General features: G+C 44.8%; 1 protein-coding gene across 1 annotated transcript; it reads left to right on the forward strand.

The window, feature by feature from the left end:
- Positions 1-31,335: 31,335 nt before the first annotated feature.
- LOC146809752 (serine/threonine-protein kinase SBK1-like) lies at positions 31,336-45,989 on the forward strand. Its single transcript, XM_085616602.1, has 4 exons — positions 31,336-31,533; positions 37,372-37,566; positions 38,054-38,256; positions 43,586-45,989. The coding sequence occupies exons 2-4, from the start codon at positions 37,401-37,403 to the stop codon at positions 44,204-44,206; spliced, it is 990 nt and encodes a 329-aa protein (XP_085472728.1). The 5' UTR covers positions 31,336-31,533; positions 37,372-37,400; the 3' UTR covers positions 44,207-45,989.
- The last annotated feature ends 26,100 nt before the right edge of the window (positions 45,990-72,089 follow it).

Below are 72,089 nucleotides of genomic sequence, written 5' to 3' on the forward strand. Positions count from 1 at the left end.
CAGACACAAGACACAGTCAAAAGCACAGCAGAACCGGAGAGAAATGCAATACACATGCACAAAACATGTCACAAATAACCTACAAAGAAACAAGTTAGCAGTTCTACACTATTGTGGAGTACAGACCACCTGAATGGACACATCACTGCACGCATCCAGTCAAGTGGCACACAGTACTTGGAGTAATGAAGATTACTGGTAAGTAACCAGTCCATTACCTCATCATTGATCTTCCTCATTCCAGTACTCACAGATCGAGCTGTTAAAGTAAACAGTAATTGGATGCTCTATTGGAGCTGCTAAATGCTCAAAAACTGAATTCAACACATAAGCATCTAAATTAGTTGAAACATTTCACCTCAACTGAAGTCTTTAAGGTCTCATGAAAGTATGTGGGAAGATCAGGTGGCTGCATTGCCTATGTCCAGCATTGAAGCTCCCTTCAATGCCACCCAATAGGCCACTGTACTCCTTGTCAACCTCCCTTCTACCTCTCCTGACAGGGACTTGCCAAGCTAATCGTATGGATTAACAATGGCTTGGTTCAGCTACCTACTTAATACAGATGATGATGGTTGTGAACCTTTTCCAGAAATGCCAAACTTTACAAAAAGAAAATCTAACTTTCCTAATGGTTGAGTTCCAAATTCTCAGAGCTCTATGAACATCTAGAGCTTGATTATGACTTTAAAGTTGAAGCATAGGCTCCGCCTTGCCACCGCACCACCAAAGCTGTGGCCAGACCGGACGGCCAGATTAGGAGTTTCCTCCTGTCTGGCGGGCTAGTTTTTGGCATTCCCACGGCAGTGCCTCAGAAAATCAGTACCGCAATGGGAATGCCAAAAACAGTTCCTGAATGGCATGAACTGACAAATCATGTTTTGCCCCCCTGCATGCATTCCTAAGCTGAGGTGGCACAGGGGGCCCTGCAGGGTCCCCTTTATTTCATCTCTGCCATGGTGTTCATGCAGTATGAACCTCCATGACACCGCCGGTGGAGAGGAAACTTGTAATATGCTTGGCGGGACCGCAGTGGTTCCGCCAAGCACATTGCACCTTCCTGACTGCCGCAACACTGCCAGGGAACGGCGGTTCCCTGGATGGCTGTGGCGGGGCAATGGTGGTCCGGCTGCCCTAATCATAATAGGGTGCTCGGGAGACTGCTGCACCCCCACGAGCCTGGCAGTCCCTTAGAGTCTGTCCCCTTAGATCGGCCACTTAAAGTCTCTGACTGCTGTTTCTCTGGAAATTAAGGAGAAGGAACATAAACTGACAGTACCAAATCACTCTGACAATGAAAAAATGAATGTACTTTAGGCACAAAATCAGGATTTCGACTAAAGATTGCCTTGCCTGGGCAAAATTTGAGATATGGTTCAGAATACAAAAAGGCACCAAGTTCACAAGCCTCATCCATGATGAAAACGTTTCTAGAAACAGTATCCAGTATGAAAGAAATTTAAGATCTACTTCACCCAAAGGCTCAAATGGATTTTCTTGCAGAGTAAATAAAAATACTGGTAAATCCCAAGAAGGAACTGGGCAACGAATTACAGTTTTTGTAAAGAGAGAAAGCATCCTGTTGACTGCCCACTGTGATCTTAAAGTGGAGACCGCTAGCTCCAAAAGGAATCCATCTCTCAAATAATCTAGGACTCTAGATGAATCAATAAATGGTCCTCAACCGTTTCATACCCACCCAACACCACTACTCAAAAAACTGCCAATGACATGAATATGACTTCAACGTTGATAGGCATCTAGACTGCTGAAATAAGGAAGCTACTACCGGCAAACAGCATACTGCCTAAATATTTACACTTTCAAGGGCCGTACCTCCAACTGAAGATGAATCAGAGATGCACACGGTATCTGAGGTTCCATTAAGGGGATAAGGAGTTAATGGTCAATGATCATGGGCCACTAACTGGAGAAGTAGGTGAAACCCTGGCTTGCAGTTCCAACACTGAGCAACATTCAGAACTTCTGGCTAATCCTTTGACCATTTGTTAAACCATATGGATTAATGAGATTGGGGAAAAGGCATAAAGTAAACCATTGGGCCAGTGAAAGGCCAGGGCCAGTGGCAGGTCCTCTGCTAAGATAGAGGAGTGTTGCCACACTCCTTTTCAGCAGTGTTAAAAAAAGGAAAATATAATGATAGTAACTCTCTGTTATTTTTATTTGTTTCTGCTGTGGCACCTTGGTGGGGGGGGGGGGGGGTTGCTCTGTTCACACACCAAAAGGGGGAGGAGTGGTAGCACTCAAGTGCACATGAATGTTTGGCCAGCTAACAGTCATGTGCACTTTGCATGTTCTCCACCCATGCTGCTTTACAGCCTGGGTGGAGAACATGCCCAGGCTCTCAGGCTCCGTCTGAGTGCTGAACCATGGCGCTCAGACCAATCACAACGCTGCATTGCAGCATTGTGATTGGCTTGGGGAAGCCTGGGTGCTTCATGTTTCCGGCGCGACAGGAGACGGCGGAGGAGAGACGCGGCGATAAGTTATGTTTTTTTGTTTTTTGTTTTTTTTAATGCAAATTCACTGTTTTGAGCACCTTCCAATTGGTGAAAATATTGTTTGTATTTTTTCCCATCTTTCCTGGACTGAAGCAGCTCCCACTTAAATGTACTGCCATCCATGCCTACAATTCTTCTTGGGTGAATCTGCAAAGTGGAACCCATATCCAGATTTACTTTTTTCAACCATCATTCCATTGTTCTTATAATCTCTGATATTCCTGGAATGTCCTCCTTGAGTTGCTGAAAACTGGAATCCCAACAGTTCAGGAGTTGATTTACAAGAGGATAGAGGTGTAACATGACCCATGGCAGAATCATCACAGTTGAGACCATTAGACACTGAACCCTCAGCCGTTCCCTGGTTGACTGAGTTTTGAAGACTATAAGGGAGTAGAGTTAATACAGAATCTCTGCTTCTGAGCTGGGGTCGAATGAGCCTGCCCAGGATTTTTCTGAATTGTAGTGCGATAAACTGCAGGTTTTGAGTTGGTAGTAAGTGAGACTTTGACTTGTTTATCAATCAATCAATAATAAATGTATTTGGCAAATACATATGCCATAAATACATATGCCCTAAAAGTACACAATAAAAATAACAATATGATACGTTCTTTTACTCAATAGGATTTAAAATTGACTCTGCGCGGATTTTTCCTATCTCTATTAAGTCTGAATGGGTCTCTATGGGCCCTTTGTATGTCTTCATCCAAATCTTTTTCGAGCAACTCAGGAACGAAGTCTTTTAGGAGATTTCCTACAAAGGACCTTATATTCTGACCTTCTTGACCTTCAGGGACATTTAATAAACGTAAGTTATTCCTCCTAGAGTTATTTTCTAGAATCTCAATTTTTTCACGAAGTTCTCTCTCTACGGCCGATGCTTTTTCGTTGTTACTTTGACAAAGCTTGACTTCATCTTTGATTTGTTCCAAGGCATTTTCTACTATCACTACTCTATCTACAAGTGCATTGATTTTCGTCTCTAAAGCCTAACAAGTGGTCTGGATTTTTTCCTGGTTTTTTTGGGATTTAGCGAATCCCATTTTCATCTCCTTTAATAGTGAGGCCACGAGGTCACCTATGTCCCCCCCAATGGGAGTACCCTTGATTTGATCACGACCTTGTCCTGCGCTAAGATTACCAGAAGTTGGAGGTGTTAGATATCCCCCAGATTGTGGGAACCCTTCAGGCGCATTTTCAATAGTAAGGTCAATGTCATCTCCCACTTCGTTTAACATAAGAGCTTGATATTTATTAGGTGACTCCATTGTGATCAGTGAGACTGAGGGTAGGGGTAAAGGCATTTCAATAGATGGACCACTCCCTAATACCGGCTTATCTTGGATTTTGAAAAAGGAGCGCAATGAGGAAGTAATTTTTAAATTGAATCCCTTTTTCAATTGCTCTGTTTTTGCTGCCCTTGTTGAAACCACCGCCGTATTAACAATTTTGGTTTTGGAGCCCTCTGTCCTCTACTTGTATGTTTAGCAAAGCCTTTAGCCTGTGATGTACACACAACCTCTTCCTGTTCCAAAATCGAATCGGAAGCTTTACCAGGTGGATCGAAGACTTCACCCCCTACTGACGCCAGAAACAGCTCTTGGGCATAATTTTCTAAAAAGCTTGAAGTGCCATTAGCGTCAGTGAGGTTTGAGGTAAGATTCTTACCCCCTGTAGGTAGCGCGGGAGGCTTGGATATGGAGGTGGCCCTCTTCTTGCCTCGACCCTTTTTCCGAATTGAATTCATTCAATCCTCATCAAAGTTAAATTTAGTGGGAGTGAAAGTCAGCCGGATGGCTATTGTTAAACCTATTCGAGTTATTTCGGAAGTGTCCACCCGGGGTGAGATTTAGAGACCTCCAGAGACACTCTGGGGGATGTAAGAACCTTTGAGGGGCCCCCCTAAAGACTTGTCTTGATGTAACCCCTCGAAAATGTTGGTATTTATAGGCTGCCTTTGCCCAAAAAACCATCAGCTTTATTATTTGGGTGTTCTGTGGAGCTGCTGTCGCTGAAAGGCCCCCGTGTGTTCAAGAGGAGCCCTTTTCCAGGTAATCCACCAGGTCTCAGCCCGTCTTCCACGCTCGGTTCGCTTAGATCGCTGCAGCAGCAGCCTCGCATCAACCAGAAGAAAAGAAAAGAGAAACACCCCCCTCAGCCTACTCTCACCTGTATCTCCCTTCGTCAAGGTGAAGCCGTCACAGCAGCATAGCAGGCGATGAGCTCCCCCCACCAATAATCGCCGACAACTCGGTTAACCAAAACCAAAACAGGACCGGCTCGGATGCCCTCGTTCGCCTCCTTTCGCACCACGCCACTGCCTCCAAGCATCACCAGAGAGATCAGGTGGGGCTCCGAGACTCCACAGGTGTGAGCACTCCGAACCTTACCGCTGTAAACCGCACTCTGCAGCCCGCCGGCAGTTCTCCGGTACAGCCCAGTAAAATCCTCGGAGATAACCGGTGCCGTCCCTCGCTGCTCTGTTGCACCGTAATGGTCCCAGAATTGCTCCAGAATTGCTCGCGGTGAGGAAGCTAATTTTGTCTAATGATTTGAGCCTAACCACGATAGATAAAGAATATAATGCCAGACGATTGCGGAGCTCGCGACCTAGGCTTTCAGCCGGCCACCATGTTCTCCCCTCGCGTTAAACTCTGGTATCCTGTCTAGAGGTGGGTATAACTATAAAATTCGCTCTGATATTTCCAAGGCGACAGCCGATAGACAATGGGCCTTAGGAAAATATATGCAAGACCTCAGAGCCACTGTACAGATGAAATTTCCAGCCCTCCTACTTTTAATGCGGTGCAACAAAACCCACAATATTAGAGACCCAAAAGAAGTGGAGCTCCTTTTGGAACGTATGAAGACCAATAGGGATAAGTAGCTTTTTGAGCCTAACTGCTTCTAATTGTTTTTAATTTAAATATGCCTCCGATTGCGGTTCTCTAACTGGGCAACAAGGATTGCTCATGATAATGGGGAGGGTTCTCCAGGGTGGGGGTACACATAAGTTTATAATTTCTTTTACACATTTTGCTTGTTTTTGGGTGGGGAGCATAGGGAGAAAAAAAACCATTTGTCAGATATGTAAATGGTAAAGCAATAGGGCCGAAGTCCAAAAGCAAGGAACATCTTAATACCAATATGTGACTTAAAATTAGCGACATGGAACGTGAATGGGTTAAGAACGAGAAGGCGGCGACAATTTTTTTAAAAATATCTTAGACACCTAAATATGGATATAATTATATTACAAGAAACGCATCTACTTAGAGAAGAATGGCTTGAAGCCATAAAGTATGAGAGGTGGATTGGAGAGTCGGTTTGTACAAACCAACTATGTAACACTAAGGGTGTATCCATAATTATAAAAAAATCTCCACATTGCATGTTGGTAGGACAGATTGTAGATTCAGGAGGAAGATGGGCCATAGCAACCATAAAACACAGAGATAGTTTATTTTCGGTAGTGGGCTACTACGGCCCTAACATTGATGACCCCGTACCCCTTCAATCTTTGTACGCACAGCTGATTTTGCAACACTTACCAATTATACTGGGAGGTGACTTTAATATCTTGTTAGATCCTAAGAAAGACAGACACCCACCTGGTAGAGTTCTCAATCTACCTAGAATGCGACAATGCTTGAATAGGCTTAAAGAGGACCTGGACTTAGTTGATATATGGAATTCCAGAGGTGATCAATCTAATAAATTTACCTTTAGGAATTATAAATATGGCCACGCCTCAAGAATAGATTTCTTTTTGGTTGATAAACTCCTAAGTAATAAAGTTAGGAGAGTTTATCATTCACATCACTCCCTTGTCCACTTAGTTATAAAGTACGAACCACCCCAGAGCGAAAGAAGGTGGACTTTAGACCGGACACTCCTATTAGATCAACAAGTCATTGACACTCTAAGGAAGACAACGGAGAACTACTTTGAGGAAAATAGTGTGGGCGAAGTTTCAGATAGGATAGTGTGGGAGGCTTATAAAGCTGTTATCAGAGGAACATTAGTCGGTATAGCATCAGGCAAAAACAAACTGAAGCGCCTCAAAATATCACGGCTAGAAGCTGACTTATTAGAGAAACAAGCAGAGTTAGAACTTTCAATTTCAGAAGATTACCAAAATATCCTGAAAAAAGAAATTATGAATAAAAAACAAGAACTGTCTCTGTTTCTGGAGGGAAAGATAAGGAAGAAGTGGAAAGCTAGCTCTCTGTCAAACTATGAATGGGGAGAAAATAGTGGTAAACTCTTAGCCTGGAAGCTCAAGACTGACTCTAACAGAAATAAGATAACTGCTATCCATAAGGGAAACAGTGGTCAGATAGTAGAAGATAAACTAGGTATTGAAGAAGCATTAGAGCATTTCTTCCAGCTACTATACGAAGAGGATCTATCACCCCCACCCTTAGCAGTTAACGCCTATTTAATTAAGTCACAAACCCTGAAATTAGATGCGGACTCCTGTGGAATTTTAAATGCTCCAATTACACAGAAGGAAGTTTTAGATGCAATAAATAATCTCAAAAAGAGCAAAGCAGCAGGACCCGATGCTATACCAAATGAATTTTATATTGCCCTAAAAGACTATTTAGGACCTAAACTGACTGACTTGTTTAATACTATTTTCCTTGAAGGTTCACCAATTCCTAAATCCTGGAACGAAGCAACGATTAGCCTGATTTTAAAATCTGGCAAAGATCCCTCCTATTGCGAATCATACAGGCCAATCTCTCTTCTCAATGTAGACTATAAAATCTTTACTCAGGTTTTAGAAAAAAGACTTGGCTCTCTCGCCGATAATCTTATACAAGAGGATCAGAAGGGCTTTATTAGAGGGAGACAGCTGCATGATCTCACACACCAACTGATAGGAGCCATTGACATTGCTGTACATGAGAAGGTACCCCTAACAGTTTTCACATTTGATGCGGCCAAAGCTTTTGACCGAGTTAACTGGTGTTACTTACAACAGATTATTATACATTGTAATTTAGGTCATCATTTTGCTAGGGCAATAGCGAATATCTACTCGGCTCCAACGGGCCAAATACTTATCAATGGCAGCATAACAAACAGTTTCCAAATTAAAAGAGGTACTACGCAGGGATGTCCTCTCTCCTCCCTTCTCTTTAATCTATACATAGAGCCGCTAGCCAACATGATTAGGATCTCAAAAGAAATTATCCCATTTAGTTTTAACAATTGGGAGTTAAAACTGGCATTATATGCAGATGATTTAATGATTTACACGAGTAATTTAAATGAGACATCTAACAGCATAAATAAATTACTAACAGACTTTGGGGAGATGTCTGGGTATCAAATAAACAACCAAAAAACTGAGGTAATGCACTGGAACATAATTGACCCTCAAGTTGAATCTAAAAATGAAATAAGATACCTTGGGATCCAAATATTAAAAAACATTAATGACATCCACCAGGTTAATCTGCAGTTTAAAGCTAAAGAATCAAGGAAATTAATGAAGTCTTGGAGCTGTCTATCCGTTTCTTTTATTGGGAGGGTCAATGTAATAAAAATGTCTATCCTACCAAAGTTCACTTTTGTCTTCAACACAATCCCCTTAGAGTTTAACTCACTAAAGATAAAAAGGATACAAAGTGAAATGAACACTTACATTTGGTTGTCAAAAATGCCCAGGATAGCCTGGAAAAACTTGGCTCAGAAAAAACATCGAGGAGGGATAGCTAGTCCGAACCTTTTGATGTACTAAAAAGCCTTTCATTTTAAGAATATAAGACACCTCTTTCGAGATTATGATTCATATCCCGCACATTGGAAAGCAATAACAAAACATATTCACTGCTTATATAAATTCGACCACCAAAAATTCTTCAAAAAAGTTAAACTAAAGGTGCTAAAATCTGCATTTAAACTATGGTCAGATATTAGGAAAATATGGCAATACCCGTACTATAGTCCGCAATCCCCGATATGGAACTCTCCAGGGACTCCCGAATGCCTGCAGGACTCATTAGCACTTCCTTTGAAAAGGGCTGGAATAGCAAAATGGGGTGACCTCTTGGAAAATGGAAACTTAAAATCATGGGAAGTACTGGTGGTAACGACGTCAAATGAAATGTCGAGGTTTAAATTTTATCAGTTGACCAATTGGGCTAATTCTCAAGCTACCTGGCCGGTTGATATTATGAACTTAGAGGGTGAATTCTATAAAAATGTTGGAAAGAAAGAAGTATCGAGGTGGTACTGGCGTCTGGTGGAGAAAAAGAAAGCAAACTACGATATTCCAGACCTCAAATGGAAGAAGATTTTTCCGCCTGAAGACTTGCAACAAGTTTGGCAAGTATCTTGTACTTATTTATGGCATATTATAATTTCTGCACCTCTTAGGAAGAATCATTTGTTTACTCTGTACAGATCTTATTGGACCCCCGAAAAGCTCTCAAAAATGAACACCCAGGTGACGAAAAAATGCCCAAAATGTAGTGAGAAAGATGCAAATGATATCCACATGTTTTACTCCTGTCACCAGCTTGATTTATTTTGTAGTGAAATCGGTAAGATTATTGATAAAAGTTTAAACTTGTTTATCAAGGTAAGATCTTTTACTATTATTTTTGGTATTCTTGATAATAACTATACACATATTAACTTATCAAAAAAACAGAAATACCTTTTATTTACATTCATGCTTTTGGCCAGACGCGAGATTTGTATAAATTGGATTCTTCCTTCTCCCCCTATGATTGATGATTGGGTTCGCTCAGTAGAAAAATGTAGGAACTTGGATAGGGTTAGAGGGGATTGTAAACGTACAAAATATTGGGAATTATGGGATAATTATAGGCGGTAGGTAAGGTAGGGCTGTCCAATGATTTAAACATCGCGATCCAAACAACTCTTGTGTCTAGAAGGGCTGTAATTGTGTCACACTAGATCATGGATTTGTTGGATTTAAGTCACGGTTTCTACCTCTGCTCCGAGGGTGGTTTACTAGAGAGGAGACCCGATTGCTTAATCAACATGATCGCATAAATGAGGACAAAAATAAATAAATAAATAAATAACAATATGACATCCACATATAATTATTATAAAAAGATAAAAATATAGAAGTAGAAGGAAGAATAGTGTCCCCATTAATACCAGACACATTAATTAATTAGCTTGTATCTGTACAGCGACTAGCACATTTTGTTTTTAAAATACTTAGAACTAAAATCTATACTCAGTAGGCTGGTAATGTCATAACTTGTGGACACCTCTGCCTTATTCACCATACTACCAACAAAAACCAAGATACTGCTTAAACAGTTAAATAACAAGCCATGCCACCGTAGCAGGATGCACACCTCATTGACCTCCTGTTGAGACTTAAAAAATGCAGACCAGATCAACCAATTGTCTAGATAAAGGGAAACTGGAATTTCCTGAAATAAATCGCACCTGCCAGAGTTGACAAGACGTTTGTGAACACTGTAGAGAACTTCCCTTTTGATGGCTCCTTTTTCACTAGAGAGACAGTAATCTGTCCTCCACAGACTTTTTTTTTAACAATGTCTCCAACTGAGAGTCAAAGAGTTTTGGAACTGAAAAGGGAATGTGCATCAATAGGTTGTTTTGGGATGCATTCTCCTTCCATGATCTCATCCATATTTGTCATTTTGCCACTATTAAAAAGCCTTCAGCTTCAGTGACTGCATCCAGTGCATCAAAGGAAATGTCCAATAGGAAGTTGACTTACTGCTCTATCATTGATAGCGCAACAGCTACCTCTGCTCTTTGCTCCAACTGCTCAGCCACCATTTTGAAGTCTTTTAGCAACGGCTGGGTGGTATAGTTTGTATACGCTAAAGCCCTAATTGAAAAATGAAAAGCTGCATTCTACCTTTTAACCTCCAATTTTATCAATGGGGTCAGTTCCCTGACAGACGAACCCCAACATCAGGGAATCTACCTTGACAGAAGTTGAGAACTCTTCTTCAAAGCCCTGCAAAGTACACATTCTGTTAAAAAAAAAAGGGGGCAGAAAATGTTAGTCCACTTCCTTCTATTCACCTTGCACCATGTAAATGTAAATTATCAGGATCCTTTCTCCTGTATTGGTAATAAATCTTTGTTTTCTCCCTGTCACAGAGATTCTGAAAAATCTATGTTATCTCTGAGGTGCCACAGAAAATCTTTAGGTTCTGGCTCTTAGCTTCAACCTCATCAGCATCCTGGTCTGCTTCCTCTTGGCAACTTAGATGTGGCGTCTGAAGAGATGATGCCTCTCTGACCTAAATGCTGCTGTAAGTGCCATCCCTACCATCCTCTGACTGTCCCCAGAAATTGACTGGAAGCTTGTCCCTCTTCCTCCTCTGTCCAGTGTTCTTCTGCCACATTATGTACTCTTGCACAGAACAGGAGGAACTTTCTCACTCTGCAGCATTCCTTAAAATGTTGCCGATCACACCATAAGCTCAGCACGCTTCATTTGTTTAGGACATTACTAGCGAGACACTGAGTCTACTGCAGCAGGACCTCCCACTGACCTGTACTTGCTTTTTACATTTTTGAAGTGGCTCTTGTAGACCCTCTCAATATTATTCAAGAGCAAAGGAAAACATGTATATAATCTTCATGAATTAACACAATTACCTGGTGAGTGTGGTGTGCAGATACAGGAAGTGAGGATAGCAAACTTCCTCTTTATGAGGACTCATGGGACTAGGCAGAACAAGGAGTCATATTGGAAGGATGGGAAATTATATTTTACATGGTGAATGTCTGCGCTCAGGAAAGGATGCTCAATTTGCGAGGAATGCGATAAGGAGGATGTATGAGGAGTCTTTGTGTACCCTTCTGCATTTTATCTCAAGGCCAAGAACAAGGTTGCACTTACAGAAAGGTAATTTAGAGCTTGATTTAGAGTTTGGTGGGTGGAATACTCTGTCATAAACATGACAGATGTAGCGTCCTCCTCAACCCGGATACATGAAAATGATCACGCCACACACGGAGCTCGATATTCCTCAGCTGTAATAGTTAACTCACCATCCTTCACCATGAATTCTATCAACCGTGCACTTACGCAACTGCTCCACGAAGTCCATCAGGAAACAAAAGGATCCTGTCATCTCTAACTCACAAGACACTACAAATCCCGCCTTGTTAAATAAAAAGTACAAATAATACATATATAAGTCCAAACTCTTCAAAAAGTCATTTTGGTGCTCGAATGAATCACCCAGATCTGGTCATGTGAGGCCGCGGAGATACTGGACAAGTGTCCATGACTCTCACTGGTGACAGAAACATTGGTATAGTCATTGGGCTCTCTGGAATCTCAGGTGGATAAGTCTCACTACTGACATCTGGAGATGGTGAATGTCAAGGCAGGTGCTTGAAATGTGAAGAATCACACGTAATGGACTTTCCAGGATGGTGAGCATTCACCATGTGTCCTTTACTAGTCACAACACTCAGTGAATCAGCATTAAAAAAGAGCATCAGACTTGTGTTTCCGTTTCTGCCTAACAATATCTTGGTCTCCTCTTTTGAATACAGTGCTCCAAGCATAGCCGCGACTGTCCGCATAGGACTTCATTTTGCATTTGTGAGATGAATCTGTGGTGCGAAGTTTATCAATGTCAATAGAGCTTTCAGTAGTTCATTGTGGTAGTTTGATTCATATGGCTCTCCCAAACATTAAGGTGCAGGGCTTTCACTCATGGTAGAATGAGGAGTTGTCTTGTATGCACGAAGCGTAGACTGAAGAAATTATATGAGTTCAAACTTTTCCAGCACAGCACGCTGAACGGTCTTCTTGAGTGTGCTCATAAATCTCTCGACAACACCATTTGCCTGTGGCCAGAGAGGTGTGCTTTTCTGATGCTTGACATTTAGATGAGTGAGAAAATCTTTAAATTCTTGACTGTTGAAAGGCTGGCCATTGTCAGACTTCAAAATCGAAGGAGCACCCCATGTTGCATAAATACTTTCTAATCTCTCAATGACTATGTCATGAGCAGTGGACGACAGACCATCCACAAGGGGAAAAAGGGAATATCCAACAACAATAACTAGTAGATGATGTCCGTTGTCAAAGGGTCTAAAGAAATCAATTGTAATCTCCCATGCATGCTTTGGAAGATCGGACATGTTTAACAGATGTGGAGTTCTTTTGGATGTCAAGCAGTTGCACAAATGACATGCCCTTAACTCTTTTTCAACTCTTTCATCAAGATGAGAGAACACCACTGGGTCCCATATAGCTCATTTAGTAGCAACAACTCCACAATGTCCCCCGTGGGCAAATACAATAACTTATAGTCTCAGACTCTCTTATATGACATTTCTAGACCCTCGTAAAATGATTGCTTCTGGGGTAAGTTATTCCTGCACATTTTTTAATTTCTGGTATTCAAGGTCATAATGAAGAGGTCGAGTATGTTTTCACCAAGACTGATGTCTAATAATGTCTTCGAGTATTAGCAAATCTCTGTCAGTGCTCCTGGCAGCAATGATTTGTTCTACTGATATGGCAGCAGGAGTACTGGATTTCACAATGAAGTTAACATAAGCATCGGCCGCTTTAGAAGTAGTACTATGACACTATTGGTACATTTGAGAAGTAGTCAGCAGGGTTTTCTACTTTTCCTGGATGATGCCCAATTGTATAATCATACTGCTGTAATCACAACCCCCACCTTCCTATTCAAGGGAGCATCTTGGCTTTAGGATTGCCGAAAATGGTGAGCAATGCTTGGTGGTTGGTGACAATTGTGAGGCTTTCTTTTTCAGGTTGTGAATAGGCACGTTCCTTCAATGACAAACTTCAGCTAGACTAAGCCATCAAGGCTTGATTATGACTTTGGCTGTGCGGTGCTGGGTCCACCCCAACTGGCTCTACACCGCCAAAGCAGTGGTCAGACCACTCGCCAGATTAGATGTTTCCTCCTGTCTGACGGGCTTGTTTTTGGCATTCCCACAAAGGTGCCTCACAAAACGGGCACCGAATTGGGAACGCCAAATACAGTTCCTACATGGCATGGACTGAAAAGTCCATGCTGTGCTGGAACTGGGGTGCATGCACACAGGCATGCATCCCCTTGCGGAGGAGACACAGGCGGCCCTGCATTTTCTCTCACTTGTGGGACACCCCCGCGCCGCACGGCCACCAGCTGCTGTGTGTGCCCCCTCGCCTTGCCCTCTGCCTCGCTGCCTGCCTCGCTGCCGGCTGACGCCGCTGGCGTCTGTTTTTGCTTGTTTTGTCTAGCATTTGTGCTTGTTTGAACTGCATTTTCCTCCCGTGTTAGCAGCTTTTGTCTGACTTTTGTGCCTGTATTTTTTCTAGTCAGTTTCTGCATTTTCCTCCCGTGTTAGCAGCTTTTGTCTGACTTTTGTGCTTGTTTTGTCTAGCATTTGTGCTTGTTTGAACTGCATTTTCCTCCCGTGTTAGCAGCTTTTGTCTGACTTTTGTGCCTGTATTTTTTTTCTAGTCAGTTTCAGCCCTTTGCGTTCTCCTGCCTGTCTGCCCGCCTACCTCGCCGCCCTCCGCCTTCCCTCCCCGCTCCCCGCTTCCCGCCACCACCGCTGACCACGCCCCTTTTTCCTTTCTGTTCCCTCCCCGCTCCCGCCTCCCAGCTGCCCCGCCCACCCGCGCACTTGGCCTTATATGGCGACCGTGCGACGCAGGTGAGTGTGACCCACTTGTGGGACACCCCCGCGCCGCACGGCCACCAGCTGCTGTGTGTGCCCCCTCGCCTTGCCCTCTGCCTCGCTGCCTGCCTCGCTGCCGGCTGACGCCGCTGGCGTCTGTTTTTGCTTGTTTTGTCTAGCATTTGTGCTTGTTTGAACTGCATTTTCCTCCCGTGTTAGCAGCTTTTGTCTGACTTTTGTGCCTGTATTTTTTCTAGTCAGTTTCTGCATTTTCCTCCCGTGTTAGCAGCTTTTGTCTGACTTTTGTGCTTGTTTTGTCTAGCATTTGTGCTTGTTTGAACTGCATTTTCCTCCCGTGTTAGCAGCTTTTGTCTGACTTTTGTGCCTGTATTTTTTTTCTAGTCAGTTTCAGCCCTTTGCGTTCTCCTGCCTGTCTGCCCGCCTACCTTGCCGCCCTCCGCCTTCCCTCCCCGCTCCCCGCTTCCCGCCACCACCGCTGACCACGCCCCTTTTTCCTTTCTGTTCCCTCCCCGCTCCCGCCTCCCAGCTGCCCCGCCCACCCGCGCACTTCGCCTTATATGGCGACCGTGCGAACGCGCAGCGGTCACGCGCAGCGGGCGCGCCGATTGTGCGCCGAAGGCGCGCCAAAGGTAAGCCCGTCTGCGCCCGTCCGCGACCTGACCGCGCCCAGCGCCAGGACCCCTGGCCAACGAAGATCCCGACCGACCCGCCTGACGTACTCCGCCGCTACCCTCACCGCACTCAACACCGGCCGACTCCCAGAATGCCATCAAGCCACTCCACGACGTACCCACGGACCTTTCAGCTGCCACGCCTGCAAGTTCACCTGCATCCGGACCAGCCTCGCACCAGCACCCACCAAGTCGAACACCAGCAGCACCCACCTCAAGTGCATCCTGCTCAACACCCGCTCCGTCCACAGACACGCCATCGAACTCTGGAACCTTCTAGACGCCACAGCCCCTGACGTCGCCTTCCTCACGGAGACCTGGATGAACGCCTCTTCAGCTCCCGACATCGCCATCGCTATCCCAGAGGGCTACAAGGTCGTCCGGAGGGACCGAAACGCCAACCAGATGGGAGGAGGCATCGCCATCATCCACAGGAACACCATCCGTCTCACGACCAGCACCGACAACACCCTGACCAGCGCCGAACACCTGCATTTCCAGATCCACACCAACCCGAACACCACCCTCAGAGGCACCCTGATCTACCGACCCCCTGGACCACGCACACAATTCAGCGAGGACATCGCCGACTTCGTCAGCCCGCATGCCCTCCCCTCCGCCGACTACATCCTCCTGGGAGACCTCAACTTCCATCTGGAGAACAACAACGACCGCAACACCAGCACCCTGCTCGACAACCTCGCCAACCTGGGACTCAAGCAACTGGTGTCCACCCCCACCCACCTCGCCGGACACACACTCGACGCAGTCTTCTCATCCAGCACAGACATAGACTTCAGCCACGCCACAGAGCTTCAATGGACGGACCACAGCTGCGTCCACTTCACCTTCAAGAGAACGACGACCCACCAACACCAGCAACAGGCAGCCCGCAGAAGCTGGAACAAGATCACAGCAGACCAGCTCGCCACCTCCCTGAACCAGCACCCTCCTGCCAGCTCAGCGAACCCCAGCCAAGCCGCCGACAACCTCACGAAGTGGATCAGCAACTGCGCGGACGAACTCGCCCCACTGAGGACCCCGCCTAGCAGACCAGGCAGCAAGAAGGCCCCATGGTTCACCGACGAACTCAAGAGCTCCAAGAAGAACTGCCGAGCCCTCGAGAAAGTCTGGAGAAGGGAACCGACACCAGACAACAGGACCTCCTTCAAACTTGCCACCCGGAAACACCACCAGCTGATCCGCGCCGCCAAGAAAACAGCATTCAACGACCGGTTGGACAACAACGCACACAACTGCAAGGAACTCTTCAACATCGTGAAAGAGCTTTCCAACCCCAGCGCAGGAAACAACGACATCACCCCATCGCAAGACCTCTGCAACTCCCTCGCTTCATACTTCCACAACAAGATCGCGGACATACATAACAGCTTCAACAACCAACCAACGCACACCATGACCGAACAACCACCCCCCACCACCACCCTCCACGCCTGGACCCCGATCAGCACCGAAGACACCATCCGCACGATGAACTCCATCCACTCCGGATCACCGACCGACCCCTGCCCTCACCACGTTTTCAACAAGGCCGACGCTGTCATCGCACCCCACCTGCGAGACATCATCAACACTTCCTTCGACACCACCATCTTCCCTGAGAGCTGGAAGCACGCCGAACTCAGCGCCCTACTAAAGAAACCTACAGCGGACCCCACCGACCTCAAGAATTACCGCCCCATCTCGCTCCTCCCGTTTCCAGCCAAAGTCATCGAGAAGACCGTCAACAAGCAGATGGCCGCCTTCCTCGAGACAAACGGATCCCTCGACCCCTCACAGTCCGGCTTCCGAGCCAATCACAGCACCGAGACCGCCCTCATCGCCGCCACCGATGACATCCGAGCCCTGATGGACAATGGAGAAACAGCGGCCCTCATCCTCCTAGACCTCTCTGCAGCATTCGACACGGTCTGCCACCGCACCCTAGTACGGCGCCTCAGCAACATCGGAATCCAGGACAAGGCGCTGGACTGGATCATCTCCTTCCTCGACGGAAGAACACAGAGAGTCCGCCTACCACCGTACAAGTCAGAGGCCTCCGAAGTCACCTGCGGCGTCCCTCAAGGATCATCTCTGAGCCCCACCCTCTTCAACGTCTACATGAGCCCCCTCGCGGCCATCGTACGCAAACACAACCTCAGCATAATCTCCTACGCCGACGACACCCAACTGATCCTCTCCCTGACCAACGACCCCGCCGCCGCCAGATCCAACCTGCACGAAGGGATGAAAGAGGTAGCCGAGTGGATGACGACCAGCCGCCTGAAACTGAACTCGGACAAGACGGAGGTCCTCATCCTGGGCTCCTCACCCTCCGCCTGGGACGACTCCTGGTGGCCTCCCGCCCTGGGCACCGCACCCAAACCGACAGACCATGCACGCAACCTGGGCTTCCTCCTGGACTCCTCCCTCTCCATGACCAGGCAAGTCAACAACGTCTCCTCGGCGTGCTTCAACATCCTACGCATGCTACGGAAGATCTTCTGGTGGATCCCCACCGAGACCAGGAAGACCGTCACCCAGGCCCTCGTCACCAGCCGACTGGACTACGGCAACGCCCTCTACGCCGGTACCACCGCCAAGCTCCAGAAGAGACTCCAGCGGATCCAGAACGCCTCAGCCAGACTCATCCTCGACATCCCACGAACCAGCCACATCTCCGGACATCTGAGAGACCTTCACTGGCTCCCCGTCAACAAAAGAATCACCTTCCGCCTCCTCACCCACGCACACAAAGCCCTACACGACCAAGGCCCGAGCTACCTCAACAGCCGAGTCAACTTCCACGCTCCCAAACGCCACCTCCGATCAGCCAACCACGCCCTCGCCGCCGTCCCCCGCATCCGAAGAGCGACTACAGGAGGAAGGTCCTTCTCCTACCTGGCCGCCAAGACCTGGAACTCCCTCCCTACCGACCTGCGCCTGACCCAAGACCACCTCTCCTTCAGGAAGAAGCTGAAGACCTGGCTGTTCGAGCAGTAGCGGCACCCCCCCCTCCCCCCCCCCCAGCGCCTTGAGACCCTACGGGTATGTAGCGCGCTTTACAAGTGTCACTGATTGATTGATTGATTGATCACTACGGTGTTCATGAAGGAGGAACCTCCATGATACCGCCGGCGGAGCGAAAACTCATAATATGCTTGGCAGGACGGTGGGGGTCCCGCCAAGCATATTGCGGACACCTGACTGCTGCAACACCACCATGGAATGGCAGTTCCCTGGTGACTGCGGCGGGCCTTTTGAGGTCTGCTCGCCTGAATCATAAAAGGGCAGTCAGGAGACTGCCACTGCCGCACCCCCACAAGTCTAGCGTTCCATGGACCGCCAGACTCGTAATCAGGCCCTATGAATCTTGGAGCATTGGGATTTCCAGTGTTCTGGGCAAGGATGGTACCCAACCCCACTGAGCTTGTATCAATAACAATCTCCATCTGCAATTTCAGATCAAAGTATGCCATTTCAGTGGTGTTCTCAATTGCATGCTTGATTTTCTTGAAGCTTTGTTCACATTCACATGACCATCGAAATGGAACATTTTGTTTCATTAAGTCTGGGGTACTTACTGTGGCAAAGTCACGCATATACCTTGAACAATAACTGACCATACCAAGGAAGGATCGCAGCACAGTTACATCTTGTGGGGGAGAAGTGGATGACAAGGCTTGTACTTAATGGATCTTGAGTCATTCTCCCATCAGAAAAGATATGACCAAAGAACTTGAGTTCAGTTTTATGAGACTCACACTTTGCCACATTTAAGTGAGACCTGCATCGGCAAGTATACGACACACTTGTGTAAGAGCTTTATCATGTTTCTTTCCTGTGGCCCCAAAAACTAGTATGTCATCAGTGTAATTGAAAGCATTTGTGACTGGCTGTATTATGCAACACATGAGTTCTGCAGCTGATGACACTCTGAATCGTGGCCTTTTATATCTAAATAAACCAACAAGAGTCATAAATGTAGTAATATACCTGCAATTTTCTTCCAGTTTGAGTTAGTGACACGCATTGTTCAAATCAAGGAGGGAAAAGACTTTAGCCATTCAGCTGAGTAATCATGTCAGCAATGTGCAGACCTGGATGTCATTCTCTTTCAATCAGTTTGTTCGCTTGGCGCATATCAACGCAGATGTTCATGGCTCCTCCACTATCCTTCTTTGGAACTTCCACTATGGGTGATACCCATGGCATCGGCCAGTGGATCGCTCAATAATGTTCTTTAATAATGTCCCAAGTTCTTTCTCAACAGCCTCTTGTAAACTAAATGCAATTTAATGATGTCGTTGAACAACAAGACGGATGTCCTCATTTATATGAAGTTGCACTTTCATGGTCTTGAGTCTTCCTACTCCATGAAACAAGATGGAAACTGATTCACTATCTCATGATATGCATTGATATTGTAGTAAACAAAAATTAGGCCCATGTCAGCAGCAGTACTGAAACTGAGTAAACATGCACTTGATAAAGTGTCTTGCCAGACATGAATTGGTGCTTGTACTTTTGTCTTTTTATACTTCACAGTTGCTATTAATGAACCTTGACTTTGTGGTGGCGTCGAAGCAGCCCACACATGCACTTTGGTTTTTGACGGGGTTAAACAGGCCACTGGAGAAAGTTCATTCTATTTTTCTGCTGGCATAATGTTTATCGAGGCACCACTGTCTATGATAAAAGGTATGGAGCACCTATTCCCTTTCAGTGTGATTTTGGGACAGAGTCCAAATTAATTTTGTACTTTCACTTGTCGACCTAGCTTTGACCAGCATTCTTCCTTGCAAGAAGCGAATACTAAATGCGCACATAGTCCAGCGGTCAACATTGACATTGCACACCCATCTTCCTCACGGTCGCTTGACAATGACAGAGACTAACTTTTAGACGAGGAATTTGACGTCAATCAACATCATTCAGTTTCTACCTGACTCAACTGATTTTGCCGCTTAGCATTGTGGGTATGGTTGGAACGTCTTTGGAACTTTCTGGAATCCATTTTGTTTTCTTGACGTGATGTACTTGATCTTTCCCCCACTTTGCAAACCATTACAATATGGTTCTATTTCCCGCAGTCTTTGCATATCTGTTCAATGGCGAGACATTTACCTTAATGGGGAAAGGAAAATCCACATCGGAAACACAACTCTTTTTTCTTTGGAGACAGTACTTTGTGGCCATCTACCTTGTGTTTCAACTTACTTTTCACACTCAATGTGGAGTCATTTTTTGCCATTCCCATCTCCATGTTAGCTACTTGTCTGTCAGTTCTTTCTTCCGCTCTGATAGCCATGAGTACTTGTTCTAGGTTTAGTGTCTCTTTTAGCATTCGTCGTCTGAAGGAATTGGAGAGACAATCGTCTATTACTCTGAGACTCACGGCCGTTCATCACTGAACTCATTGAACTTGCAATGCTTGATGAGCTAATCAATTCTTTCTACAAACTCATCTATTGTTTCATCAGCTTTCTGCCTTTCTTGGTTGAAAACACACCATTCATAGTCGACATTCAGCACTGGATTGAACTTGGTGGTTAGCACCTCTTTGATTTGACGATACCTAACTTCACCACCATGTTGTATTTTCTTTATCACTTCTGTTACGCCTTCACCCGCTAAATTCTTCAGATAGTTAATGATCTTTTTCCCATTATTTCATCCAGTTCATCAATGAAATCATCGAAAGTCTCGATCCAGGCAGTCCATCTGTTGTCAATATTCTGCTTTTTGGTGGAAGGCTGTGCTTTCAGGAATGCAGCAGCATCATAACCTGTGGAACTTTCTGCTGTTGAGAGCGGAACTCGCTCCGATAGCGTCTGCTGCCTGCTTGGACTGGCACCTTTGTCAAGCACTAGCCACATGCTAACATTTGAGTAATTGCGCCCACTCTCTGGTTGTAAGGTGCTGTCTTCTTCTTTTGCAGTGAGTAGCGGCTTTCTATCTTGCACGGGTTCTTCACCCTTCTCACCTCTTTGCATGGTATATGGTTCCTAATGCTTTTACAATTTTTTCACGTCAGAAATGTTTCTGCTTTTAGAGCTTACTTGCACTCCGCTATCATTGCCTTTAGCATTGTCTTACTGTATGAATTATAGCTCTGTGTTAGGCTGTGGTGCAGTATCTCTTGTCCTGACTTTCACTTACACTGAGGCACATCTGGCATGCATGAGCAGTTTGCTGGACCACAGCAAACTCTCTAGGAGAGCACTCTTGGTTCTTTGGGTTGCAGGGTTTACATAATCCCCTATCTCGCCACCAGTTGTAGCAGCCCGGGTACATGCAAATGATCATGCCACAAACGCAGCTCGGTATTACACATTTTCATTCCTCACCGTGTAACAGAACATTCAACATCATGAGTTTTATCACCCATGCACTCACATCACTGTCTACGGAGTCCATCAGGAAACAAAAGGGTCCTGCCATCTCTAACTCACAAGACACTACAATGGATATCCCGTCTGCCATACTACAAGTCACTGGCGTAACAAAAGTTGTGGGGGCCCCCTTCAAGGTACATGAAGGGGCCCCCACTCCATATTTAAGATGGAGCTCTCAGGCCTGAGTACGGTGCCCCCTGCAGCTCGGGCCCCCCCACCGCTGGGTCTGCGGGGGCCTGTGTTACGCCCCTGCTACAAGTGCCTTAGGATATAATGAACTTGCAATAGATGGTCAGGATATCCCTTACGTTTGTGACAGAGTTTCCCATCCGCCAAACTCTAATAAGGCCCCTAGCCTCTTCCATTCTTGCAAGTGGTTGTGGTGGCTTGAGTATGTGAACTGCCATTCAGAATAGACCATTTTGTCTATCTTACCAGATTCTGGGTTCCACAAGCACAGGAGAGTAGCAAAGCACCTAGTTGTGTTACGTTATGTTATGTTATATATTGCTTACATGGGAAAATATGAACAGAACCTGAGATTAATTAGCAACTGGTGATTAGAATACACTCGAAAGGGTCGTGACTAGGTGAGTTGGTAACCACTACTTCACTTTACTTTTGGACAATCTCCACTGGGGACATCAAACGGCTAGATATTAGTCTAATCGATCCATTAGCTTATTTACTTTGGCCTCAATGGGTGTCAGGGACGCCTTTCTGCATTTTTGCTGTGACCTGGTTGGAGTTGGGAGCTTGGAGTTTGCCATCAGCCATCAACCCACTTCTTGCGGAACCCGCTCCGCGGGTCCCGCTGCGCTTGGAGTGCTGCCTGCCATTGTTTACAGGGGGATGCTGAGGGAAGGATATTGGTAGGGGCTGCGAGCGAGCGCGCGCGCTGCACTGGGACTACATATCCCAGGAGCGCCCGCCTGCCTGCCTGACTTGCTACACCTGGGCCGCTCTCCCCGACCCCTCCCCCCTCTCACCGAGCATTTATCAGCTGTTCTTTGGATCTGGCAAGTGGGACGCCTTTCTGCATTTTTGCTGTGACCTGGTTGGAGTTGGGAGCTTGGAGTTTGCCATCAGCCATCAACCCACTTCTTGCGGAACCCGCTCCGCGGGTCCCGCTGCGCTTGGATTGCTGCCTGCCATTGTTTACAGGGGGATGCTGAGGGAAGGATATTGGTAGGGGCTGCGAGCGAGCGCGCGCGCTGCACTGGGACTACATATCCCAGGAGCGCCCGCCTGCCTGCCTGACTTGCTACACCTGGGCCGCTCTCCCCGACCCCTCCCCCCTCTCACCGAGCATTTATCAGCTGTTCTTTGGATCTGGCAAGTGGGACGCCTTTCTGCATTTTTGCTGTGACCTGGTTGGAGTTGGGAGCTTGGAGTTTGCCATCAGCCATCAACCCACTTCTTGCGGAACCCGCTCCGCGGGTCCCGCTGCGCTTGGAGTGCTGCCTGCCATTGTTTACAGGGGGATGCTGAGGGAAGGATATTGGTAGGGGCTGCGAGCGAGCGCGCGCGCTGCACTGGGACTACATATCCCAGGAGCGCCCGCCTGCCTGCCTGACTTGCTACACCTGGGCCGCTCTCCCCGACCCCTCCCCCCTCTCACCGAGCATTTATCAGCTGTTCTTTGGATCTGGCAAGTGGGACGCCTTTCTGCATTTTTGCTGTGACCTGGTTGGAGTTGGGAGCTTGGAGTTTGCCATCAGCCATCAACCCACTTCTTGCGGAACCCGCTCCGCGGGTCCCGCTGCGCTTGGAGTGCTGCCTGCCATTGTTTACAGGGGGATGCTGAGGGAAGGATATTGGTAGGGGCTGCGAGCGAGCGCGCGCGCTGCACTGGGACTACATATCCCAGGAGCGCCCGCCTGCCTGCCTGACTTGCTACACCTGGGCCGCTCTCCCCGACCCCTCCCCCCTCTCACCGAGCATTTATCAGCTGTTCTTTGGATCTGGCAAGTGGGACGCCTTTCTGCATTTTTGCTGTGACCTGGTTGGAGTTGGGAGCTTGGAGTTTGCCATCAGCCATCAACCCACTTCTTGCGGAACCCGCTCCGCGGGTCCCGCTGCGCTTGGAGTGCTGCCTGCCATTGTTTACAGGGGGATGCTGAGGGAAGGATATTGGTAGGGGCTGCGAGCGAGCGCGCGCGCTGCACTGGGACTACATATCCCAGGAGCGCCCGCCTGCCTGCCTGACTTGCTACACCTGGGCCGCTCTCCCCGACCCCTCCCCCCTTCTCACCTATTCGTGCATATATTACGGGCTCTGCTCTTCCGCTGCGCGGGAGCGCGCGGGAGGGCGCCGGGAGAAGCCCGGGACAAGGGCGGGACCGTCTGTGGCCGTCAGGGGCCAAAGGAGGCCGGGCTGGGCCACCCCACTGACGAGTAGGACTCGAGATCTGTTTCTTGTAATTCGTTGTTCTCGGGACTCCATTGATCCATTATATTGTGTGCCCCACTGTGTTTATGTACTCGTAAAACCTACCAATAATGTCTCACATGTTAAATACTACCAGCTTACCACCTCCCCATTCTGAGGGTGGTACGACCATTCCAGGCCCCTTGGACAAATTCTTTTCCAATCGTTCCAATCAAGATATAGACAAAGAGATCTCACTGGCGGAGAAACGTGCAGACCGTAGGCTGTCCATTGAGCTTCTTAAAAGCTCTATGGAAAAAAGGTTGCCGCAAGCCTATCCGGCATTGGTAACCCCTCTGTCCTCTATAACTTTGCCTGGGGTGATTGAAATACAAAACACTTCTCCCTCTACTTTGGAGATTGAGGACGGCCCACTACAAAGATTGGACAATGCCACTCTGTCCACATCTTTACCTTTAGACCCCATTGTTCATTCATCTACAGTGAAAACCATAATTAAAACTAGTATGTCAGGCCTAAAACCATGTGTAAAAAGGAAAAGGATTACTGCCCCAAGGAAACTCCATCCTTCCAAACCCCCTAACAAGGTAAGAAAAGTGGTAAAAAACCTTTTATTTACACAAAAGGCACACAGTGGGGTAAGTGGAAGTGGCGACTTTCTAAATGAGGGGGACAATGTAGTTATAGAGAGTTCTAATCCACTATTTAGTGATCCCCAGGGGAACGGGTTGGCTGCGAACATTCCTCCAATAGACTCATTGATACCTGAGCTGGAGAAATTACTAAGGTTGCTTCTGACACCCATTGAGGCCAAAGTAAATAAGCTAATGGATCGATTAGACCACTTTGAGCAGGCCACCTTGGATAATTTTTTCCATACTAAGTCACTAATTAAATTACAGCCCAAGATAACTGAGTCTAGTAGGGCTGAGGAAATTTCAGAAAAAGCACAAAATCTGCCTGTTGTTGTAACACTCCCCCAAGCAGGCTGCACTATAAGTAAGACCCAGGCAAAGGGACCAAGTCAACCGCTTATTTCACCAGAGCAGGTCTGTCCGAGCACTAGTGCAAGGGAAAAAGCATCTAAGGTCCAACACCCTATGGTAAAGGACAAGAATAAGACGGGCCTACAAAACAGCAACATTGTTGCAAGTAACCATCGGCCAATGCCAAGTATTTCCAATCCCAACATAAATATTGGAGCAGAGGGCCTTAATGGCCCCAGGACAACTAAAGCTTTATCCTCAAACCCTCAGCAAAAATCAAATATCCCTAACCCTTGTCCTAGTGCCCCGGTTAATAGACCACCACCGACTTATTTGGAGAAACAACCCCGAAAGATTCCTCCTGTGAATCTTACCCCGGATTCCCACCCTTTCGTGGCGGTTCTCACTAATGTTCCACCTCTTTTAGTCGGTCAAGGAGAAAACTTCCAGATGCTCAAAAATAAAGTAATGCACTGGTTGAAGGAAAATAGACCACTCCCGGGGGGGCTGGACGGGTTGATAATAGGGGTAAGGAGGATCGACTGGATTGGGTACACCAGTAAAAACTTGGGGGGTGACTGTATTATCATCAATTTTCAAGACCCCAGGGTGGCTGGTTGGATTACAAGGCAGGGCTGGGGTATAAGTAGTGGTGGAATTGGTATCGTGGATCTTTCTTTTTTCTACCCAAGACAAACATGCTTACTAAAAGGTGGGCCCATGAATCTAAATAGTTCCACCAATCCTCCCTTGGTAATGATTGCACCCTCACCCTCTACCCTACTGCAATGGCAACCCCAAAATATTGGTTCAAATTATAATAGTCTGGAAGGCACTGAATGTTTGAACTGGGGATATTGACCAAAGCTTAACATAAGGGGATGCCTTCCACACCAGAAGCCAATTTGGGTCCCCGAAACCCCGGAAATGACTACTGATGCTGTGTTGAAGGTAATAGAAGGCGATGAAAATGTTGCATCTGTAGAGGAAATTACCGGGGATTTAATGCAAAACATGAGTGGTGAGGTGTTAATGGAACAGAATACTGTGGACAATGCTCACAATTTGGGAGATGAGGATGATGGACAATTGAGTCCCATGGGATTGCCCATTTCTGATATAATGGGTAGTGATAGCCCTGCTATGGAAAGCTTTGTATCTTGGAACGTTGCAGGATTGGGGAGTAAGTTGATGTTACAATCGTGGGCCGACTTTATTAACGGGTTTGAACTGTGTTTCTTCCAGGAGACTTGGGCCTGTGATCCTATTTACCTCCAAGGCTATCTAAATTTTTCAATCCCGGCATGTCGAGGTCCTAGGGGTAGACCCAAAGGAGGCCTCACAGTTTGGATTAGACAGAGTTTCGGACTTGCTGTGAAAATGTGGGACTTGGGCTGCAGAGATATTCAAATGCTACGAATTTCCTCAGTAGAGTGGGGTGTGATAGATTTATATAATGTCTATGCCAGAGGTTGTAATAATGGGAGTTCCCCCACTTTAGAGGCTCTATTTAATTTTCTGCAATCAAAGTCCCTTGGAAACAGAATAGTAATAGCTGGGGATTTAAATAGGACTTTTGAGCCTCTAGACAGTACCGAAAACCCATTAGGACAGGAAGAGGACAATCTATGGGGTGTTCCCTCCCTGAATCTTGCCCCTGTCAAACGTTGGTCAAAAGATATTCTTTCCTTAAATGCTATGTGTTTAGAATATGGGATGCGTGCCCTCAATGGTAGAACAAAGGGAGATAAGGAAGGTATGTGCACATATGATAATGGTCATAATAGAAGCAGGATAGACTACGTTATTTGTAGTCTTAATCTTTGGCAGGGGGTTTGTGACATGGAAGTTAAGGGCAGGATAGAAAGTGATCACAACCCCCTCTGTGTGACCCACACTTGGTGGAAGCACACTCAGCCTTATCTACATGCTAGTAATGGGTTGCTCCCAGACATGGCGAATAATATGCGTAGATTGAAATGGCCCTCGGTATTGGCGAATGCAGCCTCCATGGATTTTATTGGGTCTGAAGTGGACAAAGCAATTGTTTCCATGGAATTAGCTAGTGCAACACTGCCAGGATCTAGGGCGATCACTGAAATCCATAACAATCTTTTCGCCACCCTAAAACCATACTTTATGAGAACATGTAAGGGTAATCGCACAGCTTCCTCTAAACCAGCAGGGTGGTTTAACAAACAGTGCAGGGCAGCCAGATTAACACTGGGTAATGCTATTAGAAGCAGGGACAGTGTAGCAATCAAAACTGCCAGGAAGCAATACAATACTAGCATTTTCTTGGCCAAAAAAGACTGGGATGAGAAGCATTGGGAGGAACTGAAGGAGGCTTCTGGAGCAAAGGATTCCAGGCTTTTCTGGAAGATAGTAAAGTGGGGCAGAGGCGGTACCCCAAACAAACCGGATAATAATGTTGCTGAATCCGATTGGGTGAATTACTTTAGGCCCCAATATGCTGAAACAAAGGAGTGGGGTGGTGGGGATGTAATCTTGGCTGTATTTCCTAAGGATGATCTGTTTTCCTCCAAGGAAGTTGAATTTGTAATTAGCTCCGTTCAAGGGGGTAGGGCCCCGGGATTAGACGGGATACCCTCGGACGTTTTTAAAAATGATAAAGATAGGTGGGGCAGATATGTGCTCCTATTGGGGAACGCAATTGCAAAGGGTGCGCAAGTCCCGGAACAGTGGAGGGGAGCCATCATTATACCCGTCCACAAAAAAGGAGATCGATCCCTTCCAGCTAACTACAGGCCCATAAGTTTGATTGCCACCGTCCAAAAAGTAATTGGGAAGATGGTGGTAAACAAACTTATGGACTGGGTGGACGAAAATGATTCTCTTTCCCCTTTTCAGGCAGGCTTTCGAAGGGCTACCAGTACCATCGACCAGGTGTTTCGCTTCACTATGCTACGGTGGGGGACGGTTCTTCTTGGTGGGGGCAGCCTGTATGTCGCTTTTGTCGACCTGCGGGCTGCCTTCGACCTAGTCCCAAGGGGTAAGCTCTGGGCAGTGTTAAGTAAGATAGGCATTCCCGCAGAATTGCTTACTTTGGTTATGAGGTTGCACGAATGCAATTTTGCCAAAGTACAGTGGGGGTCAAATGGCCAATCCTCTACTGACTTCCCTGTGGAGCGTGGGGTGCGCCAAGGTTGTGCAATGGCGCCCTTGCTCTTCACATTATATATCAATGGGATAGTCAGCAGGATGCAGGACGCTAGTGTGGATGCGCCTTCGTTGGCGGGCATCAGGGTTCCGATCCTGATGTTCGCTGACGACACTTTGATAATATCCAAAACCCCAGCTGGATTGCAACGGGCCCTGAATGTTTTTGATGACTTTTGCCAGGAGCATGGCCTGGAAGTAAACATAGGCAAGACCAAGCTGATGGCTTTCTCCCAAGGACAGAAGCCTCGCCCTAGGATACACTTGAATAATATCGGGCTTGAGGTCGTAAGGGAGTTCACCTACTTAGGGGTACAAATCGCAAGTAGTTATGGTTGGTCCCCACCACATAGAAAAGGCGGTCCTGAAACATCAGCAAATATCGGGGGCCTTACGGGTGGAGCACAATAGATCCAAAACAAAACCCATAAAACCTGTCCTCGCTGTATACGATGCTAAGGCAATAGGATCGGCCTTATATGGGGCGGAGCTGTTTGGCTTTGACAACTTAACCTCATTACAGATAGCTGAGAACTGGTTTCTTAGGGGCATTACGGGATTGCCCCAGAGTACACCATTAATCCCCCTTAGTCTTGACCTGGGAAGAAGATCGGTAACCGACCGAGCCAGACTGCGTCCCATCTTATACTGGAGGCGACTTTGGTCCACCCCTGAAATTAGGCATTATGGGGAAGGCTTCCTGGCAATAATCAAGAGTGATACATTCCATAAAATATCATGGCTAAAAAACCTAAGGGTATTGCTAGGCGAACTAGGTCTTTCCAACCTTTGGGACAATCCGTCGGGGGAAGTGTTCCCAAGCAAAAATATACTTAAAGCACTATATTGGGAATGGATAGATGAGAGGCTTTGGAGAAGGGTTAAATCTGACTCAATGGGAGGTCGCTTTTTGGAAAGTAAAATGTGTCCTGCTTTAGAAAATTACTGGGACAGTATAACTGTTCCTATGGACAGAAAGTTGTTTTTCCAATTAAGATCTGGTTCCCTCCCGTTGAGAGATCTAACAGGCAGGTGGAAGAGTTTGAACACCCAGTGCTGCCCAGCATGCGGCGCAACTAAGGAAAGTGTGGGACACTTCCTATTTGCTTGTAAGGCTTATGCCTCCCCAAGAAGGGTCTGGTTAACCCCTATCTGCAAGAACCTTGGGACATCCAGTGCGGCTGAGGCACAGAGAATTATTTGCACTACTTCTGAGGAGCCTATTGTTATGGGAATAGCAAAGTACCTGGGGTGGGCTTGGTCCATTAGACGGAGAGCCCTTTCTGTTTCTCCTAATGTTTCTTGATTATGTTTTATTTGTATAATGTTTTGTTTTACAATGATTAAGCTTGCGCAACTGTTTTAATGTATTGAATGAAATGCCCTGATTAAGTGTGATGTTTTTATAATATGCATGTTGTGCTTTTATGAGTTTATAACTCGAATAAAGCCTTCTACTACTACTAGTAGTTTGTCTCTGGAGCAGGCCACCCTTCACCCAGGCGCCAGCAGAGTACACAGATGATACGCCAAGAGACGCAAGGACCAGCCCCCTTCTGCCAAACAAAGGTGGGGTTAAGGTATTTAATTCCCTGCTGCCCTCTGGAACCCTCTCGTTTGTTCCAAAGCTGCAGCTCAAAAGTTTTGGAAGGATCAATTGCATATTCAGCTGGAATGGTGTGTATTGATAGGGAGTGGTATGGCCATATAGTAGGCCTGGTCGAAGTGAAGCACAGCCTCTGGAAGTTGATGGCCATCCAGTATGCCTGATTGCCTGAGGGTGAATTAAACATGGATGCTCTGAGATTGTGACTGTTGAAGCACGCACACCAGAAGGTTCCTCTGGTGTGCCTCACTGTCTGATGCAAGGCTACCGGAAGTGTTTGGCCACTCGGCACACCTGATTGACTAGAGAAAATTAAACTATGACTTAACTTATGATTGTGAGCGTTGAAGCAAGTGCACCTTAAGTGACCTTAAGTGACAGGCCGCCCAGTGTTTCTGACTCATGGAGTCGCAGCTACCAGGAGTGGAAGGCCACTCGGTGTGCCTAAGACCTGAAGGTGGCACCGGTGAGCGATCACCAGGTGGGGAAACAATATCAAAACTGTCCCTTTGAATGTAGAGCACAAAGCAATATATACTTGTAAGTGAAGCAGCCAATAAACTGCGACCTATACTCTTCCAAACTAATGAGTGTAATCTACATTACTGGGATCTAGGGGTGGGTGACCGATGAGGGGTCCTACCGCTAAGCCACCAATGCCTCCATGAGGTCGTTCTGCAGTGCTACAAAGGATGCACGGTCCACATGGGTCAACAGAACATTACATCTGTTCTGACCATTCTCGCCAAGCTGGGCTGAAGATGTGGGGTGAACACAGCACCCCCTCTCATCTTGCACCATCTGTGTAATCCATCGGGGACGCTCCTATCTTAGGGCACACTGCCGATGGGTGTGTCAAATGGAAAATGCAGACCGAAGGGGGTCCGTGGGCCTCTTTGAGAGGCTCTGAAGTATCCACTAAAGCCCCCGGGGGAGGGTCCTGGTGTAAAAATAGCGCCCCTTGATAAGAGATGGATAACCTTTCGCTAAGCGATGGCACACAAGCCTAGAGCACAACTGGTCCATTCCAGACTGCTGGCCAGAGCTGGGACAGAGTCAGCCTGACATGCAGCTGACCCTGCTCAGCCGTACAGATGGGCGAGCCAACAAATAAACAGGGTGAGCTGAGCCAGAGCCGAGCCACGGGTCTGGATTGGCATTAAGAGCCCTTGCACGAGCCGAGCCCTAGAAATGTTTGCTATGTAAATCATGCGACAAACCACGGAAATTATAATAAAGTCTCTTCAAAAGTAAAAAAAAAAAAGAAAGCTCATATCCTTAACACGCAGCAGCGTTGACATTAATAAGTCACATTATAGGATTATTGAAAGGTAATGAAGAAAAAGTGGGATTGGTGAAACAAAATATGTGCCTAAGATCATAGAGTATGTTGAAGCGGGGATGCCGGGATTCATCCCAGGTTTTCAGCATCTAAAGCGGTATCCATTTGTCTTTCCTTTTTACCTTAAATGTCAATGCTTTGTTTTAACTTTGTGCATGAGTAGAGAGCGAAGGTGGCAGTCAGAAGCCACATGAAAGCTCGGCTCATGTTGGGCTCGAGGTTCCAGGAGGCCCTCGGGCTGAGCCAGAGCCCAGCACCTGGCTCGAGCCTGACTCGAGCGGTACAGGGCTCTCACATCTACACGGTCTTCAGATGCATTTCTTTCAGCTGGGTGCCACTTCGCCTCTGTCCCCATGAACATCTGGCTCCTGTTCCAGTTTAGAGAAACCGGGAAACTTGTCAAACAGTAGCTGGGCTAGGTCCAGGAAGAGGCTAGCGCCTCCTCCCTCCCAGTAGGAGGCTAAGTATAGAGGCAGCATTGCCAAGAAGCCTTTGTGAATGGCAGGTGCAGCCCCCTCCCCTGAGCTGGGTTGGGGGCTGGCCCTGCCATATAAGCCTGCACCTTGGACTGATACAGGAGAACTTGGCCTGCAGGCCCGGGAAAGCTGAGAGGATCACACACTGTACACGCGCGCGCACACAGACCCCCTACAACCCCGCTTTGTCCCGTCAGCAGCAGAGGGGGCATCTGCAGCCGCCCACCCTTAGACCTCGAGAGACACCGCCGAAGGTTCTGCTGCGCCTGTCCCCTGCTGAAGCTCCGGTTCAGGTAAGGCACTCCCGAACCCCTCCCTGTACCGGTTAAATTGGTGGGTGGCCACGGTAACATAATATACAGCTCATTGTGCACAAGAAAGCAGATAAGTCTGGCGCCTAATTATCCATACTGGATGCATTGCGTGATCGTCGACATATCAACGTTTTAGCCTTGTTTCGTTGGCAGTTGAAAACGAGGGATGCTTAGAAATGGATAATGTTGGTGCAGTCTAGCTCAGACAGGGGGCGCCTCTGCAGATGGAAGACAAGTGGATCACACAGATCTCGGCGCTATGTGCTTTACTCACTATGGGGCATATTATCAAGACAGGCGATACAATTATCGCCGCTTTAGCGGCAGAAAACTGCAGCTAAAACGGCGATAATGGGCTTGATAATATGCTCTATGGAATTCCAATTGAAGCCCATGTTAGATGTCCTTCACATTTAACATGGGCTTCAATTAGAATTCCATAGAGCATATTATCAAGCCCATTATCGTCGTTTTAGCGGCAGTTTTCTGCCGCTAAAGCGGCGATAATTTTATTGCCTGTCTTGATAATATGCCCCTAACTTCTTTTAAGGAATTCCAGACATAAACCTGCAGGTAGCTCTCAGATACATCCAGTGGGTGACAAACCGCTGGGAGGTTTCAACAGCCTGGAGTTGCACAGCATGGCGGCAGCAGCTCTTCTAATAACCTCGTTATGGGGAGTTTGCTAGAAAATTGTTATTTTCTGAATTAGGTCTGCGAGTGTAGCTGGTTGGGCAGCCAGGGTTTCTCTTTGCAACTGCACAGAACAATAGAATGCCCGGTCAACTATTCACCACTAAGACTGTCTCATAGCGTGGGCTTTTATTAAGAAAAAATGTATTTCTCACCATGAGGTCCTCTTAAGGGAATTCCCCGTATTAACACATGGAAATTGCAGCTATACACAAAGTCAAATGTTTTTACTCGATCTGAATCTGAAATTGCCCGGATCTGCAAAATATTACAGGGCAGATTTCTAAGGACTTACGCATACATGCCAACATTTTAGGACAGGGACGTGGGAGATTTAAAATTAAAAAAAATCAGGAGAATGAAAATTCCCCATTGACTTCTATTGTAGAAAATGCAATTTCAGGCGGGAGACAGCTAAAATAAAGCAATTTTTGGCTTGAAAAAATTGGTAGTCTCCAGCCTGAAGCGGGACTATTGGCATGTATGCTTACGTTGTCCTTGTGCAAAGCAAGTCGCCGCAAGGCACCCTAAGTCCTTAACTGGAATTTACTAAGCCATGCAGAGCCACTTTGCGTGGTTTAGTAAATACAAAGTAATGCAATGCAGCACGCATCACTGCCTTGCATTACTTTTCGTTGAGGCGGCACTAGATGGGTGCTGCAGGGCATTCCCATGCATCCACCCATGGATTTTGATGCAAACCCAGATTTACACAGACCTGTACACCTGGGCTTGTGTCAGGATTGTGCTCCTACCCAACAGAGGCTTAGCACAGAGAAATAGCTTGGTTTCTCCTCTGTAATTCCTCATTTTGCAGCACACATAGAAAAAAGAATATGCATCTAATGATTGGTTTGTGCAGCAAAGTCGTGCACTTAATGAAGATAGGGGTCTGCATTGGCGCTAGGAAGCCCACAGTGCATCCGTGCAAGGAGAGAGCAGAAAGGCTCCATATCTTTGTACGATGCGAGCATTTCTGCCCTTGCCTGCAGTGCAGGGCAGCATGTTGCCTTGCTGCACTGTACTGCGGGAAAGAATGGTAAATCTGCCCCTATATTTGAAGCAACGTTCTTGTATGTGTGACACTTCTTTACTACAAATAAATGCGCAGAGTGGATCCAGGGACAGAGGGAGCAGAGTGAAGTATTATATACATGCCCAGGAGGCGTGCAGCCCTTTTATGCAATGTATATAGCACAGGTATGGAAACTGTGAATGTTCGCTATCAGTCTTGTCATATGCGCTTCCTGCCTTGCAAATCACTTCACTAGCCCTGCAGTTGAATTTTTGTGAATTTATGCCACACCGTTTGCACAGTACTCTTTGAAATGAACTGTAAAGTGATTTTAAAAATTAGCTTTGCACTGTCCATACAAGTGAATCATTTTCTGTAGCTTCCCCATCAGACCAAAATATGTGATTTGGACAAAGTATTTACTTTTTCTAGATGTCATTGTTTATTTGCAGAATGTGGCAGAATTCAAACACACTGAAAATTGGTCTGGTTACGTTGCACCGTTCTCTTGTACCAACCGACCGCTGCAAAAACGGTCTTTGAGTGACCGAGCAGCGCGTTGTATTGTTTTGCACTGATCAAGTGATGTCATTGTCAGTTTTGCATCATGTGGTTGGTGCAAATAAAGGCGAAATGATGGATGGAGCTAATGCAACAGTCCCCGACAAAGACTGGCTCTACCAACTCTCGCCCAAGTAGAAAGCGCTTTCAGAAACTGGTTTACGTTTAATCGGTGTATTTAAGAAGGAATGTGCAGGTGGTGCCAGAAAAAAGGAAACGTGTTCTAAACAACATTGAACAAGGAAAAATATCCATGTGATTGTGTACCTTTTTTGAGAAACGACTGTCTGGCTGAAAAGGCCAGTTTGAAAGAGGTCCCTCTTCTACGTGCGAATTTATTCAAAGGTTTGCGTGAAGTCGCTGAAGCTAAAAATGAATGTCCTTGTCTTAAAATTTGCAAGCTGACAGCACCTGCTCACATATTAATTATGGGGTATATTCCACCTGGAAAGATTCACCAAGCAATCTGCATGTGGTGATCTTCACGAAAAAGGTATCTTTTGTACTAAACACTGCAATCAGGGGTCGAAGTAAGTGTGAACTAACTTACTTGAGTACCACTACTTTTATGTTTTCTCTTACATAGTTTCACTACCATTTACAACAATTTGATATAGTTCTGGCAGTTTTCTTTTTTTTATTAACACACAACTCTTTTTAGTTTACACTGCAGCGTATTAACCTCTTTAAAGGTTATAGCTCTTAAAACATGTCAAACACATTAATTTGACGAGCCCCAGGAAGGTGAAGATTGGAAATCTTTGAAAGGGGTCACCTTTCAGCCTCAAGTGCTGAGCATTGCATAATTCTACTGTTCATGACGTTCAGCTCACGTCATTAGCACCAGTGTGGACCTATTCTCCACTTCAGCTCTGTACCATGCGGATTATGTGGGCGCTTTCTACGTGAACATCTGAAATCTTTTTGTTCTTATTCTGCTTGTGCCTATCTTTGGGGTGACTCTGTCCTTCACAGGGATGAAGGGGGGTACAGCTCATCGCGTGGGAAGTGAATTTTCTCCTCGACGTTGCTTTAGCTGTTTCTGATCCCTTTCATTTTGCACCATAACACCGAGATTGTGAAGTAAATGCAGTTAAAACACTGGAACAGGCAGCCAGGACCCCCCCAGCACTCCCACATGATGCTCTTTTGAGGTTTGGCACATTCCACACCACCGGGTAGTGTTAATCTGGCTACAATTAGTTGCACTGACTGCCCATTTTGAGTCCAAGGCGACATAATGATGTTGCGAACCACGACTCTGCCCTTAACCCTGTACTTCTGAATGTGTTTCTATATGACACGCCATTGACTGCAGGAACCCCACCTACCCAGGTCTGCCGAAGAACACCTAAGCGGGAATGTGTTCAAAATGCACCAGGTTGGAGAATTTTTCACTGAAGGAGATAGACCTCGACTGGGTGGAGAAAACTGGTAGGCAGTGTCCAACGTAGACCCAGGAGGGCTGGATTCAGGCCAGATTACGAGGTTCATCCTCATTATATAAATCTATGTAAATGATGTTTATATGAGTATTTTAATTTTGAAGGTCTAGAGTCGATTCAGCCCTCCTGGCCCTACGCTGGACACTGTCTGCTTTAAGACAACCAGCCTAATGCGCAGAGCTCTATGTGGAAATGACCACAGTTCTTAATGAAGCCATTTATTACCTATGGTCTCGCAAGGACACTGAGGCCTGGAACACAGTGCCGGCCAGTAGATCCCTGACTTCAGCTGGCCAGATCTGGAGGTGGAACTTCCTCATTTATGGAACATGATGCCAGCATTAATTCCTCCTTTAGATATTAAAAACCTGATAATGTGCTGGTAGGTTTGCTTGCTCATCCAGATCTGGTTGTAGAGTATTTGCTTTAAAGGTTATGTCTCAGTGTCAGGATGCTCTCTAAAAATAAATAAATAACAGGAAAAAATGATGTAGAAATAGACACTACAAGGGGGGGTTTTAAGCGCAAGAATTTCACAATGTCGACAAATTAGCCTACAGTTTCCAAAGTGAGGCTGACTTGTCACTGGGGGCCTGGTCTGTGGTTCTATTCGTTAGCTTATTTAAATATGAAGACAGCAGAATGTAAAATTCATCAAGGTTTATTAAGAAAGACATGCAATAAATATGCTCTAAGGGACGTAGTGACATTCACTTTACATCTGTGTAAAACATGGAGGAAGTCGATTTTGCAGACTTTTGATACTTAGAAGTGTGCTTCACTTTTCAAACACTAAAGACGAGCTCATGATTGAGGCCGAATCCCTCAGCTCCATTCTTGATCTCAAGAGCCGAGGCAGAGATGCCAATGGATTTGCGCCAGTTTTGCCCCAGCCCAGTCCTTTCTGTGACATGCACACCCCTCAGCTCGCTTCAGAAAGCTGAAAAGTACTTGGCGCCAGCAGAAGAGGCAGATGAATCCCTTCTTGACACGCATTGCAAAGAATGATGTTTTTTGAGAGGGTTAAAGTAGCAATACATAGAAGTAGTCATTACTAGGTTACTGCTTCAAAGTTGTCCTTTGCCTATCTTTGCACAAACCTCTGTTTGCACAGGGATCAGAATTCTGAGTTCTGTGGGATTTAAAGGCCTCATCCTTCGTTAAACTTCATCATGTCAAAAACCTGCCAGAACTTATTCCCCAAAAATTCAGAATATGCGATAATTATGGCATCTGAATTCCGAACTCCTCCATCACTCCTAACCGTGCCCTAAATATTATTTATGGGAAGACATAATTCTACTCGTCCACTCGCCCAGGCATATGTGTGGAAAGTGATATAAGGGCAAGAAAAGAGCTTGAGACAAAGGGCGTCATCTCGAGGTGGTCGGTAATGAACACTCAGGGGCATATTTACAAGCTCCTTGCGCCGCCGGTGCCTCACTTTTTATATGGGAATAAGTGACTTACCGAAGGTGCAAGGGCCTTACAATCCCCTCGGTTGCAAAAGGGTTTTTACAGTCGAATCGGCATTACAAGCTGTGCAAACTTTTCGCACTGACCTGACGTTTTTTTCCCTCAAGGATTTTACCCAGTGATGCCTGGAGAAGTTGTTGTGGTGAAAATGTTTTGAAGATTCTGACTTTTTAATCAGAACGGGGGGAAATGTGCCTGTTTTCTTGAAAGCCATCCGCGGCATAGCCTGTGGCCAGCTGAGGTCACTGAAAATCAGAATCCAGTTGAAATACCCATGAGTTGCACAAGTATTCGCCCCAATACAATAAAAAAAAAGTCGTCTAACTAAATCTGCATTCAAGAACACCAGATTTGGTTAAATAAAAGTACACATAAAAGTATTTGGGCAAAGCTATTCACTTAAAATGTGGCCGAACTTTGGTTATTTTACTCTTCAGCCCCACACTTCCGTGCCTTTCAGGAGGCATGGGCAAAAGTAAAGGGCACCGCTGACCTTCTATTCTCACGAACGAAATTTCTTGTGTTTCAAAAGCTCTATGTTGAGGTTGAGCAGATGATGGATGTCATGGTACAGCTGTGTCTGAGTTCACGCAAGCATACCCAAAAGCCCTTTCTTCTGCCCCACAGAGCCTGGACACTCACCACCACCAGAGGGCATGAATCTCAACGGCAGACGGCGGAGCGGGCTCCTATTGGAGGACATGCTGCTCTTGACCTCCCAGAACGTGCCGCGGCTTGACCTGAAGGACAACTATAGCATCCTCAAGGAGCTGGGCAGCGGGTCCTACGGGCAGGTGCTGCTGGCGGTGCACCACACACAAGGTAGGACCACAGGGGGAACAGAATGCGGACAGCCAGCCTGGCTGCAAAATGTAGTGCTTTTAATACTGTGCCACTACCCGCTGTGTATCTTATGGTCTATTACTTGTAGTCTCAGAAGGGGTCGCCAGCTCATGAGAAGGCTGTAGTGTTGATGTCTCATGAGGCTGGGGTGTTGAAACCTCCTAAGGACTCTTTTGTATATCAGGAGTACAGGTTTTGTTGTGGCCTGTAGGTGAAGAGTTATACCTTTAATGTCCTATTTAAATACATTCAGGAGCAGCGGCGGCTCCTCGAGGGAGTGCTGCGGGGCGGTGGAGCGGAGTGGGGGAGGGGAGGGGCAGTGTGGTTGGTAGTAAACTTCGGTAACGACCGAACGGAGTTAGGTAAATAAATAAAACAAATTACATTGCGCGCACTGCATTGCCATTTGTCAATTGTTTCCACTTGCAGGTGCCACTCATCTCCTCTCTCTCTTTTCTTCCTTAAGGGACACCCATGGCCCTGAAATTCTTACGGAAGAGCAATACAGAGCTGAGGGCATTTCTTGTTGAGTACTGTGTGTCACTCAGTCTCTCTGCGCACCCATGCGTCATCGGCACGTTCGGCATCGCCTTTCAAACGGATACTCACTATGTCTTCGCTCAAGAGCTGGCCACGGCCAATGACCTCTTCTCCATCATGAAACCGCAGGTGACTACAGAGGCCCCGACGTGTGGCCACTGGGCTGCCATTGGGATTAGGCGTGTGTGTAGCATGTTTGAAAAGCCAAAGCCTGAACACCTTAAAAACTACAGCAGAGAGCACCACACCATTCATAACCTTGACAGCAAACATCAGGCAGCGACAGTTCATACGCTCTGGGCTCAATGCACAGCCCTACACATTATTGTGAATGTGACCGCAGAGTCCATTTTAACTGCCAGTATGGTTGTCAGGTATTGCTGGTATCAATTATTCCCTGGGAATAGAGGTCCAAAGTTATTAGAATGGGACAAATTGACAATGTTGGAAGGAGATCAACTCTGATCAAGCCTGTAAATATATATATATATAACCAGTCCTGGCAACAAGAAATGACAGGCGCTGACTCCACGGGAATGTAACACAGAAATTTTAATTCAATAGATAGCCTAGACGCGTTTCGACAGCAAGCCGCCTTGCTCACTACCTTCAGGGAATAGAGGACCGAAGTTATTAGAATGGAACACATTGACAATGTTGGAAGGAGATCAGCTCTGATCAAATCTGTAAATAAATAAATAAATAAATAAATAAATATATATATATATATATATTCACTGAAAAAAACAAAGGTTAAAGTGATGTTAGAGTTAGGTGAAAATATCAGTTTAACCCGTTCGATGCGCCCATCGGCCAAGGGCCGTCGCGAGCACTACCTCCGTAGTGCTGCGCACGTCCGTTGGCCGATGCGGCCCCGCCTGCGCAAGAATTTACCTTCACCGCGGCGGATTTTACGCAGCGGTTAACGGGTTAAGCATAACATTGTAAACTAAAAAACACTGAAATTTAACAGTTATAGTTATTTCAAGTAACTATAACTCATGCTGTGCCATGCACAGTGTTGTCATCAATGATGTCAGCTCAGTTGTCATCAGTATTGTCATCAATGATGTCACTGAACAGTGCATAGTGAGGGCGTAAATTATAGTTATTTGAAATACCTATAATTGTTGAATTTCAGTGGTTTTTTTTGTTGTTTAAAATGTTATGTTTAAAATTATATTTTCACCTAACTATAACATCACGTTAACCTTTATTTTTTTCAGTGAATTTACTGAGGTTTTTTTTGTTGTAAAGATGAGATATTATCATCATACCTAACTATAAAATCACTTTAACCTTTGTTTTTTTTCTGTGATTTAGTTACCAAACTTATGGCTAACTTCCCATGGCCAGGCCATCTGCACAATCCACCCGGGAGTGGGGTTGGTCACAGGGCCTGACTCTCAACCACCCTGCGGGTAGTCAATTTCCTCACCGCGCACAGCCCCTTCACCTGTTTGTACCAACCCACCGCAGACAATGCAGCCCAAAAATATTTCTGATCCCACTAGATTATTACAGGAGGCAGCCCAACACTTACATTCCTGAGGGACTCCCAGGGGAGTCCAGGTGGTCATGCTGGTTCCCGTGGGACACCTGGAGGATTGCAGAAACCCAAAATAAATATATATATTTTAAAAATGTGGCACCGGGGGGCACTCTGGGCCCCCCTCACCCCACCAAGGTACCCCCTACCCTGCCCCCTTATAACTTATTTCTTATTAAATTTCAGGACACAGGGACTGACTGAGTCCCCATGTCCTGAAATGTCGGGTGCAACAAGGAGTTCACAGCAGCCGTTCTCCCCTGCAGGAGCGAGGAGGCCACAGGAAAGAAAGGACTCTCTCTGGCCTTCCATGAATCCATCCGGTCAGATATTCAACATTTTTGAACCTTAATTTCTAAAAATCTAGTGAACAGATGGGCCACCTTGACCAATATCTAGCTTTCTGTCCAATATGGTGTAATTCCATTCAGCCGTTTTTGTAATGCTGTTCAATTTTCCTATAGATAATTGAGTTTTGGAGCCTCCTGTTTTTTCTTAGCTGCCACTTCACGGCTCACCCTGAAACTTTCCAGGAAGGTTTGAGAAGATTAATCAAATGGGGCCAAAGTTATCAGCATACCAAAAACAGCCTTCTTCCTATGGTAACTATGACCTAGCAATAATTACACAGTGGTAACTGCCACTCTGTAACACACTCTGTAGCTGTAGTTAGGATGGTGTTTCCAAACATGAAAACCCTTTTTTGGTTTGCTAATAACTTTGGCACCATTTTGAGGAATCTTCATGAAACCTTCCCAAAGATTTCTCTCTTTTGCTTAGTTTCTGCATGGAAAGTTCTGGGGTGATCTGCCAAGCAGATCTGAGAAAAGGGGTCCCAAAACACAAAATACCCATGCATTTTCCATAGAACTTTTTGAAACGGGCTACAGCAAAAATGGCTGGACAGAATTACAGCAAATTTGGCATGTAGCTAGATCTTTATCTAGAAACCTTTCTTTTTGTGATTCGGTGTACAATTGTCCAGGAGGATAAATTCCGCCCTGGAGGTGGAGTTCGCTGAGTATTGCCTACGCTTGTAATACGGAGTTTCCAGCAAATAGCCACTAACCACTGTGTGAGTTTTGTCATGAACAAGCTCTCCATGGTAAGTTGGTAAGCACGAGCGAGAATTGATGTACGCTAGCGTGACATTTGGGCACTAGGATAGCACTTGTCGACATTTTCTCAACACGGATGGTGGCGGGCGATTTCTATCTCTTGCGATGAGTAAGATGCCATTCAAGTAGAAAATATACGTGAGCAGCGGCAAAGAAGCAATGCCATCTGGCTCGCAGAGTAGTGCTCTTTGCACTGATTTTGCATCATGGAACAAGCTGCCAGGTCTCAAATTCAGCAAAAACCAAAGGAAATGATGGACGGAGTGTTGAACATTGCAAGCACTCACCCCCAGTCAACTGATCTGGGTTTAATCCATCACCGTTATTTAGCCCACTCTGCCACCCCAGTTCAGACATGGCCATATGCAAATCAGTCTGACCCTGTGCCTCATGGGAACAGTGCAGCCCGAACTGCCAAGCCATGTCTTCCCTGGACCGGAAACAAGCTTCCTAGGACCAGTTTCTGGCATTTCAGCCGTCTTCAGCCAGGCTTGCTTGAATCCAGTGGCAAAGTGAGCAAGGGACTCACGTCTGAGCATACCCTGCCAACTTATGGCGAACACAGCAAAAACCAAAGGAAATGATGGACGGAGTGTTGAACATTGCAAGCACTCACCCCCAGTCAACTGATCTGGGTTTAATCCATCACCGTTATTTAGCCCACTCTGCCACCCCAGTTCAGACATGGCCATATGCAAATCAGTCTGACCCTGTGCCTCATGGGAACAGTGCAGCCCGAACTGCCAAGCCATGTCTTCCCTGGACCGGAAACAAGCTTCCTAGGACCAGTTTCTGGCATTTCAGCCGTCTTCAGCCAGGCTTGCTTGAATCCAGTGGCAAAGTGAGCAAGGGACTCACGTCTGAGCATACCCTGCCAACTTATGGCGAACACAGCAAAAACCAAAGGAAATGATGGACGGAGTGTTGAACATTGCAAGCACTCACCCCCAGTCAACTGATCTGGGTTTAATCCATCACCGTTATTTAGCCCACTCTGCCACCCCAGTTCAGACATGGCCATATGCAAATCAGTCTGACCCTGTGCCTCATGGGAACAGTGCAGCCCGAACTGCCAAGCCATGTCTTCCCTGGACCGGAAACAAGCTTCCTAGGACCAGTTTCTGGCATTTCAGCCGTCTTCAGCCAGGCTTGCTTGAATCCAGTGGCAAAGTGAGCAAGGGACTCACGTCTGAGCATACCCTGCCAACTTATGGCGAACACAGCAAAAACCAAAGGAAATGATGGACGGAGTGTTGAACATTGCAAGCACTCACCCCCAGTCAACTGATCTGGGTTTAATCCATCACCGTTATTTAGCCCACTCTGCCACCCCAGTTCAGACATGGCCATATGCAAATCAGTCTGACCCTGTGCCTCATGGGAACAGTGCAGCCCGAACTGCCAAGCCATGTCTTCCCTGGACCGGAAACAAGCTTCCTAGGACCAGTTTCTGGCATTTCAGCCGTCTTCTGCCCGCTCGCTGATCTCCGCGGAATTCCGTGAAGTGAAACTCCACAAATTCCGGCTAGCCCTAGTTGAAAAATATTTGTATATCTGGGCAGTTGAGTTCGTGAGAGTCACATGGGAGTCCCACAGTCATGCAAAAAAAAAAATGAGGCCATCAGATTGGTTGAGGCTGTTTTTTCCCATCGGCCGTCCCGCTCCTGTGAGTCCATGGGAGCTTACATTTTGACTGGTGGGCCGCAACATAAAGAAAAATGTTGCTGATGCCATTTCAGGGCACGGTGACTCGGTCCCCATGTCCTGAAAATAATTGTTTTTAAAAAAAAGTATAAATGGGCATGGTAGAGGTACCCTTACCCTGTGAACAATATAGGGGAGGCCTAAAAACAAAGAGCAATCTATTTTTGGGTTTTCACGATCCCGCGGGTGTCCCGTGGGTGCCAGCAAAGCCCATCAGGACTCCCGCGGGAGGCCTGCGGGTACTTCTCTCGTGAGACACCAGGGGGAGTAAAACAATGTATATAAAAAAAGTCTGTTGGGGGGTTGGGCCAAGCACTGTGGCCAAGCCCATGCCATGCACTGTCAAAGGAGATGCACGGTGGACAGGGGGTTGGCCGCCTGGGGTTTTGGTTGCAGACCAGGCCTTGCAGCTAACCCCACAGCATGTACTGAAGAAGGCCATGTGCAGCAGGGGCTTGGCTACCGCGGTATTTGGATGCAGTGCATAGCCTCAGGCCAAGACCTGCAGCCAGCCCTATGCACGTTCACAGCAAGGAGTTGGCTTCAGGTATTGTAAAAAAATATTAATTTAGATTTAAAAAACCCTAGAAATTCATTGAAAAAAACAAAGGTTAAAGTAACGTTATAGTTAGGATTTGTTATTATATCTTACTTTACATTTAAAAAAACCCTGAAATTTCCTGAAAAAATCAAAGGTTAAAGGCACGTTATAGCTAGGTGAAAATGTCAGTTAAAGCATACCATTTTAAACTAAAAAAACAACTGAAATTCACCAGTTATAGTTGTCTCAAGTAACTATAACTCATTCAGTGAAGTAAGTGTAACGTTTGCCCTCCCCAGGCACTGCTAATTACTTCCCAAATCACATCACTCATGACATGTTCTAGGACACCGTTGATAACATCACTGCTTCTGAAATGACATCCTTGATGACAACACTGTGCATAGCAGGGACACGAGTTATAGTTACTTTACTGCATGAGTTATAGTTATAGAGAAGTGTGAAGGGAACAGAATGTTATCATTCAAAAACAAACACAGCACTTCCAAACCCTTTTCTGACATGTTTTGTACATTCCTTTCCCAGATTGGAATCTCTGAGATGACGGTTAAACGCTGTGCCTTGCAGATTTCAAGTGCACTTGAATACATGGACACCAAAGGACTGGTCCATCGTGACATAAAGCCGGAAAACATCCTGCTCTTTGACCAGGATTGCCGCCAGGTCAAGTTGACGGACTTTGGGTTGACATGCGCCAAGGGCACTGCCGTTGACTCTATGCCAGAGAACCTGCCCTACACAGCACCAGAGATGTGCATTCTAGGCGATACCGAAAAACTGATTGCTCATGCCAGCCTGGATGTGTGGGCTTTTGGTGTGCTCCTATTCTGCGTTCTCACTGGGTACTTCCCCTGGAACACAGCAGTACCATCTGACAAGTACTATCTGGAATACACACGCTGGCACAGAAGCAGCCGGATTTTCCAGCTCCCTACTCAGTGGAAGTGGTTCACAAGCGAGGCCTTAGAGATGTTCAAGAAGTTGCTAGACCCAGTGCCCACCCAGAGGTGTTCTCCAAAAGAAATCATGAACTACCTGAAGACACCATGGAAAGCCATCCTACATAACAGCAACAAGCCGGATAACTCCCGCTATCTGCAGGGCAGAGTGACTAATAAAAACTTTCTGGTAAATAGAGGCCGCTAAGACATCCCTGGCTCTATGTGTTCCTGTAGCTATAGCTGATAGACACAGCCTCTGCTGTGAGAACCGTACAGCTCAAACTCTCCTCAGTTGGAAGCGTACTGAACCTTCCACAGTTTTGAGGGGAGCTTTTTTGAAATTGGCTCTTGTTGGGCTGATGGGATCTTCATCGAGAGCACGTAGTTCATCTTACTCGGACAAGAGAAGGAACATGATGCTGGAAGTTCTGAACTCCAATGAACATTCATAGAGGCTGACTCATAGTCCATCAAGTGAACTATCTGGAAACAGTAAAATCACCTAATGATGACAACACGGGTCATTTGAAAGGAGACCACTGATAGAGCTCCAGTTGGAGCAGCAAAGCCAGTCTATAGGGAATATGGAGATAGTCAAGCAGATAGATGTTATCCCCAGAGTAGAGTGCAGGGGCTGGTTAATTTGTTTTCCATTTTGAATAATTTTCTAACCAAGACCAATCAATGCAAACCTATGTGAATTTGGGACCAGTGCTATGGAAGAGTGAGTGAAAAGCAGTCCTTTCATATGACACCATTCTGTATGTAGACGGTGTCTATCTAGAGTGCACAAACTCTATTCTTTTCAGTTTAACAACTGGTGTTTGGTAGACAAAGATACACATGTGTGGTGTCTAGAAGGGTGTCCCAGTGTTAGTACATATCTAAACATAAGAAGGCAAGATATGGCTCTGTTGTGTAACATGTCCACTTTTTGAGAACATGGCAACATAGATCTTGCATTGTGTGAACGGCTCCTCTATGCTGCATAAGACATATTGTACTAAAGATGTGAAAAATATGGGATAAGTTTTATCAATTCCTTCGAGTTTCACCACCAGAAATTAACTTAAGCAATTCTAATGGTATTATGTGCTTAGCGGCACAGCTAGCATTGGGACTCCGAACATTTTTAATCCATATTTCTACTTGCATCAATGAAACAAGAGGCAAAACCTTCCCAACCCTATTGGGCATGCCGGAAGGATTCCCTAATCTAAAGGGATCAGGACACTGAAAACGGTGCATGTAAATGGTAGGGGTGCTCCAGAGCCAGTTATGACGCACTTCCAGTTAAAGACCCTCGACCTCACCAGATTCAGCCTTGTTGTGACTGCTCGAATGTGGGTAGTGTTACCTAGATGGATAGGAAGGCAAAGATGGCGTCTCACATTCCACATAGGAATCACGCACTTTATACGTTAAAAAAGAGAGCAGTCTCCCTCATAGATCTCACCAGAATCCTGACTTTGAAAATTACCCTGGTGGCAGGGCCACAGATCACTTGTGAGCAAGAAGTGGAAAAGTGTATATGCCTTGAGCACAGAGCTATTCTAACTGTGCATCTGGGAGATTTTGTGAGATTATAAATCACGGACAGAGAGAAACTCAAAATGACGATACTCTTAAAAAGATGCATACCAGGAGAGAGTTTTAAGCAGAATGTCACAAAGTGAAACAAAAAAACGCAGTTTGGAAAAATAAATTAACTTTTTTTTTTTATTTAAATGGAGGAAACTATGGAAACTGTTAGGAAATAAAAAGTAGAAATCCTAAACCGAAAAACCACTATTCTGAGCTAGGCAAGTATGATGGTGCTAATCTGAAACAAAGACATTGACACAAGATATGACCAGAATCTTAAAATGGCGTCTGCAACGTACCCTCCTTTGTAAATATATACAGTACGCACCTATTATAGTAAATGCTTATGGTGTTGTAAATATATACAAATAAAAGAGCATTTGAATAAAAAAATATATATTGGCCTGCTTCTAGTTTTCATCCCATCTAGGTGCACCTAGCAATTATACAGCATCCTCGCCTCAACAGAAGGTAACTGTTTCTCTGCGGAGAAGGTTATGACGATTATGTGTCACGCAGATACATACTAACTAATGCTAGACATGTTTAGATTTATGACATTGATGGAAGATATATTATGCTGTAGGTTCCTTGTATAGGACTGGAATGTGCTTAAGAGCAGCCACAGCCAGCTGTACTAGTGCTGTAAAAGTAGTGAAAGTAAGTAATAGTTACACTAGTTAAAAGTATAATGTACATGAATATCAAGGTAAGTGCAGATGAAGATGTAGAGGTAGGTATAGAGGTAAATATACACATATTTCTGTGTTTGTGTGTGTGTAGATGCAGTAGCGGCTCCTATTGACTGCGGGTGGGGTGGCGAGGAGGGTACAGAGGGGGAATACAAAAAAAATGTATTTACCAGGGTGCCGCCGCATCTCCTCGGTCGTCTTCTGGTGCAGCAACAGGGAGCACACAGCCTCCCAGAATCCCCTGTCCAATCACAACGCTGCTGTAGTAAGTAGCGTTGTGATTGGTCTGAGCGCCGTGGTTCGACGCTCAGACAGAGGCTTGGAGGTTGGGCATGTTCTCCACCAGGCTGTGTAATGCAAGAGGGCCAGCCAAGCAGTCATGCGCACTTAAGGAGTATGCTTAACACTCCTTCCTCTGCCCCTTGCATTGGCCAGCCCCACCCGCCCCACACCCAAGCAGGAAGGAAAACGAACATGATAATAAAATTAGTTATTATCATGATCGTTTTCCTTTTTACACTGCTCACTGTGTAGATGTAATAGTAGAGGAAGAGTTTGCTGTAGAGACAGATGTAGATTAAAAGTACCGTAGAGGTAGAAATAGTTGTAGGCATAGTAGTAGTTGTAATAGTTGTAGAGGTAGTTGGAGTTGAAGAGAAAAGTGTGGAATGAAGACAATACAGAAATAGAGGTGGGGTGAAGATAGTGGAAGAGGTAAAAGTAGGTCCAGAAGTAGGTGTATGTCTAGTGATTGACACAGCAGTAGGTGTAGGTCTAGAGATTGATATAGAAGTAGGTGTAGACATAAAGGTAGAGAATGAGAAAGGTGAGAGGCAGAGCAGAGATAGAGATAGATGTCGATGAAAAGTAGGTGCATGTGCAGAGGTAGATGTAGTGGCCCAGGGGGTAAAGGCCTATATAAATACACATAGGTAGATGTAGCGTTACCTTAGTTGAAGTATAAGGGTAAGGGTTGTGAAGCATTTCCATAAATAAAGATGCACTCAGGTTAGAAGTTCTTGTAAGGTTTATTCTTCAGAAGATCCCATCCATCATCCAGTAAGTCAGGACAGCAACTGCTTAACCTCAACTTTGAATCCTAACACAGAATCTAATGACATCTCTATAATTCATATGTGACTAAACAACATGACATAGCTATAGTTCTATGAATGACATATTACTATTCTTATACAGACCTAGTGAACAGCATGTTCATATGGAGGACTCTACCTCTCCCTTAACAAACATATTCTGAGAGGTAAAATGGACGTTTACACTTTCTAGATGAATTTCAGATTACAGTTTCATCCAATTTATGTGCTCCTACATTAGGACACTTTGAATTACTTTTGACAAACACAACTCTATTTAAATTCCAAATGCGATGGTCTTGCGTCTTTACTGCATTTTAAAAAACTTTGACAACTTCAATAGGTTTCATAAATTTTTATACAGAATTTCCTCCAATTCTAGTACGTTTAATCATTACTACATCACCTACAACAACATTGGTCTTCCGTACCGCCTTTCTACAATCAAAATATTGTTTTCTTTGTTTTGCCTTCTCTTCTTCTCTTTCTTGAATATCAGAATTATCACATTTACTTTCTTTACCTCTAGCTAGCTCATACTTGTTAACCCATTATGGTTCTGCACAAGTATTAGGAATTCTCCCCCTGAACAACAAAAAAGGAGTTTTTCCAGGGGTAGAATGAGGAGATAATCTATATTTCTCTATTTTTTTGAGAACTTCACACTTTCAGTTTAGACATGATGACTTCGCTAAAATTATTATGTCTTTAATTACTTTGTTGAATCTCTCAATCATTTCATTGGCCTCTGGGTGATATAATGAACAGGTTTTGTGTACAATTCCTATAGCAGATAGAAAATTCTCCATTTCTTTGGTGATTAACTGAACTCCGTTGTCAGTCAACAGGGATTCGAGAATCCCTTCTCTAGCAAACAAACTTTCCAATCATTGAATTACATGAGAAGAATCGATGACTGACAAAAAAAATACTTCAGGCCACCAGGAATACATGTCAATAACAACTAATATAAAACTTTAGGAATCATTACTGTGAACAGGACCAAGGATGTCCAAAGCAATATCTTGCCAAGGACCTGAAGGGCGCCTTCTTATAACCATGGGCTGAACTCGAGTATTTTTTGATTTATCACTTAATGCACATGGAATGCAATCATAAATAACACGTTCAACCTCTCTGTCCATTCAGGCCACCAATATGACATTCTTAGTCTCTCCTTACATTTGATGAGACCAGAATGAGATGAGTGAATTAAATCAATAAATTCTCTTCTGAGATTGCATGGAGGAACTAGTCTTGCTCCGCGAAACAAAATACCATTTTCTACAGATAGTTTGTTGAGCATAATCCAATATTGTTTTGTTGCATCAGAACCCATCTTGTTACTAATCCAGTTCTTATTTAAAAAAGATATAACCTCATTCAACAAAGAATCTTTTGTCATTTCATCACTCCATCTCATTTCAGAAATTATTTTTTGATCTACAACGCAAACCCAATTATCCATATCATTGCACACATTGTCATCAGAAGTTTCTATGGGTGTAAGATGGGATAAAACATCAGCAATGTTGTTATCTACACCTGGGATATATTTAAGATCAAAAACCAAAGGAAATGATGGACGGAGTGTTGAACATTGCAAGCACTCACCCCCAGTCAACTGATCTGGGTTTAATCCATCACTGTTCTTTAGCCCACTCTGCCACCCCAGTTCAGACATGGCCATATGCAAATCAGTCTGACCCTGTGCCTCATGGGAACAGTCCAGCCTGAACTGCCATGCCATGTCTTCCCTGGACCGGAAACAAGCTTCCTAGGACCGGTTTCTGGCCCGGACGTGGGTCCCGTGCTCACTATGCCACTGGAGTCAAGCTATCCTGGCTGATGACGGCTGATAGCCAGAAACCGGTCCTAGGATGCTTGATTCCGGTCCAGGGAAGACATGGCTTGGCAGTTCGGGCTGGACTGTTCCCATGAGGCACAGGGTCAAGACTGATTTGTATATGGCCATGTCTGAACTGGGGTGGTGTGGTTAGCAAAATAACGATGGATTAAACCCAGATCTGTGACTGGGGGTGAGTGTTTTGCCATTGTGCAACATTCCGTCCATCATCTTGTGTGTTTTGCTGTTCACCCTATGTGGGAAGGGTATGCCCAGACGTGGGTCCCGTGCTCACTATGCCACTGGAGTCAAGCTATCCTGGCTGATGACGGCTGATAGCCAGAAACCGGTCCTAGGATGCTTGATTCCGGTCCAGGGAAGACATGGCTTGGCAGTTCGGGCTGGACTGTTCCCATGAGGCACAGTGTCAAGACTGATTTGTATATGGCCATGTCTGAACTGGGGTGGTGTGGTGAGCAAAATAACGATGGATTAAACCCAGATCTGTGACTGGGGGTGAGTGTTTTGCCATTGTGCAACATTCCGTCCATCATCTTGTGTGTTTTGCTGTTCACCCTATGTGGGAAGGGTATGCCCAGACGTGGGTCCCGTGCTCACTATGCCACTGGAGTCAAGCTATCCTGGCTGATGACGGCTGATAGCCAGAAACCGGTCCTAGGATGCTTGATTCCGGTCCAGGGAAGACATGGCTTGGCAGTTCGGGCTGGACTGTTCCCATGAGGCACAGGGTCAAGACTGATTTGTATATGGCCATGTCTGAACTGGGGTGGTGTGGTGAGCAAAATAACGATGGATTAAACCCAGATCTGTGACTGGGGGTGAGTGTTTTGCCATTGTGCAACATTCCGTCCATCATCTTGTGTGTTTTGCTGTTCACCCTATGTGGGAAGGGTATGCCCAGACGTGGGTCCCGTGCTCACTATGCCACTGGAGTCAAGCTATCCTGGCTGATGACGGCTGATAGCCAGAAACCGGTCCTAGGATGCTTGATTCCGGTCCAGGGAAGACATGGCTTGGCAGTTCGGGCTGGACTGTTCCCATGAGGCACAGGGTCAAGACTGATTTGTATATGGCCATGTCTGAACTGGGGTGGTGTGGTGAGCAAAATAACGATGGATTAAACCCAGATCTGTGACTGGGGGTGAGTGTTTTGCCATTGTGCAACATTCCGTCCATCATCTTGTGTGTTTTGATATATTTAAGATCAAAATTGTATTCTTGAAGATTTATAGTCCATTTGGATATTCTATTTGAAATTGAGTCAAGCCCCTTTTTGCTAAAGATTTCAACTAAGGGCTTATGATCAGTACGCACCGCAAAATCAATTCCCCACAAAATTTTCTTGAGTTTTTTAATAGCCCAAAAAACTGCTAGGGATTCCCTTTCTACTACTGAATATCTTGTTTCAGGGCCTTTTAGACTACGAGACAGGAACATTACTGTTTTCAACCGATTAGAGTGCTGTTGTTGTAAAACAGCCCCAAGACCTTTCTCACTTGCATCAATAATGAGTATAGGTTTAATTTTAGGATTAAAAGTTTTGAGAGAAGGTGCATCTTTGAGTTTTTCTTTTATGTCGTTAAATTCCTTCTCACAAAGTTCAGTCCAATCAAAGTTAATTCCTTTTTTTAACAATTGCCTCATGTTGGGAGCACAATCTGCACATTTTTTAATGAATTTTGCATAGTATTAAACGACTCCAAGAAACTTCATTAGTTCACTCTTATTAGTTGGGGAACTCATGCCTTGAATAGTATTGATTAATTCAGACTTTGGTTTAACCCCATCTCCAGTAATGCTGTGTTCCAAGTAGTTTATAGAATCTGTTCTGAATTTACATTTTTCTGCTTTGATATTATGATTATGATCACACAATCTTCTCAACACCATTTTTAAGTGAGAATCATGTTGATTTACATCCTCTCCAAAAACTAAAATGTCGTCTTGATAGACACAAATGCCTGTAATACCATGAAGCACATTTTTCATCACCCTCTGAAAAACCGACGGGGCTGATACCAACCCTAAAGGCATCCGAATTAACCTATAGGTCCCAAATGGAGTTATAAAAGATGTAAGATGACTTTTCCAACTCTATTTGATGGTAAGCCGAACTTAGATCAATGGTGCTGAAAATTTTCGCTCCGCCCAATAAAAGTAACATTTCATTTATATTAGGTAACGGGTATTTGTCAACCACCACACTTTTGTTCAATTGCCTCAAGTCAATACATAGCCGCAAATCTCCATTGGGTTTGCGTGCTGCGACAACTGGGGCCAACCATTCCGTACCTTCAACTTTTTCAATAATACCACCCTCTTCTAATTTGTAAATTTCCTTTTGCATATCTTCCCTGACAGAGAGAGGAACATTTCTTACTTTACAACACACAGGCACTGCATCCTTCTTAAGTATTATCTTGTGTTGATAACCTTTTAGAAAACCTAAATCCTTTCTAAAAACTTCATGAAATTCCTTTTTTAGATCACAAACAAAATCGTCATCTTCCTTCCCAATGACAGAGTTAACTGCACTTTTAAGTTGAATGGGAGGATCTGCATTGGGATCAAGGAAAACTCCAAGGTCAGCTTGATGTATCCAACTGATGATACTATCTCCCTTTTTTGAAACATAAATCTTTCCAGAGGCCACTCTGCCTTTATATTCAATAAGACCTGTAAAGTATCCATGCAATTTAATAGGTTTCCCTCCATAAGCTAAAGGCGTTATATCTGGTTTTAAGAGCTTAACTTTGTCTTTCAATTTATCCATAAAGAAACCACTAGAGACAATGGTGATCTTGGCACCAGAGTCGAACAAAACTCTTGTTTCCGCTCTTTCCACAACAATGACATCCAACGGACAATTTTTTTCATTTCCCCATTATCCACTTGAACTACAATCTGACCACATTCAAATTCATTCGTACCAGACTAATCATTGTCAATTTCATAAACTTCATCTTCTTTCACCCTAGGCTTAGCTCTACTGTTGCACATCACATAAAATTGCCCTCTCCTTTTGCATTTAGGACAAGTATGTCCCGGTGCAGGACATTTCTTGTCATTCGCAAGGTGCCCAGTTTTACCACATCTGTAACACCTGCAGTCAATCCCCTTGTCACTTTTTTTTCCTTGCTGTAAACGAACTCTTTAGAAATCCTATTTTTGTCACTTGTTTCTTTTTTGTTTTTACTCTTAATCTCTTGAATTTTTACATTCTTTCTCCGAATCCTTTTTTAATACAGCTACACATTTGAGAGAGTGTTCAATTCTCTTTGCTACGTTGAGAACATCATCTAGAGTGGGCTTGTCCTGCAACCATAGCTCTTTTCTGACTTTTTCCATGTTGCATCCGAACATAAATTGATCTCGGATGCGTTCATCAGTCAAGTTACCAAATTTACACGACAAACCAAGTTTCCTTAAATAAGTAACATACCCTTCTACAGTTTCATCATCACCTTGCATTTTTTTAGCGAAAGTGTATCTTTCTAGAATAGTACTGCTTTCGGGAAATAATGTTTATGGAGTTTTTTTATGCATATTTCATAGTCATTGAGATCCCTTGCTTCCTCAGGAGTCAAATCAGGTAAATGGTCATAAAGATAACAAAATTGCAAATTGAATTTACCATGTATATCTTGAGTAAAGTGTTACAATAATAGTAAGTGTTGTTTGAAAACAAGAAAATTACCTCAATAAATTGAAACTAATGGATTGTAAATGAAGAAAGTTGATAAAGTCCCTATAAGCAGTGTAGAACAAATTATAATGGACTGTGGCCAACAACACACAGATTTGACTAGTGCATAACTGTAAGTAATTACATATTTTGAGGTTCAATAAGCTCCAAAGGTGCTGCTGCATCAAGTTAATTTAGTTAATAAGTTTAGAAAAAGTTGTGTGCGTTTATTTGTGGGCAAAGAGCTGTGCGCATCAGCGTGTATACCATAGCGGAGCTCGCTGAATTTTACCCACTTGAGATTATTATTTAGCAGTGCGCATCAGCATTCTCGAAGAGAGCTGTGCGCGATCCAGATTAGTCTCGAGACTCGAAGAAATTACTTCCTTTTTTATTTAGCTGTGTGCATCAGCGTTGCATTCACAAAGCGAGCTGTGCACAATTATCCGACGACATTCCAAAGAAAACACTTCATCTAGTTCCGGTGAAGTTGTTAGTGTTGCTGTAGTTGCTAGGAAACGAACATTCAAAATGGCAGCCACGCACAATGACGCTACGAAGTGACCTCAGACGCTGCCATAGAGTTGCTTCCTCATCAATGACGAGATCTGAAGGAGCTGCGCACGAAGTACGAATTCCACTCCGGGCTCAGGTATGATCGTTGCCCTGATTTTAAATGTCGCATTAGTGTTTTTATATAAAAATCAACATGAACGTTGCTCCTCACTCGCGACGCCCGATACCAGCAAATAAACAAACTTGCAATATTTTCTTATTTGCACAATCCAGTATTTTAGTCAAACATCTCAAAATATGAAATGTGAGTTGACATTAGAATCTCAAAAGTATTATAGAGAAAGAAGAAACCTTAAAACTTTAATTTTCTTTTTCTACTCAACAGCAACAGACCAAACAGTAAATTGGTTATTTCTCAATTCCCCTTTCTATTAAGATGAGCCTGCATCGATTTACTTTAGAATTAAGAGATATTAAAGTACATGCAGCGAATCTCCCAATATCAAATAGATTTTAAGACACTAAAGTAGGTCTTTCTTTAGCAATATGGGAAGAGAAACATTAGTTGTATTGGAAGAGTAGAATATTCTTACTGAAAGTGAATTGTTTTAAGTCTTGAAAATTTCTTCCTTTAAATTGGAATTTTCTCACCAGTCTGTTATGTTGAGATCTTCAATGAATCATCCTGCCGACTACGCCAGTGAAGCATTTCCATAAATAAAGATGCACTCAGGTTAGAAGTTCTTGTAAGGTTTATTCTTCAGAAGATCCCACCCATCATCCAGTAAGTCAGGACAGCAACTGCTTAACCTCAACTTTGAATCCTAACACAGAATCTAATGACATCTCTATAATTCCTATGTGACTAAACAACATGACATAGCTATAGTTCTATGAATTACATATTACTATTCTTATACAGACCTAGTGAACAGCATGTTAACATGGAGGACTCTACAGGTTACAATCAAAATAAGGGTTGATGCCACATGTTTGTGAATAAGCCATTCTTTACTGGGGTTTCTTCATAATTTCATTATTTTCAACATGAACTACAATTAAAATTCGTTCTCTCGAGCTCTTCATTATAAGTTACTTATTGCGGTATTTCTTCATATTCCCTTAGTTCGTCCTCGTTGGCCCAGTCATCCCAGTTCCCGTTTTATAGCTCTGTTTTTGCACGTACTATATGATTGGTCCCCAGTGGCGATTGTCACCTAGTTGAAATGTGTTACAGCTGTGATCTCCACTGCCCCTGCATACCTCGGCCAGGAGTGCCCCCTTGGTGTAGGGCCATGTCCCCATGAACATATTGACTACTTCTACTACTTCTCCTACTATACCTTTACGCCGGAGCTACGTACATTTATTTTTACTACATCTCCATTCCTGGTGTTTTGAATGGTTTCTCTTATGTCGCCCTTCTCACCCCTCTCCTGTATTTCTACTCAAGAGGTAATTACATATCTCATTCATATAACCCTTCTTCAGTCTCGAATGCATTCATACATCCAGGTATCTAAACTGCTCTCACATTTAAACCACCCCGGCTCCAATGTATTAATACCTCTGGTGTGCTTAAATGCATCCTTCACACCCCTCTGCCCACTCTCGACTGTACTGATACCTTCAAGTATCGCACATATCTTCCATGTCCCTATCTCTTGTATTTACATATATGAGGTATGTAAATGGCTGCAATACGCCACCATTTTATTCCTCTATGGTATTTACACGTATTGCATTTGTCTTTACCTTTTCTCCTCTACTGAGTTTTTTTCTGAAGTGTTGGAATCTTTATCTTGTGTAATGCTTCTTCCTCAGCTGTACTCAAACCTCAATGTATTGTCATCCCTCTCCGTCCACCACTGTATTTAAATGCCTGTTAAAGCTCCCTTTCTCCCTCTTCTAAATTCAAAATTTTGTCCTCCAGTATCTGGGTGGTGTTCATATCTCCCCGCTTTTTCCTCAAATGTATTCATAATTCTGAAGTAATTGAATGTGAGATGATTCAGGGAGTTTGACCTCACAAGGTTAATCCTGGGAAGGCCAACTCAGCCTTCCATTGTTCTGAGGTCGGTAAATTGAACATAAATAAATTGGGTGGCAGTCAGAGCTACTTTGATTATGTGATTGTGCAGACACTTTGTTTTTTGCATAATTATAGATTTTCCGCATTCGTCACAAAAATCCATCATCTGCTGGTATAATCTGCAGATTTAACAAAAACAAATGTTTGTAGCTCAAACTGTTCAAAAGTTGCTAAAAACCCAGCTACACATGCTGCTGCACAGTGGAAGGCTGCTTGTAAAGGTTGACTGGTCACCTTTCTGTTGCTTATTGCTATATTCAGCTGTTAAACTGGTACTAAGGAGGGTAACCAATGAGGAAAACTACGACGTATGAAGGGTCTGAGGGAATATTTTGAGACCTAGCGTGGATGTACTCCCTAGTCACAAGTTAAATACAAAACACAAATATCCACGGGTCTATTCAGACAGTGAGAACCACAAGAGACCTAAAAAAATCGTAAACACTAACCTGTACAGCTCTAACAAGTTCCTAAGGAAAAATCCTTTAAAAGTACGGATTCCCAGCACTCACCAATGATGACATGCTTCATCATCTAGTTCTCCTCCTAGTGTCACACTAGTGGCACTAAGGGCTGCAAACCTTTCAAAAGGAAAGGGGAGCTCACGGATGTTTTTATGCTATAAAGATTGTAGCGATAAAACACGCTGTAATTAGACCTACAGATGTGGGCAATTGACTTGTGTGGGAGTGAATAGTGCAGTACAAAATGATGTAGAAAGGTGAGTTAAAATTGAACAATGAGAGAAAAAAACCTTTATTAATATCTCTCACAGCTCAAGTTTAAAAACAGTGCAATCAACAGTTTTCAACAAATGACTGTCTACGTATGGAAAAGGGTCAACATGTTTCAGCAGAAAAGGACATAATTATCCTATGCCTTCTTCAGGACCACAAAATTATTGCCACTGCAAACGTGAAATGAAATGAATACGAAAGGTTGGAACAAATACAACCTTGTCACCTGTAATCAGGAATGTACAGCAAATCCTCTGCAAGTGACGGAATGCTGATAGCTTCTGCAACAGAGTCAAATAGGACTTTTTAGTTCAAATCATCAATACTTATTTATATAGTGACATGATAAAACATCATCTTTATTTTATGCAAATTCATAAATGCATGTTTTCCATGCTTACCCGTAATGCACGAGGAAAAGACCTTGCCTAACCTGGCTGCGGCTCATGAAGAAGGAGGTACCGCTCTATGAGAGAAAGTGGGAAAGAACCACAAAAATTCATAGTACCCTACCAATCTCTTTTACCCTCATTTGTCTCTTATATAGCAGGAGCCCAGTGTACACACACATAACAGAGGCCTGGCTTAGAAATTACAAAATATCATGAAAGTCTAGTGAATGCTGGCATAAACAATAGTAACCCCAATTCTCCCGTGATCTATGTTAGGGATCAGGTATTGTTGTTTTGGAGTCAGAGCACATGCTGTCCAACATGACACTTTGAATGGACAGAACCCACTCTCACTCACATGCTCTTTATCAATAATTAAAAAATTTTAAATGACAAATTACAGCTTACGGAGGTCTCCGAATATATATTCATGGCTGAAGCTATTTGTTTATCAACCTGACCCAGCCCGTTTACTAACCGACATACAGATTTCGTAGCCCAATCAAAGTGAAACTCTAATGGTCCCTAAAATGGCAGAACCCAGCTTAATTGTGCACTCTGCGCATCACACTTTGTTAAGGAGACTGTATTCTGTCTCCTCGTAGCTGCAAGACTAAACCTGCACCTCGCGGCTACTGTGTACTCTAAAGTAATGCGCGCCTCACATCACGTTTTCTAACATCCCTGTTATCAGTCCCACGGAGTGTCAGAGACCTTACCACCCCGCGGAAAAAGCTTTCCTTATGAAAAGTAAACTAAACTAAAGTCACCAAACGAGTCAGCCACAAGCATCAAACTGTTTCTCAATGCCACATTTTACACGCTCACCTGTCTGTCGGTACCTCTGGCGGTTCGTTGAGCCATCTGGGGAGGTACCGACCATCGGGAGCTGCCATCTTTAAAACAACCCATAAACTGCCTATGTCATTCACAGTGGTTTTCGGCCCACCCGAGTCTCATGACTCGGCCAGGACTGCCGCGCTAGGCATTATGGCGATTGAAGTTCAAAAACAGGCATACAAACGTGAAAATCCGTAGAAACAAAGAAAGGACCAGAAATACATTCCTTTCGAAAAAAGAGTCAAAGTCTGCTCCTTTATTTAAGCATTATTATTTAAGCATTGTAGTCTAGAAATATTCCGACTTATTTCGGCTTTATCGTTATTATCTATAACTTGACAACATCCAACTCCTTAGGAGTCATGAGGATTGTAAACCCCCAGAAATGCGCAAAAAGAGAGACGCGCAAAAAAAAGAGAGATAGAGAGAGAGCAACTAGGTGATTTGTTGGTACAAGGAAAAACTCACTTCTTAACTTGTCCTTTAACAAGACCAGCAGCACTATCACCAAATGTACCACGCAATTTTCTTACATCGCCGGAGAGTCACAGCTGGCTAGATATATCAATGGACTCATGACATATTCGTTTAATAAAAACCAAATGTACCCTATTAGGTTAAAATCACACCGCCAGGTAACCACAGCTAGATAGATCTATTTGTTGTTGGGGATACGAAAGTCCTGCTTTTCTCTAACGCTCATCCTTAATCCATTAGCATTCAACTGGGCAACCACTCATATAGCCTACAATTCTAAAGGCCTGATGAGAGAATGGTTGGTGTCTCCTAGATCCCAAAAATATCTTTATGTCTATGTGTCTATAACCAGAAAAACACTGCTTCATTGTTTACACCTATGCCTATGCTCGACAATCATGTTTTTGCGTGTTAGAGTGTACTCATCTCCCATATGAACATGTCTCATAGCATGAGGTAGTATATAGTCCCTCTCATACCAAATCCAATGTGGGACCCCTCTTTTACTTTAAGGACTGGGCCTATAGCTGCAAACCTCGAAGCCCAAATTACAATAACACCCAAGGTATTGCGTTGTTCAATCCTAATTTGTCGCTCTGTAATTTGAAAACCCCTTTCTGCTCTTTAACCAATAGGAACCTGGAGATGTCTGTGATATGTTTAGGGATGAATGGTTGTTCTAATACAGTCCATCTGAAATCATCTGGCCAATGGTTTACTTCCAAGAAATGGCTTGTCAATCTTGTTGCCTGCTTCTTACATCTCACCGTGCTCTTGTGTTCCAAAATTCTCAATTTTAACCTCCGGGTAGTCATGCCCACATATTTTAAGTTACACGGACATGTGATGAGGTAAATGAGTTTGTCACTGTTACAGTTGGTAAACTTCTTTTGTACCCACAGTCTGTTAGTCCCTATGTCAACCGTTTGGGATTTTTCTGTCTGGGGGCAGGCTGCACAAGATCCACAAGGATAGTGGCCCTGAAAAGCAAGGAGATCCCAAAGGGTCCCTACCCCAGGAATGAGTTTGGTTTCGGGTCTGGTATGGACTAGTTGGTCCCGAAGGTTTGTGCTCATTTGAAAGAGAAGAGAGGAGGTGGAATTTGTTCATTTCCGATATTGAGTATCCGCCAATGTTTGCGTACACTTTTTTGGATGCTGTTGGACATGGTGCTGAAAGTATTAACAAAAGTAAGCCTAGTCAGTCCTGGTTTAGGTCCTGACAGGTCAAGCAAGGCCTCTCTGTTGTTGTTCAAGGCTCGTTTGAGTGAGTAACGCACCAGTCTTGTCGGATATTTCCTAGCACATAGTTGGGATGAGAGAGTAGTGGCATGATTCACAAATCTATCTTTGGTCGAACAATTTTTCCGAACCCGAAGAAATTGGCCAAAAGGTAAATTGTCACGAAGTGACTTCGGATGGTGACTATCGTAACACAGTAACGAGTTCCTGGCCATCGGCTTTCTGTACAGTTCTGTCTCGAGGCCAGATCGTGTGGCCACGATTAGTAAGTTCAAAAAGGCTAACTTGTTCTTATCATATTCCACAGTGAATTTCAGAAAGTTGTTTCTGCTGTTCAGCCATGTTAGAAATTGGCCAATAGACTCTGTCTCAACCCGCCAGATGACGAGGACATCGTCTATGTAGCGCCTCCATAGACGTATTGAATCCCGAAGTGAGTAGTCTGTGTCAACACATGTTCCTGTTCAAAACCATGCACGTACAAATTGGCCAGACTGGGAGCGAAAACGCTTCCCATGCTGGTGCCGGAGACCTGTAGATAGATGGTGTCTACGGACTTAAAAAAGTTCTCTTTCATTGCAAGTTGAGCGCAGGCCATGATAAACTGCACGGGGGTAATGGAGTCCAGATCTCTGTCAGTCAGTAATAGTGCAATGGCATCAAGTGTTTCGTCCTGAGAGATTGATGTGTAGAGAGACTCTACATCAAATGAAACTAAAACATCAGTTTCCATGTCATAAACCACCTATGGTAACAAACGCACACATCTTTTGTGTCTTGCAAAAAAGTGGGCATTTCCTTGACCATTGGTCTCAGAAAATGATCCACAAAAGTGGACAAAGGGTCTAAGACTAAACCTAGTCCAGAAATAATGGGACGCCCAGGTGGTGGCCTCTGTGGTTTATGCACCTTAGGCAGTACATAAAAATAGGGCATGACTGGATGTTCAGTTTGTAAAAAGGCTGCCTCTTGGGTGGTTATCCAACCTTCAATCAATGTTTCTTCTACCATTATCGAGATGGTTTCTTTATTCTTTCAGTCGGGTCGACCTTCAATGGGCGATATGATCCTCTATCCCCTAGTTGCCTTAAGCATTCTGTGCGATAGGTGTCAGTATCAAGCACGACGATCGCCCCAACCTTATCCGCCGGTTTGATAGTAATCCGGTCCTCAGTAGTAAGCTTCCATAGGGCTATCTGTTCTTGTTTGGGAAGGTTTTAATAAGGATTATTGTCTTTTTTATAGAGTGCCATTACATCCTCACTCACTGCTTTTTCAAAGGTGAGAACTTGTGTTGGTGTGAGATGTGCAGAAGGGTTAAAAGTTGACAGTTTTTTCAAACCAGTATTCATAGCAACTGAATCTGTGAGTTTTTGTCGTTCTTTCTTGAAGAAAAAGTGCAAACGGATTTTGCAAAAAAAATTGGCAAGTTCGCATTGGGTCTGAAAGGGATCGCCTCTAAATGTAGAGACAAAGCCTAGGCCTCTATTCAGAACTTGTTGTTCATCCGTGGTTATCGATTGAGAGCTCAAATTGATCACTAATCCGTCCCTGCACTGGTCCCTGCCTGTAGGGGAGTTTTCTTCTTGCTGCTGCGTAAACTCCTGGGTGACGGAGGGGGGCTCCAATGTACTTGGGCCTGTTGGTTTCACCGTCTCCCTCTGAAGCGCCTGCGGCCAAACCCTAAAAAAGGCTGGCGGTTGAAGTTATTAGGAAATTGTGGCGGTGGAAATGGTCCCATGGGTGGTTGGAAAGGAGGGGCTGGAAAACTTGTTAGAGCTGTACAAGTTAGTGGTTACGATTTCTTTTAGGTGAAACCAATGGCCAGACAGTGTTAACAAGTGTAAAAATGACAAAATAAGGAAGCATTGCTATCACAAAATGTGCCACATTACGCTGCATAGTTTGACTTTTTCTTGCTGCATAATTTACTCAACCCTGCCGCATAATTTCGACGACGCATTATTTCAGTGGCACTGGTATTAGTAACTCCTGTTAGTTACAGTGCATAGAAGTGGCAGAGACACGGTATGACATCCTTTATACAAAACAATTTATAATGAAATGTTCTGAAAATATTTTAAAATCTAATCTATCTTCCCTTGCTTCCTCTAATGCCCATGATGTCTAGGCATTTAAATGCCTTCTTTCTCCCTCTTGTTCAGTATTTTATGCCTGATGTGTTTACACTTCATCTATCTCTCTGCCTCACTCTCTAGTCTGTTCACCTGCCTGAGGCAGGTAAATGTCTCTACCGTATCTCCCTCTCTCATTTCAACTGTATTTGTAACCCTTAAATGTCTCCATCATGTCGTCTCTCTCCATTCCTTACTGTATTTATACCCCTGAGAAATGTAAACATCTCTATCCTCGCACGCCTCATTTGTATCCATATCCTTAACTTATCGACATGTTTTAACTCTCTACTCCGTCATTTACTGTAGCACTGCTGATGGATGTAAATGTGCCTTTATGTGACCTCTCCATCTCTCTCTATCCAGAGACGAATATGCTTCCTTTTCACGCATGCCGTCAACCTGCATGCAATTACAACAAGGTCATTACAACGACCCTTGTAACAACGCATACCATTACCCCGCAAGTCGGAACAAGCTGAGACCGATCAAATCTAAATCCTGGTTCGACGGGGATCTTAATAACGAAAGACGACTACTCAGACATTCGGAAAGGACTTGGAGACTAAACCCATCAACTTTGCACCCAGCGCAACTTAGATCTGTGTGGTTGGCCTATAAAAAACACATTTTCAGAGAAAAGGCCACCTTCTTCCGCAACCAACTAGACCAGTCAAAGAATAGACCTAGAGAACTCTTCAACATTGTTAAAAGTCAAACAAACGGCACATCCCCACACAAAATCAAAGCCACCAAAGATCGTTGCAAAGAAATTGCCTGCTTCTTCACAGATAAAGTCACAAAAATTGAACAATCCGTCATCCAAACCTCATATTCCCCCTCCCTCTTAACTTGCCCCCCTTTAAGCACCCTGGACCAAACAGAAAGAGATCATACCAAGGACAACCAGGTCTGCCTCCAACTAAAAAATAATGCTTACTGGTCAGATTTGGAACTCTTGTCAGAAAACAAGGTGTTTAAAATAATTTCAAGCTTAAAGCCCTCTTTCCACACTATGGACCCCCTCCCATCCACAATAGTAAAAAAACTCAATCACATCATTACCCATTTCTGGACAAAAATCATCAACTCCTCTCTCATGTTAGGTTGTGTCCCAGATTCCCTTCAACTAGGACAAATCACACCCACAGGAGCTGACCCTAACGATCTCAACAACCTCAGACCTATCTCCAACCTCCTGTTCCTAGCTAAAACATTGGAGAAGTGCGTTCTCCAACAACTCAACAAACACATTGACAATTTCAACCTCCTCGACACCTTTCAATCGGGATTCAGGAAAGGTTGTAGCACCGAAACAGCTATGCTCAATATTTCTGACGACATCCACAGAGCCTTATTGACTTATCAGTGGCATTCGACACAATAAATCATCCAGCTTTGAGAAATTGAAGAGACGCTCTGGCATTAATGGCATAGTACTAAAATGGTTCACTTACTTCCTTCAGCACCGTTCACAACAAATTAAAATCAACTCCTGTCTCACTAGATCAACACAAGTCACACTTGGGGTCCCGCAAGGATCGATTCTCTCACCATCCCTCTTCAATCTCTTCATGGAACCCCTGACAATCATTCTGAAACAAGCAGGAGTTAACTAACACCTTTATGCAGATGACACACAAATCTACTACAAAATTAAATCTCCCAGCGACATCCGTCACCTCAATGTCACACTAACCAAGATGCAAACTTGGTTTAACGCAAACCACTTAAAGCTGAACCCAGACAAAACGGAATTAATACTGTTCTCTCCAAAAAGTAACCACCGACCAATCTAAGACTGGCTCAAGAATCTTGATGCCCTAAACTGCTCCCTCGTCCTACCCGACTCGGTTAAGTCACTGGGCATTACCCTGGACAAGAACCTATCAATGAAGGACCACATCAAAAACTCTGCAAAAGGTGCACTTTACTCACTAAAACACCTCAAGAAAATTAAACCTTTAATTCCCCAAGATGATCTCAAGACAATAGTACAATCCCTAGTCCTCTCCAAACTGGATTATGGGAACGCCATCCTAACAGGGACACCGAAAGCTCACCTACCCCCACTAAGGTCAATTCTCAACATGGCAGCTCGACTCATAACTGGAGTAAAAAGATTTGAACATATCACACCAACCCTCAGCTCCCTCAACTGGCTTCCCATGGAAGGTAGATGTATTTAGAAACTGGCCTGCATCACACACAAAATCCTTCACTCACCTTCGCCCAACTTCCTAAACAGCAAACTGGTAAAAGCAGGAAAATCCAGAACTCTGAGAAGCTCTAACTCACTTCTTCTCATCCCTCCGAAATTGAAAAGGAAAACCACTCAGTGCCGATCCTTTTCTGGGAATGTACCCAGGATGTGGAATTCACACCCTAGAGACCTCAGATGCAACCCCTCCTCCTGCTTCAAAAGGGACCTGAACCTCCATCTCCTCAACTAATACTTTACCGACCAATGTCGACTAACCTAGACTCTAATAACCTAGTTGACTCCCCTCTCACTTGACCATCAAGGATAGGTGGTTATTGGACTGTGTCAACCACCTACTGTTTTTGTCTCCCTCCCCCTCACTATTTGCCTAATTATTATGTTTTTGCTTCCTTAGATCATGCTATCTAATGCAACCTTTATCTCCTGTGTATTTGTAAAGTGCTCTGATACCCACAGGTCAAACTAGCGCTATATAAAACTTTTAAAATAAATAAAATAAATAAATAAACAACGACTTGCAGAGGGGGGCGTTGGATGTTGGAATAGTATAATTTACTATTCCAACTCCGGTCTGTGTGGACAGTAGGGAAGGTGTTGGATTTTAAATCCAACACCTTCTTCCCCCATGCAAGTCGTTGTTATGGCTTGCGGGGTAACGGTATGCGTTGTTACAACACGGTCATTGTAACAACCGCATTGTAATTGCATGCGGGGTGACGGCTTCGTTGTGAGGGCTGTTTACCCCCAGAGATATTAAAATGTCTGTCTTCTACTCTCTTATGTATTGGATTCATATCCCTGAGGTATTTACATTTTGCTTTGTCACCTCTCCTCTTCCCCAGATCTTCCAGGCTATGGATATATTAATCTCAAAACAAGGTTATAACTCTAAGGGTAAGGGTTTGGGGTATAGGGTTTAGGGTTTGCGGTATAGGGTTAAAGGTTCAGGATTTGGTGTGGAGGGGTTGAGCGCATAGGGGTTAATGTTTTATAGTTAAGCCTGTTAGTTTAAGGGTTAAAGCTTTGCGGTAGAAGATTGAGGATTTGGGGTATAGGCAGGGCCTCTGGAATTATGTGGTAGGGGAGCACCAAATTATGTGGTAGAGTGACTAAATTATGTGGCAAGAAAAGCCAAATTATGTGGCACATTTTCTTTATAGTATTACTTCATTATTTTATAATTTTTACACATGATAATGCTGTCTGGTAAAAGATCTCACCATATTAGTACCAGTTTAACAACCAAAAAGCAGAATAAGCAACTGAAAGAGAACCAGCTAATCTTTGTGACAGGCTTTCCACAGCAAGTGAAAATATATTGCAACCTTTTTAGTAACTTGTGATCCATTTGAGAAAGAAACTATTTTGTTGTTCAATTCTGCAGATTATGCAGCAGAGAGGGGATTATGTGGCAATGCTTCAAATCCATAAATATGAGAAAAAAACGCAGTGGCCACACAATCTCATAATTCCAATGTCCATGGGTATAGGGTTGAAAAATTAGTGGTATAGGTTTACAGGTTTGGAGTGGAGAGAGTACGGGTTAAGGCACTATGACTATGGGGTTAAGAGTTAGTAGTTGAGGGTATAGTGGTTAAGTCTATATGGCTTACGTTTATAGGTTAAGGGTACATGGTATAGAGCTATGGGTATAAGGTTATGGGTTTAGGGGTAAGGGATCATTATGGGCTAAGGTGTTAGGTATTAAGGGAACAGGAGTGAAATCTAAGGGAGTTGGAAGTTACGGATATAGGGTTAAGGGTTTGGGATATAGAGTTAAGGTTTTAGCATATCAGGTTATGGGTCTCGGTGTTGTTAAGGCATTATGATGTAACGGCTAAGGGTTATCGGGTTAAAGGTATAGGGATGATTACCATGACTGTATGTCTTTAGTACCACAGTTGAAAATGTGTTTAATTGAAGGTGTGTTGATGAGTGTTACAGTTATTTTAGCCTCTCTATGCAGGAAAAGTACTTTTCACAGTAGCAGTGCGCTTCATTAATTTCAATAGAACCACATTAAATTCCAAAGTAATGCATTAAGAATTGTTAAAAAGAAACTGATGCCATTTTCCTGTAAAATGTTTAGCTAACAAGGTATAAGTGTAACATCAAAGATAAGGCTCAGTGCTCCTGTCAGGCCTCTGAATGTTAATCCGTTTGCTGTAAAGCCTCTGGCTTTAGCCAATCTCAATGCAGCCACTATTGCAGGCCCACCAAGACCAGTGGTGCTGAGTTATGGGGGTCAAACAGAGACCTTTATGTCTACTCACACAGAAACTTTTACAATGTGATTACATATATATTAAACATACGTAGTGCACGTTTCAAACAATTCTTTTCCAAACTGCACCAGATGCGCAAACTCAACGATACTCATTTCATTGACCCCAGCAGGACCGATGACTTAGCAGACTTATCAGGAATCAAACCTGTGACTTTCTGTATTTATTCGAATATTATTCATGCTAAGGTTTTACACCCTGAATGCATCAGATCAGACTACTGTATATGGGATACTTAATAATATATAGAGTTTACATAAAACAGGACTGAACCAGAACAATGAACTCTGCTGATGCACGTGAAAGAAAAGAATGCAGCACACCCAAGGGCCCTAGAGTTCTTTGTTGGGGATACAAAGAGTATCTTTACAGGGCAATTTGGGTCTTTTTGCTTATACTAAAACAGACAAAAGCGCAGTTATCGCCAGTTTCAGCACATAGTAAGGATGGAGGCCAAGGAGCTCATTCCTCTGCACAGTCAGACCCCCCCATCATACTTTACATGGTAGTATTGTTTAATGCACACAATGGCACCAGTAAGGAACCGAGGCCGCGTGCCTAGAAACCGAAGCATCACCTCCCCTTCCAGTGAGGAACCGACACATCACCTCCACTGTCAGTAAGGATCCGAAGCATCACCTCCCATGTATAGTAAGGAACCGACGCATCACTTTGCTTTTCTGATACCGCATCTCCCCTGCGCCTTCAACCATATTTGATTTTTGATGCATCTAAGGTACTTTTTGCTAAAATAGACGCTTTCACTGATTTCTATGGGCTTAACTTGCTTGATCTTTTAAAAGTGATATCTTGGAATTGTGTATGTTGGATTTTTGTCATTTTAGTCTTGTTTTATTCACATTAATATTGGCTATGTTTCTAAACTGGTGTGGACTCCATGTGCAGTGATTTCACTGTGTTACTGTGTGTGTGTACAAATGCTTTACACATTGCCTCTGAGTTAAACCTGACTGCTCGTGCCATGCAACCAAGCGGGTGAGAAGGGGTTATTTTAACTGTGTGACTCCCTTACCCTGACTAGAGTGAGGGTCCATACTTGGAAAGGGTGCAAACAACTGGCAACTAAAGACCCCATTTCTAACTACCTCCCTCTACAACCAACTCTCAACTGCCCTGTTTTGACATGCTCATGCTCATGCCACAGTACAACAAGGATCATCACCAGAGCTATATGTAGTTCAGTTTCTGTGCTGTAAAAGCATAATATATCACCTTCCCTTCAATATATAGTCAGGAAGAAAACAACATAATATTAATATCTATCTATCTATCTATCTATCTATCTATCTATCTATCTATCTATCTATCTATCTATCTATCTATCTATCTATCTATAGATATATATACCTATCTATATATATATATATATATAGCTATATATTGCTTTATATAGATATATGTATCATTTCACATATTCCCATAAGTAAGCTGGAGCTTTCCGAAGCCCCTGTTCTTGGAATTGAAGCTCTATGACATTCTCATTACGCCCACTCCTCTCCCTTTTCCATCAACACCAGCATCATCCCTCAGTGTCACACAATCTCGAATCTATATCATTCCTGAATGAACTATACATCTTGGTCATTCACCATCATGAAACTACTACCACCTTCCTGCACTTTACTCTCATACTAACCACCATTCTAGTAGAGGGCCACCTTTCTCCGATTCCACCTTTCACCATTTATTAAAACCCCATGAAACCTATGCACTGCCTTGATTTTGAATGGACCTCCAAATGTTGTCAAACCTCCACTCACTTATACAGACTCAACTTTGACCCGTACCCATGGTCAATCCATTCCTCCACATACAGTGTCCGTGTCACAACGATTACCATCTGCAAGCTCACTCTCCCCATATATTTTTTCCGGACTTAACTTTAGCCCACTCACAACCATCTTCTTCATCTAAGCTGGTACCAAATTGGTATTTGGTTTGTGTCCTCTCATAACAACAAAGAGCACTTTTCTATCACACTGTATATTGTTGCATGATATGCCCACACCATTCTGCCATGAATCTCTCCAAATCCTTCCTATTAACCTGTGCCAACTGGATCATCACCTTCACCATTCTAATGACCCTCTCAATCACACCATTAGTTACTGGATTGTAAAGAGCAGTCCAGAAAGGATTTATCCCAGAAGAGGGTAAGTACTTCTTCATTTCACAAGATGTAAATTCTATGTCTGGACTGGAGGCAAGGAATATGCCTTCTCTCTTTACTTTTATTAACAGCAGCAAATTTTAACAAACAAGACTACATTTCCCATGAACCCTTGGGAAAATTTTACTAAAGAAAAGTGTTCAATCAGGAACAGTCCTGAGGCCTCCAATCAGGGACACTCCAGCCCCAACATAGTCTGTCCTCACTGGCCCTTCATCCTCTTTCTTCGCTGCTGCGCAGCCGACATAAGTGCTGTTCCTACTCTGTGGGAACTTTTGTCTTTCAATTGTGCTCTTTTGTTGTTTAATTGCTTGTGTTGAATTGCTTGTGGCTATCTTGCGCGTAGCTCTGCACGTGTTAGTGAGGCTCTACCAAATTCCTTTTGTTATTTGAGAGTGTGCACTCGCTATTGCTTTACCGCTGTGCTTGTTTTGCCGATTGAGCAAGTTAATTGAGCATGTTTGCCTTATCGCTGCGCCGCTGTGTTTATCTGTCATTTCTGCATTTCCCACTGAGCCGCTGTGTTTATTTTGGCATTTTGGTGTATCCGTTATTTCCGCTGAACGCTGAGGAAGTGCATGCGTTCTTGTTGGAAAGCAAAGGGAGCATTTCTGCTCCTACGCGGCTCATTTACTGGTACGCTCGTTACTGACCTCCCGCCGCCAGGGGTGTGTGAGGCAGCGGGACGTGGCACACGCATTCAAATTCCTGAGGAGATTGAACGGCGTGCCATAGTCCCCGTGTGCACCCGGCCTGAGAAGGACGCCTTTGCGGAGTATGTGATCATGCCACGCAGTCTTTATCAGCCGATTTTGGACTAATTACGCTCTGCTGCCCAGGCACTGTTTAATTTAGGCAGCATAGTTGGTATTGGTGACGCTTGAATGCCTGTTGTGGGTCTGCTTTTGCAGGCGCCTGACGCGACGCCTGTTGGGCAAATACTCAGGCCAGAATATCACTAAAAGAGAAAATATATATTCTGTACCAGGTATTACTGTGCCCAGGGTCTGGTTCCTTTGAGTCAGCGAGAGCCTCGCACATCAGATTAGGCTGACACCCAGCCCTACAAGGTAATGCCTTTCAAGATAAGGCATCCCGGTCTGCCCCCCCCGACTCCCAATAATAACACTCATCTACCCTCATTATTGTCGAATGAGTATGGAAAGGGACTATGAGGAAGACTCCCAGGGAGGGGATAACAGCCTGGCAGACTTCCCTTTGGACGATGAGTTCTATGAAGCAGTAGATGCTTCAATCTGCAGAGCGGTGGGCGAAGCCATGTCGCCCCTAGAGGAGAGGCTATCACGGAAAATAGACAGAGCCTTAGCACGACTGTTTACGTTCCCTATGGTTCCCGCCCCCCAGTCTCAGACCCATGGTATTCCCCTGACATCAGACCACGCCCCCCCTGCCAAGCGCACACGCGACACAGTGGTGGATCTTAGCACCTTTGACAGGCTCAAACAAGCCTTTCTGGCTACCCAACCAAATTTGCCACCTGCAGGAGATGGTTTGTCAACCCCACAAGACGCTCTGCCCACCGACGACACAGGGGACGCTGATGCTGAGCCCTGCCCTTCCAGACCTTGGCTCCCTTCCCGTCCCTTCGAGGACACCTCTGACATGTTTGATTCCAATTAGATCATCCAGCCCCGCTCATCGGATTGGGCCCCACCTGATAAGGTTGCCAGATATGTGGCGATGTGGATACGGAAGCCGTTAGAAAAAGAGGCCTGTAACTGCATCTGGGCAGAATGCCCTTAACCTCCCCTGGAGGGTAAAGTCACCCTCACTCCAGAGATTGACACCTGCATGTACACTTTCTTACTAAAATTTAAGAGAGATCATAAAAAAGGGATTGAAAGGTTCTGGCGAGCGTGCCAGGACAAGCTCTTGGATGTTTTAGGGCCCCTCACAAAGATCTTGGAGATGGCCGAGGAGGCCAAGACGTCAGGTTCCCTGATCTCCCCAGAGTCCCTTTCGGGGTTGGCACAAAGGGCCAATTGTTTTTTTGGGCAAAGCCAACTTAGCCCTTTCCACAGAGCACTGTTGCTACCTTCTTATCAGTGGCGCAAGGGGGACTCTTTGGTGAGCCATTTGTCAAGGAGCTTGGTAAATTTGTCGATACCTCCCTTGGAGAAGCACAGTCGCCCATTAAGAAGGTGGTCCCCTGGGGTTTCTGTGGGGCCGGTCAAGGTAGGGGGTCGCTCGACCAGCCACCCTTCCAGCCTACCCTCAAGAGGGTAGGGCTCCATACAGGGTCAGAACCCTGCAAGAAGCAGACGAGGCAAGGGTAGAAGATACCTAGGAGCCGCAGCCTCAACCAATCCCGGTGAGTGTTCTCCCTTTTTTCGGGGTAAAGGTATGGGTAAGGCTGGGGAATTTTTTCCAGGCCTGGACTTCCATCACAGGGGACTCATGGGTGTTACAAACGGTTGGAGGTTTTCACATACACTACGTCCAACGGTGTGCACCCCGTCCCATCCAGTTCTCCCAACAGGAATCCGCCTTAGTAGACGCGTAGGTCTCATCCCTCCTAGCCAAAGGGGCTATCGTTATTCCGGTCTTCCCTCCCCACCGGTGGTTCCTCCAGTTCATCTGGCGGCTGCAGAAGTATGAGTTTGCATTTCTCCCCTTCGACTTATCTTCGGCCTCTTGGTGCTTCATCAAGGTCATCAAGCCAGTGGTGGAGTGTTTGAGAGCTCGGAGTGTATGAATGATCGTTTACTTGGACGATCTACTCCTAATGGATGCGTGTCCTCTTCAACTTCTGCGTCATCTTCGGATGGCGGTGGATCTTATCCAGAACCTGTGGTTTATAGTCAATGAGACAAAATCGATTCTCACACCCTCCCAATTGCTTATGTTTCTTGGCTTGGTATTAGACTCCACTTCCTTCACACTCAGTCTACCGACCAGGAAGGTCTAAAAAATTCAACACGAGCTGAGACGGTCCCTCTCCAAGCAGCATGTGTTGCTCAGGGATTTGGCCCGAATAGTAGGTCAACTCTCAGCCTCCATCCAGGGCATCTTCCCCGGGCCCCTCCACTATCGAGCCCTGCAACGCCTCAAGGCGGTGTATTTTTGCAGAGGGCGTCCTTACTCCCACAAGGTGGCTCTTTCCGAGGAGACCCAGGCGGAGATCTAATGGTGGCTTCAGCACATGGAAGCCTGGAACGGACAGGCAATCTTCTACATGAGGGTTGTGGTCTCCAGAAGAACGGAGATTACATATCAACTGCTTAGAAATCCTAGCAGGCTCCTTCGCTGTCCACTCTTGGACGAGAGATTCCATCCAGTCATCCATCTTCCTAAATATTGACAACATATCTGCAGTTCGCTATATCAACCATTTAGGGGGCACAAGGTCCAAAGCCCTCTCCGACCTGGCGCCCGATTTTTGGCAACAGTGCCTGGACCATCAAGTGTCAGTCATGGCGGAGTACCTCCCCCATCGGGAGAACCAGGTGGTGGATTTTCAGTCCAGCAATTTCAGGGATTCCAGGCTCTGGAAGCAGGATACAGAGGTTTTTCTGAGGTTAACGTCCTTTGGGGTCCTTTTTCAATAGACCTATTGTCCTTGAGACTCAGCCAACAACTACCCCTGTTCTACAGCTGGAGACCGCACCCGTTGGCAGTGACCACAGATGCCTTCCTCCAGGACTGGAGTCAAAAGAAGGGGTACGCCTTTCCCCCCTTCACAATGATCACAAGAGTGACAGGTCAGATCAGGAGGCAGTGAGCAGAGGTGATAATAGTCACCCCCTTTTGGAGATCTCAAGTCTGGTTTCCTGTTCTTCTGGAACTTTCTTGGGATTCTCCAATACTACTCACCTGTTTTCCACAGCCCCAACCAAGTTCCTCATCCACTGATTCAGGGCAACTCGTTGTGGCTCATAGCGTGGAGGATTACAGGGGACAATGGGAAGTCCCAGGCCTTTCGGAAAAGATAGAAGAGTTCATGTCTAAGGCTTGGGCAGACAGTACAGTCAAACGATTCAGGTCCGCTTGGGGCAGATGGTCCCACTGATGTGTG

This window comes from Triturus cristatus, chromosome 7, assembly GCF_964204655.1.
Source record: "Triturus cristatus chromosome 7, aTriCri1.1, whole genome shotgun sequence".
Taxonomy (NCBI): Eukaryota; Metazoa; Chordata; class Amphibia; order Caudata; family Salamandridae; genus Triturus; species Triturus cristatus.

Bases quoted from the DNA above. Each gene is read 5' to 3' on its own strand.
- LOC146809752 (XM_085616602.1), top strand. From the start codon at position 37,401: ATGAATCTCAACGGCAGACGGCGGAGCGGGCTCCTATTGGAGGACATG. The intron at 37,567-38,053 runs GTAGGACCACAG...TTCTTCCTTAAG, and splicing joins GGCGGTGCACCACACACAAG to GGACACCCATGGCCCTGAAA. The intron at 38,257-43,585 runs GTGACTACAGAG...TTCCTTTCCCAG, and splicing joins TCTCCATCATGAAACCGCAG to ATTGGAATCTCTGAGATGAC.